General features: G+C 35.0%; 1 protein-coding gene across 1 annotated transcript; it reads right to left on the bottom strand.

Annotated features, from left to right (window-relative positions):
* Positions 1-46290: 46290 nt before the first annotated feature.
* Positions 46291-50426, bottom strand: LOC138339474 (adenylate isopentenyltransferase 3, chloroplastic-like). The gene is made up of 4 exons (XM_069291075.1): positions 50327-50426; positions 48255-48509; positions 46472-46588; positions 46291-46337 (listed from the first exon to the last, which is right to left on the bottom strand). The coding sequence occupies exons 1-4, from the start codon at positions 50424-50426 to the stop codon at positions 46291-46293; spliced, it is 519 nt and encodes a 172-aa protein (XP_069147176.1).
* Between the last annotated feature and the right edge of the window lie 21663 nt (positions 50427-72089).

Genomic DNA, 72089 nt, shown 5'->3' with positions numbered 1-72089 from the left:
TTTGTATTTGATCTGAGCTAAACTATTCAATGAAACAATTAATCTTGAAAATATTATAGATGCATATGAGTTGCATATCATGGTGCTTCATAAATTAGCATAGGAATTGGATGCTAAAAATATGGAAACATTTGCATGTAGAATCAACAAGAATGGTGGCTACTACATATTAAACATTGATTTTGATGTTTTAAATTTCTTTATAATTTGAATGATGCAGATTTTGTTGATGATCAAATTAATTTACCTTTAGTTGTTGAGGAGCTACCGTATTGCGTAACACTAATGATGATGTGTCCTCCCCCATAAAATATATAGTATTGATGTGTCCTCACGACAAAAATATACAATTGGTGTGTCTTCATGTCAACCATTTAACCAAAATGAAAATAAAGGTTTAAATGAGAGAGTTGGTAGCTTTAGGGGTTAAAAGGTAGTTATAGGTCTTAGAATTAGGTCAAACAACATACCATAGACATTAAATACATAGAAAAAGATCCAAATACCTTTATGAATTAACTGGCGAAAGTGATCTAATATTGGGACCTAAGGTATGTAGACCTTTCTACGGCTCGTACTGGTCAACCATAGAACCAGCTTCAGAAATCCAAAAATTATCCACTTCATGCGGAACCATACTACAATTTGTCCAATTTCCTACTCCTCGTAGAGCCAACTTATAGAACTCAATTTTAAGCACGAAATTTACTAAGCCCAAAACCCTTCTAAGGAACCCATATATGACCCGTATGACTGACTACATCCCGCCCTATTCATTTGTAGCTCCATAAACAGAGTATAAACTTTTCTAAAACTCAACTTAAATATTTCCTTCCTATGACGCGTAGGACTTCTTATAGTCTGTAGCTAAGACTCACAATTCCTGCAACAAGGGAAAACATCTAAACTCTTCCTTTTCAATCTAAGTTATCAATTTCTGAAATGTAACACTAATGATAATGCTTCATCTCATATCACTAGTTATTCTTATAATTGTCGATCAGTTCGTCCCTATTTTGATCAATTGTCAAAAGGTCTTGGTTGAGAGTGAGAGTCAAGTCTCACCATCACCTAGGGTAAAATACTCATAAATAGCTAATAAAGAAGCTAATTGTGTTGCTAATTCCTCTTCTTCTACTATTGATTTCTTTAATTTGTGCTAATCTTTACCATTATATGACACTTATGATACTAAAATTTTGTGACATGTTAAATTAGGACATCTTACTTTTGTAAAATGAAGAGTATCTCTACCATATATATATATATCTATAAACTTTTTTACTAGACAACCTTCCACTTGTATCATATGTCTTATGGAAAGACATACCAGTATACCTTCATAGGGAAGTACTAATATTACCAACAAACTTTTGAACTACTACAAATTGACCTCATACCACATACCCACATATGATGATTACAATTATTTCTTTATAATGGTAGATTATCATAGTAGATCGACTTAGACACAATACATCATATGCAAAAGTAATGCACTTATGTGTACATAGGTCGATTTGGTTTGGTTTTTTATTAAAAAATCAAAATCAATTATGTTGGTTTAATCCATCTAAAAATCAAGTCAAACCACATAAAGTGGTATTTTTTATTTATTTATATATTTATTTATTTTTACAATTATACGATATTTGAAAAATATATTAAATATATTTTCACTTACCTCTGTGATAAGCTATATTAAATGAATAGAAATTTTTGAAAAGACGGTAAATTCACATGAGTACAAAATATCTTTTTTTAAATATCAATGTTCATTGTGTTAAATTAGTAAGATTAAAGGCTAGATATAACTGAATACAAAATAAAATATTTACAAAGTAAATTGTTAACTTCGAATTTAAAAAACTATAACAATAGATAACTTCGGATCTTAATATGAAATAAAATATTTACAAGTTTTACAAGCCCAAATCTGAAATAAAATATATAAACATTAAAACTACCACAACGTTCTCTCACTTCATTCATATTCAATCATGGCCATGTTAGTTTACCACTGTGTTTTGATAACTAGCAAATAGGGAAGACCATTTTATATGAATGAGAACTTGATTTTTGTGAAGAAGTAATAGAATCCTTCTTGTCAAATGGCACTAATACAAGAATTTGAAGCTTTGTACACAAATAACCTATAGGAACGGGTACATCTACCTAAAGAAAAAGATATTATTGGATATAAATGGATGTACAAAATTAAGCAAATCAAATGGGGGTACAGAAAGTATCATAGTTAAGTTGGTCGTAAAAGGATATACTCAATAGGGTCATATAAATTATATTGAGGCATTCTCGTTTGTAGCCAAAAATACTGTTTATGATTTTAATTTTTTCCTAATTGTGAAGAATGGACGAGGCTTTTATCAACTAAAATTTAAAAAATCTTTTCTTCTATGGTGATTTGTGTCAGGAGGTGTACATGAAATTTCCACAAAGGCTAGTGAGGGATAATGACAACATGATTTATAAACTAAACAAGTCATTGTATAGTCTAAAATAACCCAGTAGACAATGGTATGATAAGCTAGGCTGTAGCCTTTGTTCAAAAGGATATACGCACTTTAACAATGATTGTTCATCATATATTCATATAAAAGAGAAACATAGGCCCCCCTACATGGCGTCACCAGTTAGAATTTCCTTTTAAATTTATTTATTTTTAAAAATAGTATTCTTCCATAAAAATATGTGACTTTTATGAAAAGTAATGACTTTTATAATGACTTGGGACTTTTATGAAAAGTTACCCAAAAATAGTTATCCCCTTCCATGAAATGTGACTTTTATGAAGAACTGTAGTTTTTATGACGAGTTACGACTGGAAATTGAATTGTGACAACTTTAAACTAATTAATAAGACAAGTATGCAAACAATGATAAATGAGCAAATATAAGATTTAGTAAATAAACAAAATGGGTCCCAAGTTTTGTTTATAGTCTGCATGTGCTAGCACATGGGTCTAATTTCTTTTTTGGTCTAATTCTTCCACCAAAACTAAATATATGTCGAAATATATGGGAGGCTTTCAACCCATTTAACCTGTCTTAAACTAACAATAAGGCTGCCAAAAAAATTGATGGGCTTTTGGCCCAATTTTTCTGTCTTAAAACTATCAAAACTATACACAAACATACGGGTTTTTAGCCCAATTAGATAAAAAAAAAACAAACTGCACGAATTTGGGGCTTCTTGGCCCATTCCTGATGTGTATACATAGTGTATACAGTCACTGTATACCATGTATATCATTGTATCTGCTGTATATTCGAATGTATCACTGTGTATATTGACCAGTGCATATCAGCATGTATCTCAACTCCTTCCACCTGATTTCGGTTTTCCTTTCACTTGAACAACGATGAGGCTTACTCGAACTTAAAATCGAGGATAGGCAAAGAGGGAGTCCAAAATGGTCTTAAATGGAGTTCAAAGTAAACTCGGATGAGGAGGTTCATGCACAAAAGAAGATAAAAGTTGATAACTGTTCATGACAAGACTTTACAAAAATAGTAAACAATTTATTTGGATGCAACACAATCTTCTCATTTCGATGATAAATCAACACACCCTAATTATTTATAATAATGGACCAAACCTCACAATGATATACACATGAGTTCTTAGTAACAGAAGCAACCATTAATTCTGGGTTCGCCTTTGAAGCAATGAATCGAAATAAAGACAAGATTCTCATCTCTTCTTTGGCAGTTGCGAATTGACACAACGAATCTTGGATTCTCAACACAATGAGCAAAATCAGGAAATTTGAAAGAAGATATTGAACAAACATCCCCCAGAACTCGTACTTACCGGAAAAAGGCTCGAATGAAAAGCTTTCAATGTAGTCACACCAAAAAGGATTCTAGAATATCTAAATCGATTTCTTTATAACTCTCTTGTTCTATTCTATCTCTTTTCCTCAACTGTTTTTCCCCCAACTTTCATCCAACCTCTAACACCTAGGGGCGACTCTTGCATACAAAATTTGAGGCATATGTCTTAGGCCCCAATTTTGAGGGGCCTCAAATTCTTGCCACAGATAATTTCTATTTGTTATTTTTTTTACATAAAATTATACTATTATGTTCTCTTAATCCCATTCTGTCACGACCCCAAATCCGGGCCGTGACTGGCACCCACACTTACCCTCCTATGTGAGCGAACCAACCAATCTGAACCTTAACATTTCAATGTAATATCAACATAAAGTAATGCGGAAGACTTAAACTCATTAATAAAAACCAATTCAATAACTATTATTTCCCCAAAATCTTGAAGTCATCATCACAAGAACATCTATGATCAAATTACTAAACTAAGAGTATTCTAAGAAGCTAAAACAAATAAAAGCTAGTCCATGCCGGAACTTCAAGGCATCAAGACATGAGGAAGAAGATCCATTCCAAGCTAGAAGCATTAGCTCACCCTGAAGATCCAGTGTGACGAAGACTGGCTAGAATTACTGTCGAGTTGAAGACAACGGCACGTTTGCTGCACTCCACAAATAAACAAGAAGAAAACATAAAAGTAGGGGTCAGTACAAAACATGGGTACTGAGTAGATATCATCGGCCAACTCAAAATAGAAATCAATATATACCAAGTAATATCATAAAATCAACTATGATACTCAACATGTAGCAACAACAAGTACTATATCATTAACAATTACCGTCAAGTTCACACATGAGGACTCAAGCCTCAATACCATACTCATTTGGGAATTATGTTCATTCGATTGAGTATATTAACATCTTTCAAGATTCATTATCTTTATTTCTCTTGTGTCGGTACGTGACACTCCGTTCCCTCATATTCATTAATCCTCTTGTGTCGGTACGTGACACTCCGCTCCCTCATAGTCATTAATCCTCTTGTGTCAGTACGTGACACTCCGATCCCCTACTACTATGTGTCGGAACGTGACACTCCGATCCCCTAAATATACGTGTCGGTTCGTGACACCCGATCCCCAAAATTTACGTGTCGGTTCGTGACACCCGATCCCCTAATTCTACGTGTCGGTTCGTGACACCCGATCCCCTAATTCTATGTGTCGGTTTGTGACACCTGATCCTCTAAATCTACGTGTCGGTTCGTGACACCCGATCCCCTAAATCTACGTGTCGGTTTGTGACACTGTAATGACCTGTTTAGTCGTTTTGAGCAGCAGATTTTATTTCTGGAAAAATAGGCTGAGATGACGGAACCCACGACGGAACGTCATGGACACGACAGACCGTCGAGGGGTCTCGTTTTAAAACACTTAGAAATTCTGAGAATTTGGTACTGAGAATCGACTCTCTGAACTCTGTGACGGACCTGCAGGACGGACCGTCACAGGCACGACAAACCATCGTGATCCGTCGTTTCAAAAAACTTCAAATCTTGAGAATTTGGTACAGGGAACGATTCTCTGAACGTCGTGACGGAAGTGCAGGATGGACCGTCGTAGGTACGACGGGCCGTCACAGACTCCTTAAGGAAATCGAGTCTCTGACGAACCTACATGACAGACCGTCGCAGGCGCGACGGGCCGTCACAGGTTGCGTAATCCCAGTCGGAGTCGGATTTCTGGTTAAGTTTTGAAGGGGCGGTTTGGACTATTCTTGCTATAATTATATATTTCGTGGGTCTATATTAATAACTCAATTTCTTGGGGGATAAAAGAGGTAACCTTGAGTTAAATTGTGGGTTATTATTGTCATCTGTTACACTTAATTGCATGTTAATTAGGGTAAAAGAAGGAGGGTTTGAATAAGAAAAGAATAGAAAGAACAAGAGAAAGAGAGAGAAAGTCGAAAGAGAGAGGATCGAACAGGAAGAGAAGAAGAACAAAGCTTTGGGAATTTGCTTGCTTGATTTCTAATCTTCGGTGGAGGTAGGTTATGGTTTTCATGCTATTCGTAGTAAACTCTTAATAGCGAATGATATGTGTTAGTAGTATTGTGAACCTTCTATATGCTTAATTGTATGCTTGCATGAATGATGTGATTATGTAATTATGAATAAATAAGCATGATGACGCTATTGAATCCCAAATCTTGAAAAGAAACCCTAATCTACTTTGTTAATGATGATGCCTTGGTATAAAAGAAGGCTTGATGAATGAAAGTAGTGAGATTAGGGGATCGGGTGCCACGTTCCGGTACCAGGATAGTATATGAGGATCGGAGTGTCACGTTCCGACACCAGGATGGTATATGGATCGGGTGCCACGTTCCGGTACCAGGATAGAATATGGATCGGGTGTCACGTTCCGACACCAGGATAGAATATGGATCGGGTGCCACGTTCCGGTACCAGGATAGAATATGGATAGGGTGTTACGTTCCGACACCAGGATAGAATATGGATCAGGTGCCACGTTTCGGTACCAGGATAGTATATGAGGATCGGAGTGTCACGTTCCGACACCAGGATAGTATATTGAGGAGCGGAGTGTCACGTACCGACACGAGGGGAATAAAGATAATGAATTTTGAAAGATGTTAATATATTCAATCTAATGAACCTAATTCCCAAATGAGTATGATGAGGAGGCGTGAGTCCTCATTGATGTGCTTGGTGTTGTAACCAAGGGTTATGGTAACTGTAAATGCTGCATGCTAAGGATATTAGTTGATTTTATGATATTGCTTAATATATACTGTTTTCTATTTTGAGTTGGCCGATTATATCTACTCAGTACCTGTGTTTTGTACTGACCCCTATTTTTATGTTTTCTTCTTTGTTATTTGTGGAGTGCAACAAACGTGCCGTCGTCTTCAACTCAACAATAATTCAAGCCTGTCTTTACTACACCGGAAATTCAGGGTGAGCTAATGCTTCTAGCTTGGACTGGATCTTCTTCTTCAAGTCTTGATGCCTTGAACTTCCGGCATGGACTAGCTTTTACTTGTTTTAGCTTTTAGAATACTCTTAGTTTAGTAATTGATCATAGATGTTCTTGTGATGATGACTTCTAGATTTTGGGGATAATAGTAGTTATTGATTTTATTAATGAGTTTAAGTCTTCCGCATTACTTTATGTTGATATTACATTGAAATGTTAAGGTTTATATTGGTTGGTTCGCTCACATAGGAGGGTAAGTGTGGGTGCCAGTCGCGGCCCAGATTTGGGTCGTGACAAACTTGGTATCAGAGCATTAGGTTCGTTGGACTCATCACACAAGAACGAGTCTAGTAGAGTCTTGAGGAACGGTAGGGGGACGCCTTTACTTTTGTTTGAGAGGCTATAGGACTTTAGGAAAATTCCATTCTTTCATTCTTTATTTCGTGCTACTACTTGAATCCAATTGGTATCTAGGTGATACAAATTGGTATCTGACTATCTTCACTCTCTTTCGCAGATGGTTAGAACTAGAGCAACGACTACGCCAACACCAACACCAGCACCGGCAGGACAGGGTGCGTCTGAGCCAGCCACTGGGGCTGTAGCTCGAGGAAGAGCAGCGGCAAGAGGCCGTGGTAGAGGTCGTGGGAGGACGTCCACTAGGGGAAGAGGACGAGCACCTAGTCCATCTGATACTAGGGCAGTGACTCCTCCACCGACTGAGGAGGTAATAAGAGAAGGGGAGGATGGGGAAAATGAACAAGTGCAGAATGAGGGATTGCCACCCCAGCCTACCCCAGAGATGATAAATCAGGTGCTCGCTTATCTTAGTGGGTTGTCCGATCAGGGTCAGGCACCTCTAGTGTTTTCTGCACCAACACCTCCGGCTTCAGAAGTACAACAAGCAGCCACTATGGCTCCTCGTATGGATGCCTCATTGGACATAGGCACGTTTCCACGTCTGACTACTGGGCCTATAATGACAAATAATCAGCATGAACTTTTCAGTAAGTTCTTGAAATTGAAACCTCCAGTCTTCAAGGGTGCGGAATCTGAGGATGCTTACGATTTTCTAGTTGACTGTCATGAGCTACTACACAAGATGGGTATAGTAGAACGGTATGGTGTTGAGTTCATGAGTTATCAGTTTCAAGGGAACGCCAAAATGTGGTGGCGGTCGCATGTTGAGTGTCAACCAACAGAGGCACCACCTATGACTTGGGCCTCATTCTCTAGCTTGTTTGTGGAGAAGTATATCCCCCGAACTTTGAGGGATAGGAAAAGGGATGAGTTCTTGAGCCTAGAACAAGGTAGGATGTCGGTCAATGCATGTGAGGCTAAGTTTCGTGCACTATCCCAGTATGCCACCTAACTATGTTTCAGTCCACAAGAGCGGATTTGCCGTTTTCTGAAGGGGTTGAGATCAGAGTTGCGGATTTCAGCTTTACAGGTAGCAGCTACAGCGAAATCTTTTCAAGAAGTGGTAGACTTCGTAATAGAGGTAGAGGGAGTGAAGCCAGATGACTTCACCATGGCAACTACATCAAAAAGGTTTCGAAAGGGAGGTGAGTTTAATGGTTCTTACTCTAGAGGACCAGGTTCCGGAGGTTACGCAATTCGACCCATTCAGTCTTCACACAGACTGTAGTTGGGGGGTCAACCTCCGACCGGTCAACACTTCTCTAAGAGACCTATGCATGAACCCAGAGAGTGCTATGGATGTAGGGAGATTGGACATATTAAGAGATATTGTCCAAAACAGAGTTACAGACCTCCAAATGTTAGAGGTAGAGGTGGTCATGGTAGAGGCCGTCATTCTGGAGGACGTGGTGGTCGAGGTAATGGTGGTCACCAAAATGGTCGAGGTGATGGGCAAACTGGAGCCACTACATCACAACATGGTAGGGGCAATGGACAGACAAACGATAGGGACCATTGTTACGCTTTCCCTGGGCGGTCTGAAGTGGAGGCATCTGATGCTGTCATCACAGGTAATCTTCTGGTTTGTGATTGCATGGCTTCTGTATTGTTTAATCCTGGATGCACATTTTCTTATGTATCTTCCTCATTTGCTAATGGTCTAAATTTACATTGTGAATTACTTGATATGCCTATTCGTGTTTCTACTCCGGTGGGTGAGTCTGTGGTAGTTGAAAAGGTATATAGGTCTTGTTTGGTGAACTTTGTGGGGAGCAACAATTATTTAGATTTGGTTATCTTAGAAATGGATGATTTTGATGTAATTCTAGGAATGACTTGGCTTTCTCTGCAATTTGCGATCTTGGATTGTAATGCTAAAACGGTGACGTTAGCCAAGCCAGGGACAGTTCCGTTAGTGTGGGAGGGTGACTACACTTCCAATTCGGTGCGTATCATCTCCTTTCTTCGTGCTAAGAAAATGGTTAGTAAAGGGTGTTTATCTTTCTTGGCACATCTCAAGGATGACGCTACCCAAGTACCTTCGATTGAGTCGGTTTTGGTGGTCCGTGAGTTTCGGGATGTGTTCCCTGCAGATCTTCCTGGTATGCCACCAGATAGGGATATTGATTTCTGTATTGACCTTGAACCGGGTACTCGCCCCATTTCTATACCCCCTTGTAGAATGGCTCCCGCGGAGTTAAGAGAGTTAAAAGCCCAACTTCAAGAGTTGTTAAACAAAGGCTTTATTAGACCAAGTGCATCTCCTTGGGGTGCTCCGGTTTTGTTTGTGAAGAAGAAGGATGGGAGTTTTCGGATGTGCATAGACTACCGGCAGTTGAACAAGGTAACCATAAAGAACAAGTATCCTCTTCCTCGCATTGATGACTTGATCGATCAGTTACAAGGTGCTTGTGTCTTCTCTAAGATTGACTTGAGATCCGGTTATCATCAGTTGAAAATACGGGCAACGGATGTGCCAAAGACTACTTTTCGAACGAGGTATGGGCATTACGAATTTGTAGTGATGTCTTTTGGTATTACGAATGCCCCTGCTGCGGTCATGAGCTTGATGAACGGGATTTTTAAGCCATATTTGGACCTCTTCGTGATCATATTTATTGATGATATATTGGTATACTCAAAGAGCAAGAAGGAACATGAAGAGCATTTGAGAATGGTACTGGAAATGTTGAGGGAGAAAAAGCTTTATGCCAAGTTCTCTAAGTGTGAGTTTTGGCTAGATTCAGTGTCCTTCTTGGGACACGTGGTTTCTAAGGATGGAGTGATGGTGGATCCTTCTAAGATTGAGACAGTGAAGAATTGGGTAAGACCTACTAATGTGTCAGAAATAAGGAGCTTTGTTGGGTTAGCTAGCTACTACCGCCGATTCGTCAAGGGATTCTCTTCTATTGCTTCCTAACTGACGAACTTGACTAAGCAAAATGTTCCATTTGTATGGTCGGATGAGTGTGAAGAAAGCTTTCAGAAGCTCAAGACTTTGTTGACTACCGCACCTATCCTTACCTTGCCAGTAGAGAGTAAGAACTTCATTGTTTATTGTGATGCATCCTATTCTGGTTTGGGTGCAGTACTAATGCAAGAGAAGAGTGTGATTGCTTATGCTTCAAGGCAATTAAAGGTGCATGAACGTAACTATCCGACCTACGATTTGGAATTGGCTGCGGTGGTGTTTGCATTAAAGCAATGGAGACACTATTTATATGGGGTTAAGTGTGAGGTCTACACGGATCATCGTAGCCTTCAGTATGTCTTTACTCAGAAAGATTTGAACTTGAGGCAGAGGAGATGGATGGAACTACTGAAGGACTACGACATCACTATTTTGTATCATCCGGGGAAGGCGAATGTTGTAGCAGATGCTTTAAGTAGAAAGGCGGAAAGCATGGGAAGTCTAGCTCACTTGCAAGCTTCTAGACGCCCACTGGCTAGAGAGGTTCAGACTCTAGCTAATGACTTGATGAGATTAGAAGTAAATGAGAAGGGAGGGTTGTTGGCTTCTGTGGAGTCAAGATCTTCTTTTCTTGACAAGATTAAGGGAAGACAGTCTGATGATGAGAAACTGCGCAGAATCCAAGATAAGGTATTGCGAGGAGAGGCTAAGGAAGCACAAATTGATGAGGAAGGTGTTTTGAGGATCAAGGGAAGGGTATGCGTACCCCGCGTCGATGATTTGATCAACACTATTCTGACAGAGGATCATAGTTCAAGGTATTCTATACATCCGGGTGCAACTAAGATGTATCGTGACCTAAAGCAACACTTTTGGTAGAGTAGAATGAAGCGTGATATTGTTGACTTTATTGCCAAGTGTCCAAACTGTCAACAAGTAAAGTATGAACACCAAAGACCCGGAGGAACACTTCAGAGAATGCCCATTCCGGAATGGAAATGGGAGAGAATCGCGATGGATTTCGTGGTTGGCCTTCCAAAGACATTGGGAAGGTTTGATTCTATTTGGGTAATTGTTGATAGGTTAACTAAGTCTGCTCACTTCATTCAAGTCAAGGTGACTTACAATGCAGAGAAGTTAGCCAAACTTTACATCTTGGAAGTGGTGCGATTGCATGGGGTTCCACTATCCATCATATCAGATAGAGGTACGCAGTTTACTTCTATGTTTTGGAAAACATTGCATGCAGAATTGGGTACTAGGTTGGACCTTAGTACCGTGTTCCATCCTCAGACCGATGGTCAGTCTGAAAGGACGATTCAAGTGTTGGAGGATATGCTTCGCGCATGTGTGATAGAGTTTGGTGGCCATTGGGATAGCTTCCTACCCTTAGCGGAGTTTTCATACAATAATAGCTATCACTTAAGTATTGATATGGCCCCATTTGAAGCATTGTATGGGAGGAGATGTAGGTATCCCATTGGTTGGTTTGATGCGTTTGAGGTTAAAACTTGTGGTACTGATCTCTTGAGGGATTCGATGGAGAAGGTGAAATCTATTCAAGAAAAGCTTCTAGCGGCGCAAAGTAGACAAAAAGAATATGCAGATCGAAAGGTTAGAGACTTAGAGTTCATGGAGGGAGAACAAGTCTTGCTGAAGGTTTCACCCATGAAAGGGGTGATGCGGTTTGGTAAAAGGGGTAAGCTAAGTCCAAGGTACATTGGTCCCTTTGAAGTACTTAAGCGAGTAGGGGAGGTGCCTTATGAATTAGCCTTGCCTCCAGGGCTGTCCGAAGTACATCCGGTATTCCATGTGTCGATGTTGAAAAGATACCATGGGGATGGAAATTACATCATCCGTTGGGATTCAGTTTTGCTTGATGAGAACTTGTCTTATGAGGAGGAACCTGTTGCCATTCTAGATAGAGAAATTCGCAAGTTGAGATCAAGGGAGATTGCATCCATCAAAGTTCAATGGAAGAATCGAACCGTTGAAGAAGCCACTTGGGAGAAGGAGGCAGATATGCGAGAAAAATACCCACATCTGTTTACAGACTCTGGTACTCCTTTTCTCCCTTGTTTTCATTCTTGTGATCGTTCGGGGACGAACGATGGGTAAATTGGTATCTAATGTAACGACCTGTTTAGTCGTTTTGAGCAGCAGATTTTATTTCGGGAAAAACAGGCTGAGACGACGGAATCCACGACAGAACGTCATGGACACGACGGACCGTCGAGGGGTCTCGTTTTAAAACACTTAGAAATTCTGAGAATTTTGTACAGGGAACGATTCTCTGAACGTCGTGACGGAAGTGCAGGACGGACCGTCGTAGGTACGACGGGCCGTCACAGACTTCTTAAGAAAATCGAGTCTCTGACGAACCTGCATGACGGACCGTCGCAGGCGCGACGGGCCGTCACTGGTTGCGTAATCCCAGTCGGAGTCGGATTTCTGGTTAAGTTTTGAAGGGGCGTTTTGGACTATTCCTGCTATAATTATATATTTCGTGGGTCTATATTAATAACTCAATTTCTTGGGGGATAAAAGAGGTAACCTTGAGTTAAATTGTGGGTTATTATTGTCATCTTTTACAATTAATTACATGTTAATTAGGGTAAAAGAAGGAGGGTTTGAATAATAAAAGAATAGAAAAAACAAGAGAAAGAGAGAGAAAGTCGAAAGAGAGAGGATCGAACAGGGAGAGAAGAAGAACAAAGCTTTGGGAATTTGCTTGCTTGATTTCTAATCTTCGGTGGAGGTAGGTTATGGTTATCATGCTATTCGTAGTAAACTCTTAATAGCGAATGATATGTGTTAGTAGTATTGTGAACCTTCTACATGCTTAATTGTATGCTTGCATGAATGATGTGATTATGTAATTATGAATAAATAAGCATGATGAAGCTATTGAATCCCAAATCTTGAAAAGAAACCCTAATCTACTTTGTTAATGATGATGCCTTGGTATAAAAGAAGGCTTGATGAATGAAAGTTGTGAGATTAGGGGATCGGGTGCCACGTTCCGGTACCAGGATATTATATGAGGATCGGAGTGTCACGTTCCGACACCAGGATAGTATATGGATCGGGTGCCACGTTCCGGTACCAGGATAGAATATGGATTGGGTGTCACGTTCTGAAACCAGGATAGAATATGGATTGGGTGCCATGTTCCGGTACCTGGATAGAATATGGATCGGGTGTCACGTTCCGACACCAGGGTAGAATATGGATTGGGTGCCACGTTCCAGTACCAGGATAGTATATGAGGATCGGAGTGTCACGTTCCGACACCAGGATAGTATATTGAGGAGCAGAGTGTCACGTACCGACACGAGGGGAATAAAGATAATGAATTTTGAAAGATGTTAATATATTCAATCTAATGAACCTAATTCCCAAATGAGTATGATGAGGAGGCGTGAGTCCTCATTGATGTGCTTGGTGTTGTAACCAAGGGTTATGATAACTGTAAATGCTGCATGCTAAGGATATTAGTTGATTTTATGATATTGCTTAATGTATACTGTTTTCTATTTTGAGTTGGCTGATGATATCTACTCAGTACCCGTGTTTTGTACTGACCCCTACTTTTATGTTTTCTTCTTTGTTATTTGTGGAGTGCAGCAAACGTGCCGTCGTCTTCAACTCAACAGTAATTCAAGCCAGTCTTCACTACACCAGAAATTCAGGGTGAGCTAATGCTTCTAGCTTGGACTGGATCTTCTTCTTCAAGTCTTGATGCCTTGAACTTCCGGCATGGACTAGCTTTTACTTGTTTTAGCTTTTAGAATACTCTTAGTTTAGTAATTGATCATAGATGTTCTTGTGATGAAGACTTCCAGATTTTGGGGATAATAATAGTTATTGATTTTATTAATGAGTTTAAGTCTTCCGCATTACTTTATGTTGATATTACATTGAAATGTTAAGGTTTAGATTGGTTGGTTCGCTCACATAGGAGGGTAAGTGTGGGTGCCAGTCGCGGCCCAGATTCGGGTCGTAACAGACACCCGATCCCCTAAATCTACATGTCGGTTCGTGACACCCGATCCCTTAAATCTACGTGTCAGTTCGTAACACCCGATCCCCTAAATCTACGTGTCGGTTCGTGACACCCGATCCCCTAATCTCCTTCTTTCAATTCATCAAGCCTTCTTTCTTACCAAGGCATCATCAATCTTATTATTTTAGTTCATCACGCCTTCTTTTATACCAAGGCCTCATCATTAACAAAGAGATTAGGGTTTTACAAGATTTGGGATTCAATAACTTCATCATGCTTATATAATCACAATTATATAATTACATTCATGCAAGCATACAATTAAGCACATAGCAGGGTTTACAATATTATCAATACATATCATTCGCTATTAAGAGTTTACTATGAATATCGTAAGAGAAACCATAACCTACCTCCACCGAGGATTAGTGATCAAGCAAGCAATTTCCCAAGCTTTGTGCCTTCTTCGTTTCTCCTCTTTCTCGTTCAACTTTCTCTCTCTTTCTCTTGTTCTTTCTATTTTCTTTATTCAAACCCTCTTTCTTTTACCCTAATTAGTATATAATTAAGATTAAAAGATGGCAACAATAACCCACTAATTAACTTAAGATTACTTCTTTTAACCCCTAAGTAATTAGACTTGTTAACATTAACCCACTAACTTTATAATTAAAGCAGGAATAGTCAAAAACGTCTCTTAAAACGTATAAAGAAATCCGACCCAGACTGGGATTACGCAGTCTGTGACAGCCCGTCGCGCCTGCGATGGTCCGTCCTGCTGCCCCATCACAGAGTTCAGAGACTCAATTTCTCTGAAGAGTCTATGACGGTCCGTCACACCTGTGACGGTCCGTCCTGCCATTCCGTTACGAAGTTCAGAGAGTCGATTTTCAGTACACAATTTCAGATTTTCTAAGTGTTTTGAAATGAGACCCTGCGACGGTCCTTCGTGCCCATGACAGTCCGTCGTGGGGTCCGTCGCCTCAGCCTGTTTTTTCAGAAATAAAATCTGCTGCTCAAAACGACTAAACAGGTCGTTACAATAGACACCAATTTACCCATCGTTCATCCCCGAATGTTCAAAAGAAGGAAAACAAGGGCGAAAAGGAGTACCTGAATCTGTAAACAGATGTGGGTATCTTTCTCGCATATCTGCCTCCTTCTCCCAAGTGGCTTCTTCAACAGGTCGATTCTTCCATTGAACTTTGATGGATGCAATCTCCCTTGATCTCAACTTGCGAATTTCTCTATCTAGAATGACAAGAGGTTCCTCCTCATAAGACAAATTCTCATCAAGCAAAACTGAATCCCAACGGATAATATAGTTTCCATCCCCATGGTATCTTTTCAACATAGACACATGAAATACCGGATTCACTCCGGACAGTCCTGGAGGCAAGGCTAACTCATAAGCCACCTCCCCTACTCGCTTAAGTACTTCAAATGGACCAATATACCTTGGGCTAAGTTTACCTCTTTACCAAACCGCATCACCCCTTTCATGGGTGAAACCTTCAGCAAAACTTGTTCACCCTCCATGAACTCCAAGTCTCTAACCTTTCGATCTGCATACTCTTTCTGTCTACTTTGCGCCGCTAGAAGCTTTTCTTGAATAGATTTTACTTTATCTAACGATTCCCTCAACATTTCCAATACCATTCTCAAATGCTCCTCATGTTCCTCCTTACTTTTAGAGTATATCAGTATGTCATCAATAAATGCGATCACAAAGAGATCCAAATATGGCTTAAGAATCCCGTTCATCAAACTCATGAACGCAGCGGGGGCATTCGTAAGACAAAAAGACATCACTACAAATTCGTAATGCCCATACCTGGTTCTAAAAGCAGTCTTTGGCACATCCGTTGCCCGTATTTTCAATTGATGATAACCGGATCTCAAGTCAATGTTAGAGAAGACACAAGCACCTTGTAACTGATCGAACAAGTCATCAATGCGAGGAAGAGGATACTTGTTCTTTATGGTTACCTTGTTCAACTGCCGGTAGTCTATGCACATCCGAAAACTCCCATCCTTCTTATTTACAAACAAAACCGGAGCACCCCAAGGAGATGCACTTGGTCTAATGAAGCCTTTCCTCAATAACTCTTGAAGTTGGGCTTTTAACTCTCTTAACTCCGCGGGAGCCATTCTATAAGGGGGTATAGAAATGGGGCGAGTACCCGGTTCAAGATAAATACAGAAGTCAATATCCCTATCTGGTGGCATACCAGGAAGATCTGCAGGGAACACATCCAGAAACTCATGGACCACCGAAACCTACTCAATCGAAGGTACTTGGGTAGTGACATCCTTGAGATGTGCCAAGAAAGCTAAACACCCTTTACTAACCATTTTCTTAGCACGAAGAAAAGAGATGATACGCACCGGATTGGAAGTGTAGTAACCCTCCCTTTAGAAACCTCTTTGATGTCGATGCCATGGTGAATTCATCTGGCTTCACTCCTTCCACCTCTACCACGAAATCTACCACTTCTTGGAAGTATTTTGCCGTAGCCGCTACCTGTAAGGCTGAAATCCGCAACTCTTACCTCAACCCCTTCACAAAACGACGAATCCACTCTTGTGGACTGAAATAAAGTTGAGAGGCATATCTGGATAGTGCACGAAACTTAGCCTCATATGCATTGACCGACATCCTACCTTGCTCTAGGCTCAAGAACTCATCCCTTTTCCTATCCTTCAAAGTCCGGGGGATATACTTCTCCATAAACAAGCTAGAGAATGAGGACCAAGTCATAGGTGGTGCCTCCGTTGGTTGACACTCAACATGTGACCGCCACCACATTTTGGCGTTCCCTTGAAACTGATAACTCACGAACTCAACACCAAACCGTTCTACTATACCCATCTTATGTAGTAGCTCATGACAGTCAACCAGAAAATCGTAAGCATCCTCAGATTCAGCACCCTTGAAGACTGGAGGTTTCAATTTCAAGAACTTACTGAAAAGTTCATGCTGATCATTTGTCAATATAGGCCCAGTAGTCAGACGTGGAAACATGCCTATGTCCAATGAGGCATCCATACGAGGAGCCATAGTGGCTGCATGTTGAACCTCTGAAACCGGAGGTGTTGGTGCAGAAAACACTGGAGGTGTTTGACCTTGATCAGATAACCCACTAAGATAAGCAAGAACCTGATTTATCATCTTTGGGGTAGGTTGGGGTGGTAGTTCCTCATTCTGCACTTGCTCAATATCCCTTTCCTCACCCTCTCTTACTACTTCTTCAGTCGGTGGAGGAGTCACCACCCTAGTATCAGAAGGGCTAGGTGCTCGTCCTCTTCCTATAGAGGACGTCCTCCCTGACCTCTACCACGGCCTCTTGCCGCTACTCTTACTCGAGCTACAGCCCCAGTGGCTGGCTCAGACACTTCTTGTCTTGCCGATGTTGGTGTTGGCGCAGTTGTTGCTGTAGTTCTAACCATCCACGAAATAGAGTGAAGATGGTCAAATACCAATTTGTATCACCTAGATACCAATTGGATCCAAGTAATAGCACGAAAGAAAGAATGAAAGAATGGAATTTCCCTAAAGTCTTATAGCCTCTCAAAGAAAAGTAAAGGCGTCCCCCTACCGTTCCTTAAGACTCTAATAGACTCGTTCTTGTGTGATGAGACCAACGAACCTAATGCTCTGATACCAAGTTTGTCACGACCCCAAATCCGGGCCGCGACTGGCACCCACACTTACCCTCCTGTGTGAGCGAACCAACCAATCTGAACCTTAACATTTCAATGTAATATCAACATAAAGTAATGCGGAAGACTTAAACTCATAAATAAAAACCATTTCAATAACTATTATTTCCCCAAAATCTGGAAGTCATCATCACAAGAACATCTATGATCAAATTACTAAACTAAGAGTATTCTAAGAAGCTAAAACAAATAAAAGCTAGTCCATGCAGGAACTTCAAGGCATCAAGACATGAGGAAGATGATCCAGTCCAAGCTAGAAGCATTAGCTCACCCTGAAGATCCGGTGTGACGAAGACTGGCTAGAATTACTGTCGAGTTGAAGACGACGGCACGTTTACTGCACTCCACAAATAAACAAGAAGAAAACATAAAAGTAGGGGACAGTACAAAACACGGGTACTGAGTAGATATCATCGGCCAACTCAAAATAGAAATCAATATATACCAAGTAATATCATAAAATCAACTATGATACTCAACATGTAGCAACAGCAAGTACTATATCATTAACAATTACCGTCAAGTTCACACATGAGGACGCAAGCCTCAATACCATACTCATTTGGGAATTATGTTCATTCGATTGAGTATATTAACATCTTTCAAGATTCATTATCTTTATTTTTCTTGTGTCAGTACGTGACACTCCGCTCTCTCATATTCATTAATCCTCTTGTGTCGGTACGTGACACTCCGCTCCCTCATAGTCATTAATCCTCTCGTGTCGGTACGTGACACTCCGATCCCCTACTACAATGTGTCGGAACGTGACACTCCGATCCCCTAAATCTACGTGTCGGTTCGTGACACCCGATCCCCTAAATCTACGTGTCGGTTCGTGACACCCGATCCCCTAAATCTACATGTCGGTTCGTGACATCCGATCCCCTAATTCTATGTGTCGGTTCGTGACACCCGATCCCCTAAATCTATGTGTCGGTTCGTGGCACCCGATCCCCTAAATCTACGTGTCGGTTCGTGACACCCAATCCCCTAAATCTACGTGTCGATTCGTGACACCCGATCCCCTAAATCTACGTGTCGGTTTGTGACACCCGATCCCTTAAATCTACGTGTCGGTTCGTCACACCCGATCCCCTAAATCTACGTGTCAGTTCGTGACACCCGATCCCCTAATCTCCTTCTTTCAATTCATCAAGCCTTCTTTCTTACCAAGGCATCATCAATCTCATAATTTTAGTTCATCACGCCTTCTTTTATACCAAGGCCTCATCATTAACAAAGTGATTAGGGTTTTGCAAGATTTGGGATTCAATAACTTCATCATGCTTATATAATCACAATTATATAATTACATTCATGCAAGCATACAATTAAGAACATAGCAGGGTTTACAATATTATCAATACATATCATTCGCTATTAAGAGTTTACTACGAATATCGTAAGAGAAACCATAACCTACCTCCACCGAGGATTAGTGATCAAGCAAGCAATTTCCCAAGCTTTGTGCCTTCTTCGTTTCTCCTCTTTTCCGTTCAACTTTCTCTCTCTTTCTCTTGTTCATTCTATTTTCTTTATTCAAACCCTCTTTCTTTTACCCTAATTAGTATATAATTAAGATTAAAAGATGGCAATAATAACCCACTAATTAACTTAAGGTTACCTCTTTTAACCCCCAAGTAATCAGACTTGTTAACATTAACCCACTAACTTTATAATTAAAGCAGGAATAGTCAAAAACGTCCCTTAAAACGTATAAGGAAATCCGACCAAGACTGGGATTACGCAATCTGTGACGGCCCGTCGTGCCTGCGACGGTCCGTCCTGCTGCCCCATCACAGAGTTAAGAGACTCAATTTCTCTGAAGAGTCTGTGACGGTCCGTCACACCTGTGACGGTCCGTCCTGCCATTCCGTTACGAAGTTCAGAGAGTCGATTTTCAGTACCCAATTTCAGATTTTCTAAGTGTTATGAAACGAGACACTGCGACGGTCCGTCGTGCCCATGAAGGTCCGTCGTGGGGTCCGTCGCCTCAGCCTGTTTTTCCAGAAATAAAATCTGCTGTTCAAAACGACTAAATAGGTCGTTACACATTCGTATAGAAGAAATTAATTATTTTTCACTAACACTCATATATATGTTTTAAATCTTTTTTCTAAAATCTTTGACAAGGTAGAGTAATAGTCTTTCAAAAATATAAATCAATAGTTCAAACATGTTAAAAAAAGTAAATTACAATTTTTTTTCATTTCTTCTTAAACTTTCAAGCAATACAACAAACAAATTAAAGTAGGATATACCAAATTAGCAAACTTCTTGAATCAAATTTTATGATTTTAGCTTCGTTTTTTTATTTTAAGTTTGTCAACCTATTACTAAGAATTCTGTTAACAACTTATATAGTAATGACCCCAGTAAAAGAGTTTTTCTAATTAATCCTCTTGATAAAAATCTTACCTAAAATTAATAATAATAATTTTTTTTGAAGAAATCATCTATAAAGAAAATTTAAGCAAATATTTATATCTAAATAATTTTAATTAGATACATATGAAGTTTATTTAGAACTTAGGACTCTAATTATAAATCTAAAAGTTAAAAAATAATTTTTAAATAAATATCATGAAGTTTATTTAGATTTAGGCCTCTAACTGAAATTTCGCTTTAGACCTCTAATTATTTCAAGTCGCCCATGCTAATACTGAAAAAAGGATGAGTTTATACAGGCTGATTTTTGGGTGGAAATCGAGATGGATTTTCTGAATTCAAATTCAAAAGTTGCCAATGGATTCTGGTACCATTCCAAGGGATAAATGATGTTTTGGAAGGAAGGACGAGCGAGCTACAAGTTTGTAACACCTGAATTATTCTTTGTACGGAGTGGAAGAATGGGTTGTTGCTTGCGATTTGCTACTTGAGTGATCTGGGTTTCGCGTGAAAAAGAAGAAGAAACGATGTGGGTTTGGGTCGGGTTGGGTCCGTGACGCTGCTATATATTTGGATCATTGAATATATGGGTGTTTGTGTGTATTGTATGGTATTCTAATGGGCTTCTTTTGATATTGTTTTTGTATAGTTGTTGTAATGGGCCTGGGAAATATTGAATTGGAATAATGAAAATATGTTTAAAAGAGGACTAATAATTGGTTGGTTAGGCTTTTAAGATGGCCTCGTGAATTGTTATCGTAGCCATTATGAGTTTAGAATGTAATCATATTGAGATAATTTCAGAGAAATCGATTAGATATTAAATAAGAAAAATTAATTAATGAGCTTCTTAATCTTAACGAAATAAAATAGTTAACTTAATTATAAATTATTAACTCAAAAATATAAGCATTTACTAAATAAACCAATTAACCAAAATTAAAATCTTTTTTTATTAGACAATTTTTGAATATTTATAAAATGTTCTAATTATATACATAATTATCTAAAAAAATAAATTATTTTAAAATTACATAAAAAAGTGACAAAACTATTTAAAATAACTTGCAAACTATTTTTTTGAAATTTATAAAACTAATTATTTTAAATCGTTTGAAATGAAGAAGCTCGACGATTAATCTATATGTGGAGGTCCAAAATTGGGTGTCAACAAATGTCCCTCTTTTGACTTGGATCGATGAATGAAATTCAGGGCAAATGAAATTTATGTATCTAATTTTGATCGACCACAACTTCATCCTTTAGAAAAATGACTTTTGGTACGAACTTTAAGAATTATGGTCGAACCCTGGAAATAGGTTTCCTACATATCTCAGGCTATATGAGAATTCAGACCACTTGTAGTCCGATAAACTTGATTTGACATACAATTTTAAATGAATTCAAAAGTCATTCTGATATCGAATTATGAAGAGACCGGAAAGCTTGGAAATATTATTTAATAGAGAATTTCGGACTATATCCAAGTTTTAAACACTGATCCTGCCTACATATCCCCCAATTTCAGAAATCAGGTTGCTCGTAGTTTAACTCGATCAATTGAAAAAGAAATCTCTTCGTTTTAAAGTAAACTTCGTTTTAAGATCAACTCGTAGTAAAGATAACCTTCAGTTGGGAAGACTGACGAAATAAGTCGAGTATGAAAAAGAGGGTTGCAACATCTTAGCCATGAATGTGGTGTACTTCATACCCATAACTAAGAAATTTCAATGCTCTTGGTGCATTGCCACTCATATTAGGAAGTTGCATCCGGTGGAAACCAAAATTTTCCGTATGCAAAACGGAAACCAATAAACCTAGAGAAAAACTGACATGCCTTCTGTCACGACCCAAAATCGAGCCGCGACTGGCACCCACACTTACCCTCCTATGTGAGCGAACCAACCCATCAAACCTTAACATTTCAATGTAATATCAACATAAAGTAATGCGGAAGACTTAAACTCATTAATAAAAACCAATTCCATAACTATTATTTCCCAAAATCTGGAAGTCATCATCACAAGAACATCTACTTCAAATTACTAAATCTAAGAGTTTCTAAGAAGCTAAAAATACATAAAATCTAGTCCATGCCGGAACTTCAGGGCATCAAGACATGAAGAGGAAGATCCAGTCCAAACTAGAAGCATTAGCTCACCCTGATATCCGGAGTAATGAAGACTAGCTAGAGTTACTGTTGAGTCGAAAATGATGGCACGTTTGCTGCACTCCACAAATAAACAAGAAGAAAACATAAAAGTAGGGGTCAGTACAAAACACGGGTACTGAGTAGATATCATCGGCCAACTCGAAATAGAAATCAATATATACCAAGTAATATCATAAAATCAACTATGATACTCAACATGTAGCAACAACAAGTACTATATCATTAACAATTACCGTCAAGTTCACACATGAGGACTCAAGCCTCAATACCATACTCATTTGGGAATTATGTTCGTTAGATTGAGTATATTAACATCTTTCAAGATTCATTATCTTTATTTCTCTTGTGTCGGTACCTGACACTCCGGTCCTTCATATTCATTAATCCTCTTGTATCTGTACGTGACACTCTGATCCCCTACTACTATGTGTCGGAACGTGACACTTGGATCCCCTAAATCTATGTGTCGGTTCGTGACACCCGATCCCCTAAATCTATGTGTCGGTTCGTGACACCCGATCACCTAAATCTACGTGTCGGTTTGTGACACCCGATCCCCTAAATCTACGTGTCGGTTCATGACACCCGATCCCCTAAATCTACGTGTCGGTTTGTGACACCCGATCCCCTAAATTTACGTGTCGGATCGTGACACCTGATCCCCTAAATCTACATGTCGGTTCGTGACACCCGATCCCCTAAATCTACGTGTCGTTTCGTGACACCCGATCCCCTTAATATATGTGTTGGTTCGTGACACCCGATCCCCTAAATCTACGTGTCGGTTCGTGACACCCGATCCCCTAAATCTACGTGTCGGTTCGTAACATCCGATCCCCTAAATCTACGTGTCGGTTCATGACACCCGATCCCCTAATCTCCTTCTATCAATTCATCAAGCCTTCTTTCTTACCAAGGCATCATCAATCTCATTATTTTAGTTCATCACACCTTCTTTTATACCAAGGCCTCATCATTAACAAAGTGATTAGGGTTTTGCAAGATTTGGGATTCAATAACTTCATCATGTTTATATAATCACAATTATATAATTACATTCATGCAAGCATACAATTAAGCACATAGCAGGGTTTACAATATTATCAATACATATCATTCGCTATTAAGAGTTTACTACGAATATCGTAAGAGAAACCATAACCTACCTCCACCGAAGACTAGTGATCAAGCAAGAATTTCCCAAAGCCTTGTGTTTTCCTCTTCTCGTTCGATTCTCCCTCTTTCTCTTTGTTCTTTCTATTTTCTTATTCAAACCCTCTTTCTTTTACCCTAAGTAGTATATAATTAAGAATGAAAGATGGCAATAATAACCCACTAATTAACTTAAGGTTACCTCTTTTAACCCCCAAGTAATTAGACTTATTAACCTTAACCCTTTAACTTTATAATTAAAGTAGGAATAGTCCAAAACATCCCTTACAATGTGTAAAGAAATCCGACCCAGACTGGGATTACTCAACCTGTGACGGCCCGTCGTGCCTGCGATGGTCCGTCCTGCAGGTCGTCGCAAGGTTCAGAGACTCAATTTCCACCAAAGAGTTTGTGAGGGTCCGTCGCGCCTGTGACGGTCCGTCCTGCCATTCTGTCACGAAGTTCAGAGAGTCGATTTTCAGTACCCAATTCAGAATTTCTAAGTGTTTTGAAATGAGACCCCTTGACGGTCCGTCGTGCTCATGACGGTCCGTCGTGAGTTCCATCGTCTCAGCCTATTTTTCCAGAAATAAAATCTGCTGCTTAAAACGACTAAACAGGTCGTTACACCTTCTAATAAGGTTGTGGTTTGATTGTGCTGAAAGTCGATCCTCAGTTCGCATCCTAAAAATTTGATACTTCTCTTCAGACTATGTCTTATATCGATGCTAAGAAAAGTTCCATTTTGTGTTGCATCCTTGTTGATGTCGTCCGTACCTGTGGTTTGATTTGAGAATTCAACATTTTGGATGCTCTCGACACAATCTAAAATTAACTTGTTAGTATAAACTTTATTGGAAACAATAGTAGCATCTCTTACATTACTTCTTAGTTATCTTCTCCCAAGTTTTTGTGGGTACGCCATTGTCTTGGTGCTTTAAAATCGTTCTTGCTTAGAAAGATTTCATATAGGTATGTTCAAAATATGTTTGCACACTCAAAGTAAATAATTAGTAGACATAGCGTCGCTTAAGCTAGCAGCTTGAGTTAGAAAGTAAAGAAAGATCAGTCATATAATAATAAATATATTTTTATGGATTATATGGATAATCATAAACATATTTTTTAATTAAATGAGAAAACAAAGAAATATTGAGAAAAGAAAATGGACACCGCTTTCGAACACCGATATCTATTGATATTACATATAGGTATGTTCAAAATATGTATTAGCATACTTATCTTATTGTGATTTTCCTAGGAGAGTAGTTAATAATTTGTTGGTGCAAGGTAACAGTGTAAAATATTTTAAATTGTTTAATAATTATTGTAACCTAATGAAAAACCTTGTTGTATTGTAGGTTTACTATCATATGAAAAAAAAAGTTTCATATATCGATCTGTTATGAATTTGTGTAGATATATCTTAAATGGTTATGAAAAAATAGAAGTAGATGTTGATTCAGAAATCAATATGGTAAAAGATATTAATCTTAAAAGGACGAAATTGTGGGCCCAACGATGATTGACTTTTTTTCCAAGCTAGTGCTACGTAGGCTAAAAAGGGGTAGAAAATTACTTATAAAATAAGTTTAGGGGGGTAATAGGACCTTAGTATAGTATAAGTGTGTCTCTGGGATTTCGAGCATAGGTTGAGGGGGTACTTGTGCATTATCCCTTTTATAAATTATTACATATCTTAATTTTAAGATTACATAACTCTAAGATCGTGATTTGCTTGAACAAATGCAGTGCTTTTGTTTAAACTTTTTTTTTCTTTTTGCACAGTTCCTTCCATCTGATTTATAAGTGCCATTTTCTTCTCTAATTGTTATTATCACATGAGCTGTTATTGAAATAACCAAAGCATCCAACATTAAGATGATAAACATAAACCCAAATTTAATGATCTGTGAAAATAGCTTAATAGAACATCTTCAACATTGACTTATGCATATTGCATACACCTGATGCATATTGTTAGCACCAATGTATAATTTAATTTTCAGGTACATGTAGTATGCATTAGGCAAAGTAGAAAAATGTATCTGTGTGAAGCACTTATAAAGTAAATGCAAGCAACTCAACAAGAAGAGACGAAAAATATAATTACTATTTTTTTTCAAAAGATAACTTTACTTTAAAGATTTAAAATCGATCGATTTAACTTCTATTTAATCAAATATAATAACTAACTAAAACTGAAAAGTTTTATTCAAGCATAAGTATTTTAAATTCATTCCCCGGGTAACTCCATTTAAATTATTCTGATGGATTCTTTCCAATCTACTTCCTTTATGATTTCGTTTGAAATCATATAAAGACAATTCCCATTTCATATAGCTATTTGTGCAAGTATTTTACGGTTGAGAAACAACTGTACTAATCGTGTATTAATCTATTATAACTATAGGATACTCCCCTTTCGCAAATTACTGCGTTTATCCTAGTGATCCACAAACGATGAAAATCTCTCTTTTTCCTATCCCTATCTCGATGAGCCGAAACTAAAGCTCTTATTTTCTACTGAGTAATAGTTTTAGTAAGCCTTGAATGAGCTCCTCGAAATCTTGATGCAAATAAAAGAATTTTTGTTCTACGTCTCCGAGCTATATATCCCCGTTTAACTCTGGTCATGAATAAATGAAACTTTGACAAATAACTAATTGATTACCTTCTTTCAGTTATACTTTTCCTCCTTCCTACTCTATTAATACTGAAATGAGGAAATGTCACGACCCAAATCTGGACCGCGACTGGCACCCACACTTACCCTCCTATGTGAGCGAACCAACCCATCTAAACCTTTACATTTCAATGTAATATCATCAGTAAAATAATGCGGAAGACTTAAACTCATTAATAAAAAACAATTCAATAACTATTATTATCCCCAAAATCTGGAAGTCATCATCACAGAAACATCTACGATCAAACGACTAAACTAAGAGTATTCTAAAAGCTAAAAATACATAAGAAGCTAGTCCATGCCGGAAGTTCAAGGCATCAAGACTTGAAGAAGAAGATCCAGTCCAAGCTAGAAGCATTAGCTCACCCTGAATTTCTGATGTAGTAAGACTGGCTTGAATTACTGTTGAGTTGAAGACGATGGCGCGTTTGCTGCACTCCACAAATAAACAAGAAGAAAACAATAAAAGTAGAGGTCAGTACAAAACACGGGTACTGAGTAGATATCATCGGCCAACTCAAAATAGAAAACAGTATGTATTAAGCAATATCATAAAATCAACTAATATCCTTAGCATGCAGCATTTTCACTTACCATAACCCTTGGTTACAACACCAAGCACATCAATGAGGACTCACGCCTCCTCATCATACTCATTTGGGAATTTAGTTCATTAGATTGGATATATTAACATATTTCAAGATTCATTATCTTTATTCCCCTCGTGTCGGTACGTGACACTCCGCTCCTCAATATACTAGCCTGGTGTCGGAACGTGACACTCCGATCCTCATTCTATCCTGGTACCGGAACGTGGCACCCGATCCATATTCTATCCTGGTGTCGGAATGTGACACTCCGATCCTCATATACTATCCTGGTACCGGAACGTGGCACCCGATCCATATATTCTATCTTGGTATCGGAACGTGACACCCGATCCATATTCTATCCTGGTACCGGAACGTGGCACCCGATCCATATATTCTATCCAGGTGTCGGAACGTGACACCCGATCCATATTCTATCCTGGTACCAGAACGTGGCACCCGATCCCCTAATCTCACCACTTTCGTTCATCAAGCCTTCTTTTATACCAAGGCATCATCATTAACAAGGTAGATTAGGGTTTCTTTTCAAGATTTGGGATTCAATAGCTTCATCATGCTTATTTATTCACAATTTCATAATCACATCATTCATGCAAGCATACAATTAAGCATATAGAAGGTTTACAATACTACTAACACATGTCATTCGCTATTAAGAGTTTACTACGAATAGCATGAAAATAACCATAACCTACCTCCACCGAAGAATTGAAATCAAGCAAGTTAATCCTCAAAGCTTGGTGTTTTCCTCTTCTTCTCGATCGTTTCTCTCTCTCTCCCTTCTTGTTCTTTCTATTTTCTTATTCAAACTCTCTTTCTTTTACCCTAATTAGTATATAATTAAGAATAAAAGATGGCAATAATACCCCACTAATTATCTTAGGGTTACCTCTTTTAACCCCCAAGAATTTGAGTTATTAATATAAACCCACGAACTTTATAATTAAGGCAAGAGTAGTCAAAAACGTCCCTTAAAACTTAACCAGAAATCCGACTCCAACTGGGATTATGCAAACTGTGACGGGCCGTCACGCCTGCGACGGTCCGTCCTGCTGTCCGTCGCATAGATCAGAAACTTGATTTTGGGTGAATGGCCTGTGAAGGTTTTTCACACCTATTACGGTCCGTCCTGCCACTCCGTTACGAAGTTCAGAGAGTCGATTTTCAGTACCCAATTTCAGATTTTCTAAGTGTTTTGAAACAAGACCCTGCGACGGTCCGTCGTGCCCATGACGGTCCGTCGTTGAGTCCGTCGCCTCAGCCTGTTTTTCCAGCATAAAATCTGCTGCTCAAAACGACTAAACAGGTCGTTACAATAGATACCAATTTACCCATCGTTCGTCCCCGAACGATCACAAGAAGGAAAACAAGGGCGAAAAGGAGTACCTGAATCTGTAAACAGATATGGGTATTTTTCTCGCATATCCGCCCCCTTCTCCCAAGTGGCTTCTTCAACGGGTCGATTCTTCCATTGAACTTTGATGGATGCAATCTCCCTTGATCTCAACTTGAGAATTTCTCTATCTAAAATAGCAACAGGCTCCTCCTCATAAGACAAGTTCTCATCAAGCAAACATGAATCCCAACGGATAATGTAGTTTCCATCCCCATGGTATCTTTTCAACATCGACACATGGAATACCGGATGTACTCCGGACAGCCCTGGAGGCAAGGCTAACTCATAAGCCACCTCTCCTACTCGCTTAAGTACTTCAAATGGACCAATATACCTTGGGCTAAGTTTACCTCGCTTACCAAATCGCATCACCCCTTTCATTGGAGAAACCTTCAACAAGACTTGTTCACCTTCCATGAACTCTAAGTCTCTAACCTTTCGATCTGCATATTCTTTTTGTCTACTTTGCGCCGCTAGAAGCTTTTCTTGAATAGACTTCACTTTCTCTATCGAATCCCTCAAAAGGTCAGTACCCCAAGGTCTAACCTCGAATGCATCAAACCAACCAATGGGAGACCTACATCTCCTCCCATACAATGCTTCAAATGGGGCCATATCAATACTTGAGTGATAGCTATTATTGTATGAAAACTCCGCTAAGGGTAGGAAGCTATCCCAATGGCCACCAAACTCTATCACACATGCACGAAGCATATCCTTCAACACTTGAATCGTCCTTTCAGACTGACCATCGGTCTGAGGATGGAACGCAGTACTAAGGTCCAACCTAGTACCCAATTCCGCATGCAATGTTTTCCAAAACTTAGAAGTAAACTGCGTACCTCTATACTATATGATGGATAGTGGAACCCCATGCAATCGCACCACTTTCGAGATGTAAAGTTTGGCTAACTTCTCTACATTGTAAGTCACCTTGACCGGAATGAAGTGAGCAGACTTAGTTAACCTATCAACAATTACCCAAATAGAATCAAACCTTCCCAATGTCTTTGGAAGGCCAACCACGAAATCCATCGCGATTCTCTCCCATTTCCATTCCGGAATGGGCATTCTCTGAAGTGTTCCTCCTGGCCTTTGGTGTTCATACTTTACTTGTTGACAGTTTGGACACTTGGCAATAAAGTCAACAATATCACGCTTCATTCTACTCCACCAAAAGTGTTGCTTTAGGTCACGATACATCTTAGTTGCACCCGGATGTATAGAATACCTTGAACTATGAGCCTCTGTCAGAATAGTGTTGATCAAATCATCGACGCGGGGTACGCATACCCTTCCCTTGATCCTCAAAACACCTTCCTCATCAATTTGTGCTTCCTTAGCCTCTCCTCGCAATACCTTATCTTGGATTCTGCGCAGTTTCTCATCATCAGACTGTCTTCCCTTAATCTTGTCAAGAAAAGAAGATCTTGACTCCACAAAAGCCAACAACCCTCCCTTCTCATACTTATAATCTCATCAAGTCATTAGCTAGAGTCTGAACCTCTCTAGCCAGTGGGTGTCTAGAAGCTTGCAAGTGAGCTAGACTTCCCATGCTTTCCGCCTTTCTACTTAAAGCATCCGCTACAACATTCGCCTTCCCCGGATGATACAAAATAGTGATGTCGTAGTCCTTCAGTAGTTCCATCCATCTCCTCTGCCTCAAGTTCAAATCTTTCTGAGTAAAGACATACTGAAGGCTACGATGATCCGTGTAGACCTCACACTTAACCCCATATAAATAGTGTCTCCATTGCTTTAATGCAAACACCACCGCAGCCAATTCCAAATCGTGGGTCGGATAGTTACGTTCATGCACCTTTAATTGCCTTGAAGCATAAGCAATCACACTCTTCTCTTTCATTAGTACTGAACCCAAACCAGAATAGGATGCATCACAATAAACAATGAAGGTCTTAGACTCTACTGGCAAGGGAAGGATAGGTGCGGTAGTCAACAAAGTCTTGAGCTTCTGAAAGCTTTCCTCACACTCATCTGACCATACAAATGGAACATTTTGCTTAGTCAAGTTCGTCAGTTGGGAAGCAATAGAAGAGAATCCCTTGACGAATCGGCGGTAGTAGCTAGCTAACCCAACAAAGCTCCTTATTTCTGACACATTAGTAGGTCTTACCCAATTCTTCACTTTCTCAATCTTAGAAGGATCCACCATCACTCCATCCTTAGAAACAACGTGTCCCAAGAAGGATACTAAATCTAGCAAAAACTCACACTTAGAGAACTTGGCATAAAGCTTTTTCTCCCTCAACATTTCCAGTACCATTCTCAAATGCTCTTCATGTTCCTTCTTGCTCTTTGAGTATACCAATATATCATCAATAAATATGATCACGAAGAGGTCCAAATATGGCTTAAAAATCCCGTTCATCAAGCTCATGAACGCAGCAGGGGCATTCGTAAGACCAAAAGACATCACTACAAATTCGTAATGCCCATACCTCATTCGAAAAGCAGTCTTTGGCACATCCGTTGCCCGTATTTTCAACTGGTGATAACCGGATCTCAAGTCAATCTTAGAGAAGACACAAGCACCTTGTAACTGATCGAACAAGTCATCAATGCGAGGAAGAGGATACTTGTTCTTTATGGTTACCTTATTCAGATGTATGTAGTCTATGCACATTCGAAAACTCCCATCCTTCTTCTTTACAAACAAAACCGGAGCACCCCAAGGGGATGCACTTGGTCTAATGAAGCCTTTGTTCAATAACTCTTGAAGTTGTGCCTTTAACTCTCTTAACTCTACGGGAGCCATTCTATAAGGGGGTATAGAAATGGGGCGTGTGCCCGGTTCGAGATCGATACAGAAGTCAATATCCCTATCTGGTGGCATACCAGGAAGATCTGCAGGGAACACATCCAAAAACTCGCGGACTACCGAAACCGACTCAATCGAAGGTACTTGGGTAGTGTCATCCTTGATATGTGCCAAGAAAGCTAAACACCCTTTACTAACCATTTTCTTAGCACGAAGAAAGGAGATGATACGCACCGGATTGGAAGTGTGGTCACCCTCCCACACTAACGGATCTGCCCCAGGCTTGGCTAACGTCACCGTTTTAGCATTACAGTCCAAGATCGCAAATTGCGGAGAAAGCCAAGTCATACCCAGAATTACATCAAAATCAACCATTTCTAAGATAACCAAGTCTACATAAGTATTGCTCCCCACAAAAGTTACAAGACAAGACCTATACACCTTTTCAACTATCACAGACTCACCCACCGGAGTAGAAACACGAATAGGTATGTCGAGCAATTCACAATGTAAATTAAGACCATTAGCAAATGCGGAAGATACATAAGAAAATGTGGATTCGGGATCAAATAATACAGAAGCCATGCAATCACAAACCAAAAGATTACCTGTGATGACAGCATCAGATGCCTCCGCTTCAGACCACCCAAGGAAAGCGTAACAATGGGCCCTATCGTTCGTCTGTCTGTTGCCCCTACCATGTTGTGATGTAGTGGCTCCAGTTTGCCCATCACCTCGGCCACTTTGGTGACCACCATTTCCTCGACCACCACGCCCTCCAGAAAAACGGCCTCTGCCATGACCACCTCTACCTCTAACATTTGGAGGTCTGTAACTCTGTTTTGGACAATATCTCTTAATATGTCCAATCTCCCCACATCCATAGCACTCTCTGGGTTTATGCATAGGTCTCTCAGAGAAGTGTTGACCGGTCAGAGGTGGACCCCCAATGAAGACTGAATTGGTCGGACTGAGTAACTTCCCAAACCCTGTCCTCTAGTGTAAGCACCATTTAACTCACCTCCCTTTCGAGACCTTTTTGATGTCGATGTCGTAGTGAAGTAGTCTGGCTTCACTTCTTCCACTTCTATCACAAAGTCTACCACCTCTTGGAAGGATTTTGCCGTTGCCGCTATCTGTAAGGCCGAAATCCGCAATTCTGACCTCAACCCCTTCACAAACCGGCGAATTCGCTCTTGGGGACTGAAACATAATTGGGTGGCATATCTGGATAGTGCGCGAAACCTAGCCTCGTAAGCATATACCGACATCCTACCTTGCTCTAGGCTCAAGAACTCATCCCTTTTCCTATCCCTCAAAGTTCGGGGGATATATTTCTCCATAAACAAGCTAGAGAATGAGGCCCAAGTCATAGGTGGTGCCTCTGTTGGTTGACACTCAATATGTGACCGCCACCACATTTTGGCGTTCCCTTGAAACTGATAACTCACGAACTCAACACCAAACCGTTCTACTATACCCATCTTGTGTAGTAGCTCATGACAGTCAACCAGAAAATCGTAAGCATCCTCAGATTCCGCACCCTTGAAGACTGGAGGTTTCAATTTTAAGAACTTACTGAAAAGTTCATGCTGATTATTTGTCATTATAGGCCCAGCAGTCAGACGTGGAAACGTACCTATTTCCAATGGAACATCCATGCGGGGAGCCATAGTAGCCGCATGTTGTACCTCCGGAGCCTGAGGTACTGGTGCAGAAAACACTATGGGTGTCTGGCCCTGATCAGATAACCCGCTTAGATAAGCCAGAACCTGATTGATCATCTCTGGGGTAGGTTGGGGTGGCAATCCCTCATTCTGCACTTGTTCAGTTTCCCCATCCTCCCCTTCTGTTATTACCTCCTCAGTCGGTGGAGGAGTCACTGCCCTAGTATCAGATGGACTAGGTGTTTGTCCTCTTCCCCTAGAGGACGTCCTCCCACGACCTCTACCACGGCCCCTTGCCGCTGTTCTTCCTCGAGCCACAGCCCCAGTGGCTGACTCAGTTGTTTCTTGTCTGGCCGGTGTTGGTGTTGGTGTAGTCGTTGCTCTAGTTCTAACCATCTGCGAGAGAGAGTGGAGATGGTCAGATACCAATTCGTATCGCCTAGATACCAATTGGACTCAGGTAGTAGCACGAAAGAAAGAATGAAAGAGTGAAATTTTCCTAAAGTCTTATAGCCTCTCAAGAAAAAGTAAAGGCGTCCCCCTATCGTTCCTTAAGACTCTACTAGACCTGTTCTTGTGTGATGAGACCAACGAACCTAATGCTCTGATACCAAGTTTGTCACGACCCAAATCCGGGCCGCGACTGGCACCCACACTTACCCTCCTATGTGAGCGAACCAACCCATCTAAACCTTAACATTTCAATGTAATATCATCAGTAAAATAATGCGGAAGACTTAAACTCATTAATAAAAACCAATTCAATAACTATTATTATCCCTAAAATCTGGAAGTCATCATCACAAGAACATCTACGATCAAACGACTAAACTAAGAGTATTCTAAAAGCTAAAAATACATAAGAAGCTAGTTCATGCCGGAAGTTCAAGGCATAAAGACTTGAAGAAGAAGATCCAGTCCAAGCTAGAAGCATTAGCTCACCCTGAATTTCCGATGTAGTAAGACTGGCTTGAATTACCGTTGAGTTGAAGACGATGGCGCGTTTGCTGCACTCCACAAATAAACAAGAAGAAAACAATAAAAGTAGGGGTCAGTACAAAACACGGGTACTGAGTAGATATCATCGGCCAACTCAAAATAGAAAACAGTATGTATTCAGCAATATCATAAAATCAACTAATATCCTTAGCATGCAGCATTTACAGTTACCATAACCCTTGGTTACAACACCAAGCACATCAATGAGGACTTAGGCCTCCTCATCATACTCATTTGGGAATTTAGTTCATTAGATTGGATATATTAACATATTTCAAGATTCATTATCTTTATTCCCCTCGTGTCGGTACGTGACACTCCGCTCCTCAATATACTAGCCTGGTGTCGGAACGTGACACTCCGATCCTCATTCTATCCTGGTACCGGAACGTGGCACCCGATCCATATTCTATCCTGGTGTCGGAACGTGACACTCCGATCCTCATATACTATCCTGGTACCGGAACGTGGCACCCGATCCATATATTCTATCCTGGTGTCGGAACGTGACACCCAATCCATATTCTATCCTGGTACCGGAATGTGGCACCCGATCCATATATTCTATCCTGGTGTCGGAACGTGACACCCGATCCATATTCTATCCTGGTACCGGAACGTGGCACCCGATCCCCTAATCTCACCACTTTCGTTCATCAAGCCTTCTTTTATACCAAGGCATCATCATTAACAAGGTAGATTAGGGTTTCTTTTCAAGATTTGGGATTCAATAGCTTCATCATGCTTATTTATTCACAATTTTATAATCACATCATTCATTCAAGCATACAATTAAGCATATAGAAGGTTTACAATACTACTAACACATGTCATTCGCTATTAAGAGTTTACTACGAATAGCATGAAAATAACCATAACCTACCTCCACCGAAGAATTGAAATCAAGCAAGTTAATCCTCAAAGCTTGGTGTTTTCCTCTTCTTCTCGATCGTTTCTCTCTCTCCCTTCTTGTTCTTTCTATTTTCTTATTCAAACCCTCTTTCTTTTACCCTAATTAGTATATAATTAAGAATAAAAGATGGCAATGATACCCCACTAATTAACTTAGGGTTACCTCTTTTAACCCCCAAGAATTTGAGTTATTAATATAAACCCACGAACTTTATAATTAAGGCAAGAATAGTCAAAAACGTCCCTTAAAACTTAACCAGAAATCCGACTCCAACTGGGATTATGCAAACTGTGACGGGCCGTCGCGCCTGCGACGGTCCATCCTGCTGTCCGTCGCATAGATCAGAAACTTGATTTTGGGTGAATGGCCTGTGACGGTCCGTCACACCTGTGACGGTCCGTCCTGCCACTCCGTTACGAAGTATAGAGAGTCGATTTTCAGTACCCAATTTCAGATTTTCTAAGTGTTTTGAAACGAGACCCTGCGACGGTCCGTCGTGCCCATGACGGTCCGTCGTTGAGTCCGTCGCCTCAGCCTGTTTTTCCAGCATAAAATCTGCTGCTCAAAACGACTAAACAGGTCGTTACAGGAAATAAGATTATTTGCAAAAGATATTTCATTCAAGTATCCAAACATAAATTCATGTATCATCGAACAAATAAATAAAAAAGGAAAGGAAGAGAAATTAAATATATTTTAGGATAAAGTTATCGGTGTACGTTTTTGAGAGACCATATAGAGCTGGGCTTTTATAGAAAAAATGTTATTTTTATAGACTTATTAATTAGTAAACCAAATTAAATATATATAAATTCATATCTTTTAGAATAAGAATAGTTCATTAAAAAATTTAGAGATATGTGACCTTAAATTTTGGAGATTAAGCTTAAACTATTTTAGGATGACGTTTTTAGATGTATATTGTTATGAGGTCACAAGTAGTTACAAAAGGATTGTACAAAGAACTCAATAATATTTCTGATTGAATATAGTCAAGTGATAATGCATCAAATCTGACAGTATTCAACAACACATCTTAAGTGTTAGGTCTAATTCCATAAGAGGGAAGTGAACAATTATCGATAACTATTTCTATTACGAGTATTTATATTAACTTGTGCACTATATAATAATAGATAAGGACTTTATTCAATCAAGCTTCAACCACCGTGATAGAATTAGGTAGAATATATTCATTACCGATAGATTACAAATTTACTATTTTATCTTCTTTGTCTATGTAATATTTTTATGTATTGAGTTAAGAATTCTATTCTTCAAAATCCTTTTAGGGTAGAATCTTCCCGAACATTTATGGTGATTTATTATTTTATCACTCTATTAGCTTGACATTATGAGTGATCTCATGTAATTGTGTACGTATGTATTTGTATTAATATATATATATATTTTTTAATTGAACGACCCTTGTAGTGGGTCAGGGGCTTAGCAACACCCCCAGGCCTTAACATTCATAAAATCAAAAAGTACATGAAGGGGGACATAAACCTTACCTTCTAAATTTTGTAGGTGAAATTGATTTATCATCTAAGATAATTCAATTTACCTAATACAATGAGATGCACTCTAAAAAGGAATCTAATACTAGCATGCATAAACTAGGGAGACTCTCCCTTTACATGATAATAAAAGAGGAGTCTTATATAACTTGAATGTTAACAAATTATTAATGTCAAATAATGTTTGATAAAACAAAAGGATTTAAAGATATTGCAAAAACTAAGGAGGATGTTTGATTCTCTTAGTCTTTCTTCTTCTAAAGTTATATATTCCCATCTTGTCCAATATATAGCTTCCTCGAATTGCCCCAATTAATTGTTGAACTGTATAGAAATGTTGTATAATGTCTAACTTGTGACTCCACTTGGATAATAGGTCTGCAGTACCATTGACTTCTCTATATACATGTATACATTCAAAATGCTCCAATTTTCTGCCAATGTCTTGAATTTGTTGTATAATCTGTTGACATCTCCATGGAATTGAGATTGTATTACATATATATTTGCACAAAATTTCAGAGTCTACTTCCAATATAATGTTTCTATATCCATGTTGATCACACCAATTCAATCCATATCTAGCAGCCTCCATCTCTGCAATGTTGTTAGTACCTAAGCCAAATGGTATTGAAAATGCATAAATTAAGTTACCTTTGTGATCTCTTAATATGCCTCCTCCTCCAATCTTTCCAGAGTTTGGAAGTGCACTTCCATCTGTATTTAGTTTATAGATACCTTCTTGTGGTTTTCTCCAACTGACCATGATCACACTTAGCTGTTGTTGGCATTGTTCAATTAGCTTGATCAAGCTGTACCAGCTATGTTGCCATGGGATAGTTGGAAATGCTACTTTAATGATTTGCATGACATCCTTAAAAATGCCATATTGAACTCTATGTATACTTGATTTCTTGTCTCCATATTTCACAGCACACCTATTTTTCCACAAATGCCAGCAAATAACATTAGGTAAAACAGAAATAAATAATTTGTATACCTGATTTAGAGAAGGAAGGTTCATCCAATATAATAACAAGCTTCTCAAATCTGTATTTGTTTGTGTTGCTCCAATATTATCTGCATAATACTTCCAAATATAGTTAGCAAAATTGTCAGTAATTAGAATATGATTGATGTCATCTGTGCCCTTTCTATAACAGCAATAGCAATCCACAGTATCTCTTCCAAACTTCTGCAATGTTTCATTTGTTGGAAGTTTATTTCTCAAAGCTCTCCAAATAAAGAATGATATCTTAAAAGGAATATGTTTATGCCACACACTGGTATTAATGATATCTTTAGACTTCTTCTTTCTAATGATCTCCCAGGCTGAAGAAATATTAAATTGACCATTGTCTGCAGGTATCCAAATAGCCTGATCCTCTATGTCTATATTATACTTGAAATGAGTTTGCATAATCTGAGGAACCAATATTGGAGGAACATGTTGTCTAACCTGTCTCTCATTCCATATGCCATTATTAAGGAAATCAGATATTGGTTTATTATTAAGGCTGGAAACATTAATACAAAGATTAGCTAGGGCATCATCTCCTAACCAATTATCCCACCAAAAGCTGCAGGAACCAGAATTAATATGTCATCTAATATGAGATTCCACAGCCTGTCTATTTCTAGTGAAATATCTCCAAACCAAAGAATCTCCAGTATCATATTTCTTAGCCACAGAATTTGCTCTTTTACAGTATTTAGCTTTCAAAAATTTGCTCCACAAAGAAGTTTTAGTCCTAAATTCCCACCAATGTTTGTATTGAAAATCTATACATATATCTTCAAGATTTCTTACTCCAATACCACCTTCATTGGTTGGATAAGCTAATGTTTCCCAGGATGCCCAATGATATTTTTTTCCATCCTTATTAATACCCCAAAAGAAATCAGCAATCACCCTTTGGATTTGTTTAAGAATAGTTTTAGGAGGGGATATAGCAGCTAATATATGTATTGGAATAGACTGCAAAACATGTTTCACTAAGGTAACTTTGCCTCCAAAATTTAAGATTTTAGCTTGCCATCCAGTAATTTTCTTGATAATCTTTTCCACAGTACTAGAAAAATAAGCAATCCTTTGACCCCCAATATATAATGGACAACCAAGATAATTAATAGGACTGTGTTGTATACTAAAACCAGTTTCAGTCTTTATAGTTTCAATAATATCTTGATTAGTATTAGGAGTAACCATAAAGAAACTTTTATCTTTATTAACTTGTTGATCAGAAACCAACTCATAATTTCTAATAGTTTTCATAATAAGTTGAAGAGAAATTCTATTAGTAGAAGTAAAAATAATAATATCATCAGCAAAGGACAAATGATTAATTTGAGGTCCTTTACTATCCATTTGAAAACCAATGTAATCAGAATTATTTACCGACAAGAGTAACACGTATAGAAATAAGGGCTAGATCATACATATATATATATATATATATATATGTAATGCGATAAAAACTATAAAAAATAGGTCCAAAATAAAAGATATCAAACAGAAGATGTAGATAATGAAAGTTTATGTACAATCAATAATAATATTGTGATGATCGTTTTTGAGAAATATCTTCACAATATCTAGGCATGGTTGCAAAACAGTATTCGTCCATGCTTCGTCAAGATCTTCTTCTCTATCTTCTTTGAAAACGTCCGAAGCAATAATATGATGCACTGACCACATTTTCTCGCTTATTAATCGTTGAATCTTGGCAAGTTGGTTACAAATTAACATACGAGTATTACGCTTGATACTTGAAATTGAATCTTGAAGAATCATCTGCTTTGATTCATCATCTCCGTCTATATTTGTTTCTTCCCTTAAATATCTTTCCATTTCAGGGACACCGATGGACCGTCGGATTCCTTTGGTGTAATCTGCATCTAGAATGAAAATTTGGCGCACCTCATCCACTAGCCCTACATGCAACACAAATTTAAACAAGAGTTTTATTTAGTAGAACATATATTTGATAACCAAAAGTATGATTAAGAAAATTATATAAGAAAAGTTTTTAGCTAGTTGCATGATAGTATATCTTGATTGATACACAAAATAATTACAAAAATTACCTGCTTTGACCATTTGATCAACCCTCATGTCAACTCTATGGTTCAAGACTGATTGCTCAACATCAATCCAAATAAAGCAACTATCATACTTATATTTGAACATGAAAACAGGATCTTCCACAAGTTTGTCAATATACGAATTTGACCCTCCAACAATAATTGGAACACGTTGAGTCTTCAGTATTTTTTCTATATAGATGACAGCTTGCAAACAAAAATCTTCAGCTGTGAAGTCTGAATCTGGTTCAATTTCACCTAAGAAAATGTGATCAAATTAACTTTTTCAGAATTGAAAGAAATAAATTTTAAATAGTATAGTATATTTTTCACTAGAATCTATAATTACTACTATAAAATTATTTAGGTAGCCATTTGATATAAGTAGTCTTGAGAATAAACATATATACCTAACAAATAGTGTCGTACACCTTGTGTTTCAGTGTGTGTGATCTTGTTTGTAACAATTTCAAGTCCCTTGTAAACTTGCATTTTATCCGAGTTGATTATTTCTCCTCGAAAATGGGTGGCAAGGTCAACAGAGAGACGGGATTTTCCAGTTCCTGTGGCCCCCATTATGAAGATAACTTTCTTCTTGAACTCTTCATTGTTGATGAACGTATTCATTTTATCTACACACAAAAAAAATAGTTTATAATAGTGAATTAATAAAATCAGACATTAACAAATCTTGTAGATATAAAGCTAGTAAGTAGAAACCTTGCTTGAATTTTAATATAGTATCTAAAATTATAAAATTTTCTTGATGGTGGATGTGAAAAAAAAATACATTCAGCTTTTATAGTAAAATCTTCTTGTGGAGTTATTAATTGACATACCAATTTCATAATTACTGATATATTTTAGGATAAGAATGACTTTTAAAAGTTTATAGATATGTCAACTTGAATTTTGGTAATTATTATTAAATATATTTAAGGATAATGTTATTAGTGTACGTTGCTAGGAGACCACATAGAGCTGGACTTTTATAGTAAAAATGTGACTTGTGATAGACTTATTAATTAGTAAACCAAATTAAATATATATAAATTCACATATTTTAGAATAAGCATAGTTCATTTAAAAATTTAGAGACATGTCACTTTAAATTTTGGCGATTAAACTTAAATTATTTTAGGATGACGTTTCTAGATGTATATTGTTGTGATATCACAAGTAGTTACATAAGGATTGTATAAAGAACTCAATAATATTTCTAACGGAATATATTCAAGTGATGATGCGTCAAATCTTACACTATTCAATAACACATTCATAAGTGTTAAGTCTAATTTCATAAGAGGGAAGTGAACAATTGTCGATAACTATTTCAATTACGGGTATTTATATTAACTTGTGCACCATATAATAATAGATAAGGACTTTATTGATTCAATCTTCAATCACTGTGATAGAATTAGGTAGAATATATTCATTGTCGATAGATTACAAATTTATTATTTTATATTCTGTACCTATGTAACATTTTTAAGTATTGAGTTAAGAATTCTATTCTTCAAAATCCTTTTAGGGTGGAATCTTCCCGAACATTTATGGTGTTTTTTTATTTTATCACTCTATTAGCTTGACATTATGAGTGATCTCATGTAATTGTGTATGTATGTATTTGTATTAATATATATTAAATATAGAAAACTTGGACTTGGACTTGGGGCTTGGGCTTGGATCGAAACTTAAAATAAATATTTCATCTATAGATAAGAATTTTTTTTACAGAAAAGAGTAACATTTATAGAAAAAGGGTCATATCATACATATATAGTTGTAATGCGATACAAAGTGTACAAAATAGGTAAAATATAAAAGAGACCGAAACAAAAGATGGCGATAATGAAACTTTATGTACACTCAATAATAATATTGTGATGATCGTTTTTGAGAAATCTCTTCACAATATCTAGGCATGGTTGCAAAATAGTATTCGTCCATGCTTCGTCAAGATCAACTTCTCTATCTTCTTTGAAAACGTCCATATCAATAATATGATTCAGTGACCACATTTTCTCTCTTATTAATCATTGAATCTTATCAAGTTGGTTACAAATTAACATACGATTATTACGCTTGATACTTGGAATTGAAGCTTGAAGAATCATCTACTTTGATTCATCATCTCGGTCTATATTTGTTTCTTCCCTTAAATATGTTATTCAACCTATATTATAAGGTTAGCCTAAAACGACAGAAACAGAATAAGATGAAACAGAAAGTAAATAGAATACAAGAAGTAATTTGAGTCCACAAAATCTACTGTGTGTCCTTAAGAAATTTAATCCCTCAATGTAGCCAAGGTTATGGATTAATTTCTCCCAAGATAAAATGGATTACATAAAGAAATAGCAGTACCTCAAATTTCTTTAACTTCAGCGATCTTCAGATCAGCAACAAGTCACAAAGACTCAGTCGATCAACACTTTGATTTGCTTGAGAGAAAAATTAATGCAGACCAAGAAAAAATTCAGTGTTTGAAAAAACAAAAATTGAATTCCTTTTATTTCCATTTTCAGCAAGAAACATGTCTGTTCAGACCTGTTTTATCTAGAAAGTTGTGTCTTTTGGAAATATAACAACTTTTTAGAAAAATAGGTATGCTAGGAAAATAACGGCTTTTTGGAAAGTAACGACTTTTCAAAAAGAGTAACAACTTTTCGAAATGTTACCGTTACCTGCAAATTTATAAGAGATAATACTAACAGGATTTATTTGATTTAACAAAAACTGATTAAATAAATTTTGTCCAAAAAATTTATCAATCAATCACATCATTTGCCAAATCCAAATCCAAATCCGAAGCCGAGCGATGACGACGGCGGCGCGAGGGGGCATCTTCTTCTTAGCTCTTTAAGAAGTAATGGAAGTGTTTCATTATATAAGGTTAACAATTTCCCTTTCTTTTGCAGATATAGGAGACATGACTTTTCATTTGCACTTTGCAAATGACTTTTCATTTTTCCTCCAAAATAGTTCCCTCACTTTTCATATTCTCTTTTCTTTTTCCATCCGCACTTGCTAAACCCAACAATCCCCCACATGAATGGGGAAGGCTATTGTTAAAACATATGCATGAAAAAACTTGTGTGTCTTGTATGTAAAGGTTAATCGCATCTGGATAAGTAGGTTTCCCTTTAAACTTTTCGTAGTGAACATATATCGGATATAATCGGTGAATCGGTAGATTTGATATCTTTGAACTGTCGAGATTTGGTGTATACCTAGACAATATATGTCACACAATCAACTTTTGAACCATTCTTAATTCTCATTGTTTTGTTCGTTTTAGCCATGAACGCATCTTGGATAGTAAGTGCTTAAAGAACTGGCCTTACCGGATTCTCCTTGAAGCGGCTTACAATTCACACTTACATAGGTTATTTCTAAATATGTTATCCCATAGATACACCATTTGATATTCCCTGTATCAAACTTAGAAACCATTAAAAAGTCCTTATTTCTTTATCCTGGTTACTAAACATTGTCTCATCATTAAAATGGACCATAAAATAATAATTTTTTTGACAACGTTGAACCGTCATCAATGACTTTGTTTTATCTCCTTGAACTTAGATCTTGGGATCTCCAGTCTTCTAGGTAGATTTACCGCCACGATGACTTGTTCTCGACCATAGTCCCATTCTCGTCGATGATTTCTCAACTCCCTCTCTAGTCAGGCCTTTTGTAAGTGGATCCGACACATTATATTTTGACTTCACATAGTCAATTGTGATAATTCCACTAGAGAGTAGTTGGCTCACAGAGTTATGTCTTTGTCTTATATGACGAGATTTGCCGTTATACATAATACTTCCAGCCCTTCCTATTGCAGTTTGACTATCACAGTGTATGCATATAAGGGCCCTTGGTTTGGGCCAAAATGGAATATCTTCTAAGAAATTCCGGAGCCATTCAGCTTCTTCACCTCCCTTGTCTAAAGCAATGAATTCAGACTCCATTGTAGAGCGAGATATACATGTTTGTTTGGATGATTTCCGAGATATTGCTCCTCCACCAATAGTAAAAACATATCCACTTGTGGATTTTGTTTCATTTGACCTAGTAATCAAATTTGCATCACTATATCCTTCAAGAACGACTGGATATTTGTTATAATGTAAAACATAGTTTTGAGTGTCATCTAAGTATCTCAAAACTCTCTTCATTGCCAACCAATGACTTTGATTAGGATTACTAGTGTATCAACTCTGTTTACTGATAGCGCAAGCTATGTCTGGTCGTGTACAACTCACGACGTACATTAAGCTTCCCAATATGCTAGCATAGTCCAATTGAGACTGACTTTCACCTTTATTCTTTGCAAGATGAAGGTTTACCTCAATTGGAGTCTTTGCCCTTATAAAATTCAAAAATTTGAATTTTTCAAGTATCTTTTGAATATAATGAGTTTGAGACAATGCTAGACCATTAGGTTTTTTAAGAATTTTAATTCCTAAATCACATCAGCAACTCCTAAATCTTTCATATCAAATTTACTAGCGAGCATACGCTTTGTAGCTTTTATATTAGCAATGTCTTTTCTCATTATAAGCATGTCATCTACATATAGGCATACAATGACTTCCTGATTTGGAGTATATTTAATGTAAACATATTTATCACATTCATTGATCTTAAATCCATTTGACAACATGGTTTGATCAAACTTTGCATGCCATTGTTTTGGTGCTTGTTTTAGTCCATAAAGTGACTTAATAAGTTTGCACACTTTCTTTCTTTACCTGGAACTACAAAACCATCAGGCTGTTTTATGTAAATTTCTTTTTCCAGCTCTCCATTTAAGAAGACTGTTTTCACATCCATTTGATGAATTTCAAGACCGTATACTGCAGCTAGTGCAATTAACATCCGAATTGATGTAGTCCTAGTCATTGCGAGTATGTGTCAAAATAATCAAGACCTTCTTTTTCTCTAAAACCTTTGATAATAAGTCTTGCTTTATATTTGTCAATAGTTCCACCATCTTTCATATTCCTTTTAAAGATCCATTTTGAACCCAAGGGTTTGTTCCCTGGAAGAAGATCAACCAACTCCCAAGTGTGATTGCTTAAGATTGATTCAATTTCATTATTAATAGCCTCCTCCCAAGAGGTTGATTTGCTAGACAACATTGCTTCCTTGAATGTTTGAGGCTCACTTTCAAGAAGAAATATTACAAAATCAGATCCAAATGAAGTTGATGTCCTTTGATGTTTACTGCGTCTTGGACTTTCTTCATTGGGTTCATTCTCTTTTGGTTCTTCTCTAGGTTGTTTATACCCCCTACTAGATGACTCAAGTCTAGTTTTATACGGATAGATATGTTCAAAAAATTCAGCACTATCTGATTCCATTACTTTATTATCATGAATATCCGAATGTTCGGAGTTATGAACCAAAAATCAACATGCCTTACTATTTGTGACATATCCAATGAATACACAATCCACAGTCTTAGGCCCTATTTTTACCCTCTTAGGTATAGGAACTTGGATTTTGGATAGACACCCCCACACTTTGAAATATTTCATGTTGAGTTTTCTACCTTTCCATTTCTCATATGGAATTACATTTGTCTTTGAGTGAGGCACTCGGTTAAGTATTTGATTTGCTGTAAGGATAGCTTCCCCCCATAAGTTCTGTGGTAAACCTGAACTTATAAGTAATGCATTCATCATTTCTTTTAAAGTTCTGTTTTTACTTTCTGGAATTTCATTAGACTGAGGAGTGTAGGGAGCAGTAGTTTGATGGATTATTCCATTTTCTAAACATATTTCTGCAAATGGACATTCATATTCTCCACCTCTATCACTTCTGATCATTTTGATCTTTTTATCTAACTGATTTTCAACTTCAGTTTTATATTGCCTAAATGCATCTTTTGCTTCATCCTTACCATTTAGCAAAGAGACATAACAATATCTAATGCAATCATCAATAAAAGTTATGAAATACTTTTTCCCACCACGTGATGGTGTTGACTTCATGTCACAAATATAGTGTGAATCAATTCTAAAGGATTTGAATTCCTTTCAACAGATTTATGAGGATGCTTAGCATACTTAGATTTAACGCAAATTTGACATTTTGATTTATTGCACTCAAATTTTGGCAAAATATTTAAGTTTATCAGTTTTCGCAAGGTTTTGTTATTAACGTTTCCCAAACGTTCATACCATAAACATTTAGACTCAAGCAAGTAAGAAGAACCAAAATCTTTATTCATATCAACTGCAATTACATTGAGTTTGAAAAGGTCATCACTAACATAGCCTTTTCCTACAAACATATCATTCTAGCTTACTACTACTTTATTAGAAACAAATACACATTTGAATCCATTCTTGGTCAGAACTGAAATTGAAACTAAATTCTTTCTCAATTCTGGAACATATGAGACCCTATTCAAAGTCACCACCTTGCCTGATGTAATCTTTAATAGGACTTTGCCAATTCCTTCCACCTTTGCAACAACGGAGTTTGCCATAAATAACTTCTCATCTGTAGGTGCTGGAGTATATGATGAAAATAATTCTTTGTTGGCACAAACATGACATGAGACACCAGAATCTATCCATCATTCTCTTGGATTCCCAACCAAGTTACATTCTGAAAGCATTGCACAGAGATCATCCATTTCTCCTTTAGATTTAGTCAAGTTTGCTTGATCCTTCTTTTTCTTGTCCTTCTTAGGACCCCGACATTCAGTAGTCCAATGACCATGTTTACCACAGTTGAAGCAGTTTCCATTGAATTTCTTCTTAGGAGGATTGCTTTTTGGATCAGATGCTTTCTTTCTTTTCTTTAATTATGTGGGATCTTCTTCAACAAAATTTACTCCAGATATTGTTGAATTACCACGTGACCTCTTTTCTGCAGCCTTATTATCCTCTTCGATTCTTAACCCTACTATGAGATCTTCAACAGTCATCTCCTTGCGTTTATGTTTCAAGTAGTTTTTGATGTCCTTTCACAATGAAGGTAACTATTCAATAATTGCAGCCACTTGAAAGACATCATTCACAATCAATCCTACATTAAAGATTATGTGAGTATAAGAAAAAACTTAATATTTCTAACATAGGCATTAAATAAATTTATACCTTCAGCAAGCAGATCATGGATTATGACCTACAGTTCTTGAACTTGGGTAACGACGGTCTTACTGTCTATCATCTTATAGTCCAGAAATTTTGCCACAATGAATTTCTTCATTGCGGCATCTTCTGTTTTGTACTTATTTTCTAAAGAATCCCAAAGTTCTTTTAAGGTTTTGACATTTGCTATACACATTGTACAAATCATCTTGCAAGTCACTCAGAATATAATTTTTACACAAAACATCTGAGTGTGTCCATGCTTCAGTTACCAAGAATCGTTCATTAGGCGGAGTTTCATATGACATAACAGGAACATTCTCATTAATGAACTTCTGCACACTCAACGTAGTGAGATAGAAGAACATCTTCTGCTGTCATCTCTTAAAGTCGACTCAAGAAAACTTTGCAGCTTTCTCAACCGGCGCTAAGGAAACATTTGAACTATTATGTGCAACCGATGTTGTTGTAGTACTTACTGTTGCAGCACTTACTTAACTTGAATTAGTCATTTTTTTGTCACAAATAACAGATAATTTAAGTATTTGAAATACTAACAATAAAGAACAAATCTTTACACAAATTGTTTAAGATTTAACGATAAAGTTTTTATGTTCTTTTAATCGTTAATCGAATAAATTTTAAAAATTCAAGCAGAGTAAAAAACCATAAAGGTTTTAATCTCCAGAAACCTCAAATACAGAAACTTATTAAAATCTCTTAAGATTGTTATTCAACCTGTATTATAAGGTTAGCCTAAAATGACAGAAACAGAATAAGAGGAAACAGAAAGTAAATAGAATACAAGAAAAAATCCGAGTCATTGAAACTACTGTGTGTCCTTAAGAAATTTAATCCTCTCACTGTACCCGAGGTTATGGATTAATTTCTCCCAAAATAAAACAGATTAATCTTGTTAAAGAAATAGCGGTACCTCAAATTTATTTAACTTCAGCGAACTTCACAACAGCAACAAGTCAAACAGACTCAGTCGATCAACACTTTGATTTGTTTGAGAGAAAAAATAAATGCAGAGCAAGAAAAATTTAGTGTTTGAAAAAACAAAAATTGACTTCCTTTTATAGCCATTTTCATTAAGAAATGTGTCTGTTCAGAGAAAACTGTTTAGACCCATTTTATCCAGAAAGTTGTATCTTTTAAAAAAATAACAACTTTTCAGAAAAATGTGTCTGTTAGGAAAATAACGGCTTTTCGGAAAGTAAAGAATTTTCGGAAAGAGTAGCAACTTTTCAGAATGGTATCGTTACCCGCAAATTTATAAGAGATAATATTAAAAGGATTTATTTGATTTAACAAAAACTGATTAAATAAATTTTGTCCAAAAAATTTATCAATCAATAACATCATTTGCCAAATCCAAATACGAAGCCGAGCGAGCGACGACGACGACGGCGCGAGGGGGCATCTTCTTCTTATCTCCTTAAGAAGTAATGGAAGTGTTGCCTTATATAATGACAACAATTTCCCTTTATTTTGCCGATATGAGAGAAATGAATTTTCATTTGCACTTTGCAAATGAATTTTCATTTTCCCTCCAAAATAGTCCCCTCACTTTTCATATTCTCTCTTTTCTTTTCCCATTCACACTTTCTAAACCCAACAAAATATCTGTCCATTTAGGGGACAATGATGGACCGTCGGATTCCTTTGGTGTAATCTGCATCTGGAATGAAAATCTGTCGCACCTTATCCATTTTAAAGAAGAGTTTTATTTAGTAGAACATATATTTGATAACCAAAAGTATTATTAACAAAATTATATAAGAAAAGTTTTTAGCTAGCTGCATGATAGTATATCTTGATAGATACACAAAATAATTACAAAAATTACCTGCTTTGACAATTTGATCAACCCTCATGTCAACTCTACGATTCAAGACTAATTGCTCCACATCAATCCAAATAAAGCAACTATCATACTTATATTTGAACATGAACACAGGATCTTCCACAAGTTTTTCGATATTCGAATTTGACCCTTCAACAATAATTGGAACACGTTGAGTCTTCAATATTTTTTCTATATAGATGACAGATTGCAAACAAATATCTTCAGCTGTGAAGTCTGAATCTGGTTCAATTTCACCTAAGAAAATTTGATCAAGTATACTTTCTCAGAATTGAAAGAAATAATTTTTTAATAGTAAAGTATATTTTTCACTAGAATCTATAGTTACTACTATAAAGTTATCTAGTTAGTCATTTGATATAAGTAATCTTGAGAATAAATATGTATACCTAAGAAATAGTGTCGTACACCTTTTTTTCTTTGTGTGTGATCTTGTTTGTAACAATTTCAAGTCCCTTGTAAACTAGCATTTTATTCGAGTTGATTATTTTTCCTCGAAAATGGGTGGCAAGGTCAACAGAGAGACGGGATTTTCCTGTTCCTACGGCCCCGATTATGAAGATCACTTTCTTCTTGAACTCTTCATTGTTGATGAAAGTATTCATTTTATCTACACAAAAAAATTAGTTATTATAGTGAATTTATAAAGTCATACATTAAAAAATATTGTAAATATAAAGCTAGTAAGTAGAAACCTTGCTTGACTTGGAATATAGTATCTAAAATTATAAAATTTTCTTGATGATGGATGTGAAAAAAAATTACATTCAGCTTTTATAGTAAAATCTTTTTGTGGAGTTATTAATTTACATACCAATTTCATAATTACTGATATATTTTAGGATAAGAATGACTTTTAAAAGCTTATAGATATGTCAACTTGAATTTTGGTAATTATTATTAAATATATTTTAGGATAAAGTTATTAGTGTACGTTGCTAGGAGACCACATAGAGCTGAGCTTTTATAGTAAAAGTTTGATTTTTTATAGACTTATTTATTAGTAAACCAAATTAAATATATATAAATTCATATCTTTTAGAATAAGAATAGTTCATTAAAAAATATAGAGATGTGTCACCTTGAATTTTGGCGATTAAGCTTAAATTATTTTAGGATGACGTGTCTAGATGTATATTGTTATGAGATCACAAGCAGTTACATAAGGATTGTACAATGAACTCAATAATATTATTAACGGAATATATTCAAGTGATAATGCGTCAAATCTTACACTATTCAACAACGCAATTATAAGTGTTAAGTCTAATTCCATAAGAGGGAAATTAACAATTATCGATAACTATTTCAATTACGAGTATTTATATTAACTTTTGCACCATATAATAATAGATAAGGACTTTATTGAATCAAGCTTCAATCACCGTGATAGAATTAGGTAGAATATATTCATTACGGATATATTACAAATTTACTATTTTATCTTCTTTGTCTATGTAACATTTTTAAGTATTGAGTTAAGAATTCTATTCTTCGAAATCCTTTTAGGGTGGAATATTCCCGAACATTTATGGTGATTAATTATTTTATCACTCTATTAGCTTGACATTATGAGTGATCTCATGAAATTGTGTACGTATGCATTTGTATTAATATATATTAAATATAGAAGACTTGGACTTGGACTTTGGGCTTGGGCTTGGGCTTGGGCTTGGATCGAAACTTAAAATAAATTTTTCATCTATAGATAAGAATTTTTTTTATAGACAAGAGTAACATATATAAAAATAAGGGGCATATCATACATATATATATTTGTAATGCGATACAAACTGTACAAAATAGGTCAAAAATAAAGAGACCAAAACAGAAGAAGGAGATAATGACACTTTATGTACACTCAATAATAATATTGTGATGATTGTTTTTGGGAAATCTCTTCACAATATCTAGGCATGATTGCAAAACTGTATTCGTCCATGCTTCGTCAAGATCTTCTTTGAAAACGGCCGTAGCACTAATATGATACACTGACCACATTTTCTCGCTTATTAATCGTTGAATCTTGTCAAGTTGGTTACAAATTAACATACGAGTATTACGCTTGATACTTGAAATTGAAGCTTGAAGAATCATCTGCTTTGATTCATCATCTCCGTCTATATTTATTTCTTCCCTTAAATATCTGTCCATTTCAGGGACACCAATGGACCGTCGGATTCCTTTGGTGTAATCTGCATCTGGAATGAAATTTGTCGCACCTCATCCACTAGCACTGCATGCAATACAAATTTAAAGAAGAGTTTTATTTAGTAGAACATATATTTGATAACCAAAAGTATTATTAACAAAATTATATAAGAAAAGTTTTTAGCTAGTTGCATGATAGTATATCTTGATTGATACACAAAATTATTACAAAAATTACCTACTTTGACCATTTGATCAACCCTCATGTCAATTCTACGGTTCAAGACTGATTGCTCAACATCAATCCAAATAAAGCAACTATTATACTTATATTTGAACATGAACACAGGATCTTCCACAAGTTTTTCAATATACGAATTTGACCCTCCAACAATAATTGGAACACGTTGAGTCTTCAATATTTTTTCTATATAGATGCCAGCTTGCAAACAAAAATCTTCAGCTGTGAAGTCTTAATATGGTTCAATTTCACATAAGAAAATTTGACCAAATTAACTTTCTCTGAATTGAAAGAAATAATTTTTTAATAGTAAAGTATATTTTTCACTAGAATCTTTAATTACTGCTATAAAATTATCTAGGTACTCATTTGATATAAGTAATCTTAAGAATAAACATATATACCTAACAAATAGTATCGTACACCTTGTTTTCAGAGTGTGTGATCTTGTTTGTAACAATTTCAAGTCCCTTGTAAACTTGCATTTTATCCGAGTTGATTATTTCTCCTCGAAAATGGGTGGCAAGGTCAACAGAGAGATGAGATTTTCCTGTTCCTGTATCCCCCATTAGGAAGATCACTTTCTTCTTGAACTATTCATTGTTGATGAAAGTATTCATTTTATCTCCAAAAAAAAGTTAGTTTATAATAGGGAATTCATAAAGTCAGACATTAAAAAATCTTGTAAAATATAATGTTAGTAAGTAGAAACCTTGCTTGACTTGAGATATACTATCTAAAAATATAAAATTTTCTTGATGGTGGATGTGAATTTTTTTTTTCAAATTCAGCTTTTATAGTAAAATCTTTTTGTGAAGTTATTAATTGACATACCAATTTTATAATTACTGATATGTATTTTAGGATAAGAATGACTTTTAAAAGTTTATAGATATGTTAACTTGAATTTTGGTAAGTATTATTAAATATATTTTAGGATAAAGTTAGTAGTGTACGTTGATAGGAGACCACGTAGAGCTGGGCTTTTATAGTAAAAATGTAATTTTTATAGACTTATTAATTAGTAAAAAAAAATTAAATATATATAAATTAATATATTTTTGAAGAAAAATAGTTCATTAAAAATTTTAGAGATATGTCACCTAAAATTTTGGCGATTAAGCTTAAATTATTTTAGGATGACGTTTCTAGATGTATATTGTTATGAGATTACAAGTAGTTACATAAGGCTTGTACAAAGAACTCAATAATATTTCTAACGGAATATATTCAAGTGATAATGCGTCAAATCTTACACTATTCAACAACGCATTAAAAAGTGTTATGTCTAATTCCATAAGAGGGAAGTTAACAATTATCGATAACTATTTCAATTACGAGTATTTATATTAACTTGTGCATCATATAATAATAGATAAGGACTTTATTGAATCAAGCTTCAATCACCGTGATCGAATTAGGTAGAATATATTCATTACCTATAGATTACAAATTTACTATTTTATCTTCGTTGTCTATATATCATTTTTAAGTATTGAGCTAAGAACTCTATTCTTCAAAATCCTTTTCAGGGTGGAATCTTCCCGAACATTTATGGCGATTTATTATTTTATCAATCTATTCGCTTGACATTATGAGTGATTCATGTAATTGTGTATGTATGTATTTGTATTAATATATATTAAATATAGAAGACTTGGACTTTGATTTGGGGCTTGGGCTTGGATCGAAACTTAAAATAAATATTTCATCTATTGATAAGAATTATTTTACAGACAAGAGTAACATATATAGAAATAAGGGTCATATCATACATATATATTTGTAATGTGATACAAATTGTACAAAATAGGTAAAAAATAAAGAGACCAAAACAGAAGAAGGCGATAATGACAGTTTATGTACACTCAATAATAATTTTGTGATGATCGTTTTTGAGAAATCTCTTCACAATATCTAGGCATAGTTGCAAAATAGTATTCGTCCATGCTTCGTCAAGATCTTCTTTGAAAACATCCGTAGCAATAATATGATGCAGTGACCACATTTTCTCGCTTATTAATCGTTGAATCTTGTCAAGTTTGTTACAAATTAACATACGAGTATTACGGTTGATACTTGAAATTGAAGCTTGAAGAATCATTTGCTTTGATTCATCATCTCCATATATATTTGTTTCTTCCCTTAAATTTCTTTCCATTCCAGGGACACTAATGCACCGTCGGATTCCTTTGGTGTAATCTGCATCTGGAATGAAAATCTATCGCACCTCATCCACTAGCCTTGCATGCAACACAAATTTAAAGAAGAGTTTTATTTAGTAGAACATATCTTTGATAACCAAAAGTATTATTAAGAAAATTGTATAATAAATGTTTTTAGCTAGCTGCATGATAGTATATCTTGATTGATACACAAAATAATTACAAAAATTACCTGCTTTGACAATTTGATCAACCCTCATGTCAACTCTACGGTTCAAGACTGATTGCTCAACATCAATCCAAATAAAGCAACTATCATACTTATATTGTAACATGAACATAGGATCTTCCACAAGTTTTTCGATATACGAATTTGACCCTCCAACAATAATTGGAACACGTTGAGTCTTCAATATTTTTTCTTTGAATATTGAATATACTGATAAATTGTCAATGCAATAGATTCTAACTAAATTGTGGGAGCTACTAATAACCAATAATCAAACCATATAAGCTAAATGTTATGTGATCTATTGTGATGCATCCAGAGTTGTCCTTGGTTGTGTGTTGATGCAACGATATAAGGTTATAGATTATGCTTCTAGACAACTTAAGGTGCATGAGAAAAACTATCCAACTCATGACCTCGAGCTTGCAGCAGTGGTGTTTGCTCTTAAGATCTAGAGACACTACTTGTTTGGTGTTCATATAGATGTATTCATTGACCATAAGAGTCTTCAGCATGTGTTCACCCAGAAGGAGTTGAATCTTCTCTAGATAAGATGGCTTGAGTTCCTTAAGGATTATGATATGAGTGTGCATGACCATTTTGGTAAGGCGAATGTATTAGCAAATGCTCTTAGTAGATTATCTATGGGTAGTGTAGCCCATGTTGAGGAAGAAAGGAAGGAGCTAGTGAAGGATGCTCATAGTATTGCTCGCTTGGAAGTTCGCCTTATGAGCATATCAGACAGTGGCTTACCAGTTCAGAATGGGGAAAAATCTTCTTTGCTAGTGGAGATTAAGGAAAAGAAAGACAGTGATCCAATCTTGCTTGAAATTAAGGGTGAAATCCATAATCAAAGAGAGGAGGTTTTCTCCCAAGGGGTAGATGGTGTACTTCTCTACTACACATAGATTGTGTTTTCATAATGTGGGAAAGTTGAGACATCATATTATTGCAGAATTCCATAACTCAAGATATTCTATTCATCCATGTACCACGATCGGCGGAAAGTCTATTGGTGGAATGACATGAAGAGAGATATAGCAGATTTTGTGAGTAAGTGCTCCAATTGACAGCAGGGTTAGCTTGGAATAACTTGTGGTCGATATAGATCGGGGCATGAAACAAAGCACATGTAATCTTTTAAATTGCAAGAAAAAGAACAGTAGAAGATTAAAAAAAATTGTGGTTAAAAGAAATGAGAGAAAGTATTTTTAATGTGTTATAGAAATGGTCATAACCTTTAAGAAGTCAAAACCTTTTGAAAAAGTCACAACTTATTTAAAAAGAAAACTCACAACTTATTGAATAAGTTACAACCCCTTGGATAGGCACAACTCTTTGGAAAAGTCACAACTTATTAAAAAATGACATTTCCTAGAAGTCACAACTCTTTCAAAAGTCGCTAGTCATTGAAAAAATCACAACTGTTTGGAAATGCACAACTCTTTGGCAAAAGTCACAACTCAGTGAAAAATCACAAATCTTTGAAAAAAGTCACAACTTATCAGAAAAGTCACAACTAACTGAAAAAGTCACAAACTAAGTTAGGGATATTTTAGTAATTTAAAATTCAAGTTAGGAGTTCATGCTTTTAAGGTGATACATACATACATACATATATATATATATATATATATATATATATATATATAGATATATATATATATAGATAGATAGATAGATAGATAGATAGATTGATAGATAGATAGATAGATATATCAATTGTGTATAAGAATCATGGCACCTTGTTACATTAAAAACATAGGGCTTTTTGCTATTCTTAATTTTTAAATTAGAATATTTTCCAAGTACGAAAAAATTCACTAATATTGTTATTTTCATATCACTTTACAGACATGGTAAGTAAATAATTGCAATAATAGTGACATTTTAAATTTATTATGGAGGGTGTTTTGTATATGATCTTCAGATAATCTATGTCAAATGAACCATTAATCTTGAAAAGATTAATATAGATGTATATGAGTTGCATATCATGTTGCTTCATGAATTAGTACTGGAAATGCATGATGAAAATGTGGAAACATTTGATGTAGAATCAACAAGAATGATGGTTGTTACATGTTAAATATTGATTTGATGTTTTGAAATTTCTTAATAATTTGAATGATTCAGATTTTTTTGATGTGTCAAATTAATTTACCTTTAGTTGTTGAGGAGATATCGGTATTGCGTAACACTAATGATGATATATCCTCCCCCCAACAAATAGTATTGATGTGTCCTCCTCCAACAAAAAGATAGAGCTTGTGTGTCGTCATCTCAACCATTTAATGAAAATGAAAATAAGGGATTAAATGAAAACTAGTCCCTTAGAGTTAAGAACTAGTCACCTAGAGTAAATGTAGAGTTTCATTTTATTCTTATTCACTCTATGATGTTGATGAAACATTTCTAATTTGAGTGATTTTGATGAATTGCTTCAAGCTATAGATAGTGTAACATTCAAGAACAAGCTAAATAGAATGTTGATAGGGTAAATCTATATGAGCAACCATCTGGCCTTGTAGGTATAGATACTGGTTTTGAAGACATTTATAAGTGCTAGAGGGAAGATGGAGACGTTGAGCTTGGAACCCTAGCTTTATTCCTAGAACTTGAGAGATATTAATTAATGTAAAAAAGTTTCCTTTTGTGTTCAATTATCTATGTGGAAAAAAAGACATGGTGTGTGATCTTCTTTTCTTGACATGTCTAAACCACTTTAACCTCACTTCTCTCATGTTATTCACCACGAAAGTGTTGTTGAATACAGTAAATTAACGACATTTTGGCACAATAACATATTTTAAGTGAAAGACCACAAAATTAAAATGTCTTCTTTACTTTTAAAAACCTTGAAACTATAGCTTTCTAACTATAACTAGGAACAAGCTCTTGTTATACCTTAGTAACTGAAGCCTAGCGAATGAAGAGACAATTTGGACATTTTGGAACTTGGAACCCTAGTTTTCTTCCTAGAGCTTGAGAGACAATTAGAGGGGATGAACTTGAATGTGGATTTGGGATTTGAGAGAATGAGAGAGTAGGGTAGATTTAGGATTTAGAGGTAGCTATAGGTCTTAGAATTAGGTCAAATGATGTGGCGTAGACATTAAATACATAGAAAAAGACCCAAATATACCTTTAAGAATTAACTGGCAGAAGTGATCTATGATTGGAACCTAAGGTATGTAGACCTTTCTATGGCTCGTATTGGTCAACCTTAAAACCAAATACACATTAATAACTTGTGTTCCCATACACCTACATCTAATACCCCCGATCCACAATGTTTCCTCACTTCATTCATATCCAAGCATGACCATGTGTCACGCTCGAGAGCACCCCCCCCCCCAAGACTTAACCGGCGTGTTGTTCTTCAAAGAGGACTTAGACTAGCCCTTAGCATACATCATGAAATATCATTGGTAGAAAAAAAATGCGGAAAATTAAAACATTTACATAGTGAAGTGTACTCAGACTTCTCATATATCATACATGGAGTTTACATAGACTCCTCCATTACGAATTTTACATAGATCTATCAATTTGCATAATCAATTCATTTAAGTAGTCTAATACTTTGTCTCACATAAATCCATTTAAACAAGAGTTACAAAGGTTTGGTCAGAGCCCTTACAAGTACAATATGTCACATATATGCTTAAAACAATAGTCTCAAGAATAAGGAAAGAATAAATGTCTTTAGACATAAACAATACTACTAGGATAGAACAAGTGGCACCATCCTCGAACTTTGAGGATTCACCAACAATTTGGGGGAAAGTCAAAGTCTTCTTGCAAATGGCCCCTAAGCACCTCAACATCCCGAACCTACATATTTGTAGAAACATAAGGAATATGGGTTAGTACAACCACTTGTACTATGTATGGAAACATATGCACATAAAACTTTTAAATACGTGCATAAAAGGGACGATTTCTTTGGAAGCATGCTAAGTCATTTGGAAAGCCTTCGTGTATACACATATGAGAGAATATACAGGCAAATGATCAAAACCACATATGACATATTCATATTCATATATAGTAACAACACCAAAATTAAGTCATATAAGAATATCATATTCAAGAGTTCATATCATCGAAGCATATAAGACCCTTACCAACAATCTCATCCCAAGCCTACAAGTGCAATGCTCATGTGAAGCCCCATAACTCCACATAATAAAGTAAACTAGAAAAGAGATCATAAGTAGTGCCTTACCCCATATGACATACCATCATGAGTAGTCACCAACAAACATATCAAGTTAGACCAATATCATGTTCATCAAATGAAACCAACATCATATAAGAGCAACATCGTATAAGACCAACATGATACATTTCATTATAACACAAGTCCATAAGAACATAAAAACAACCTCCTATGACTCCCCTCAAGGTTAATTTGTCTAATACGTAGGTAAAAGTCTCATACCCTTACCCTACTAAGTAGTACCCCCTTAAGTCATCATAGTTAGTGTCCATCTTTATTACTTCCATTCATTAATTTTACTTTCAGGAACAATCGCCTTAACCGACAATAGATCATGTGATCAAAACATGGAATCCGTTGTCATGAAACCGTAAATCGAAAGAAGGTGCTCTACTTGGCAAGGTAGAACCAAACATGAACATAACATTCTAGGTGGATCCACTAGTTTCCATTCCTATGGGGGGAAACATAGTTAAGGAACTAAGAGATATACTAGAAACTCATGTATGAGCATTGCATGGTAGTCTCCATCTCATGAGAACATTAGTGAACCTACCTTCCCTCTTGGGAAAGGAAAGCTATCACATCTAGTTCGCTCGGTGCTAAGTTAAATTTCCTTTGAAATGCCTTTACGTCATTCTTAATCATCAAATCTTAATATAGTTCATAGAAGACTAACCCCTTGTATAATCATTTCATTAGCTCATTAGGTATAGGATGAGAACTTCCTTTTATCACAATCCATCATTAGTGAGATCAACAAATCATAGTCATATCATATAAGTCACACAAGAGAATCACCTTCAAACTTGTATCATCTTACCCTTACGATGATCTCACAATTCAATATATTCATAACATGCCATCATAATCATCATATAATCATCTTCTTAATCTATTCACATAATCATACTTCAATTAAATATCATCATCAAGAATAAACCAACATTATTGAAGTAGAGAACTCATAATCATAAAGGTCTTACCAAATAGCTTCTAAAACCTTCTTCAAGATCTTACCATCAATTCATCAAAAAATTCAATGATACACTCATCATCATCATCATCATTAAAGTGAATCAAACAATTACATAATCAATTCCAACAACCCTAATCATATACAACTTCAATTCATGGCTAGGGTTAGGGAAAATGGTTCAATAATGAATCTTTTAGGATGAACCCATCGGTAATCCCTTAAACTTGACACTTTCACTTAGACACTTCAAGTAAGCCTTATTCATTTTAAACACCTAAAGTAGTTTTTGATTGTGTCATTTTGACACATTTTTTATATTTTTAGATTCAGCTTAGGCGCGTTGGACAAAAACTTTTTACGTGGAGAAATAAATAAATCTACATGTGACACATCCGCTCGGCCTAGAACCAACCAGCCCAAGCTCACGAGCCAAGGAATTTAAAGGGCTAAGGTGGAACAACTCCTCTTTAAGGGCCTGAAAATGCTAAACTCAACTCAGTTGTAGAAAAGCTAAGGCCTAGGATGATCTAGCCCTTTTTATTTTCTTTTTTTCTATTCAAGTTTATAATTTTATACCTTCAAGAAAATGAGAAGATTTTAAAATCAAATATGGCAAACAATCGTGTTATTTCAACAACACTAGCAAAAAAATATAGTATAATTAGCATGTCTCTTGCACACCGGATATGCAAGCGAGATAAAAGTTGGCAAGCAATATAAGATGGAAGCGAAGTCGCGAGATTTATCTATGTATCCTAGACACATGTGGATTTACTTTGATAGAGTGTATTTAGAATAATGTGCTTGTATTGTGAGCCCTTCTATTTACCAAATATAGCCTTATACTTGTAGATATTTTATTGTGAACCCTTATATTTACTCTTTTGTTATCTGAACTCATCTCAATATTTCAAGTATAACTTTTAACTTGATATTGTGTGTGTTGCACAAACACTCATATGTTTTCTAAACAAACAAATCTTTTGATTCATCTAGGAATATTTCAATCACGTATGACTAGCATGAAACATAGAAAACTCATTTTTAATACTTCGTCTAGATATGTATGCTTTGTTTGCAAAAGGCGTATTATTTTCCATTCTCTCAGGAGCTCATTTCCTCCCCGATTTTCCCCTTCTTCGACGAGCTCAATTCAAGGGCATTTTATCTTTGATATGCATTATAAGTTTCTTAGTTTTTCAAGTTATGTTAGTTCGTATTTCTTTATCTCTTTGTCTTTTTCTATTTATTTTATTTTAGGGTTGAGTATCATTGATTTTTCTAAATTTTTTTGGAGATTTTATTTTGATTTGTGCCTGATGTTAGTGTAATATGCTTTTGTAGTGGGTGTTATGACTTTGAATGATTTCAATAGAATATTTCATAAGTTTGAGCAGATTCCAGGATTTATTCATAAAATCTCAATTTCACCTAAACTTCTAAACTTAATATCTCAATTGTGTATAAGAATATTGACACCTTGTTACCTCAAACAAGATAGGTCTTTTTGATATTCTTAGTTTAAAATTAGAATATTTTTCAAGTCCGAACAAATTCACTAATAATGTTATTTTTCTTATCACTTAACACACATAATAAGTAAATGATTGAAATAACTGTAACACTTCAAACTCATTAATTTGTATTTGATCTGAGCTAAACTATTCAATGAAACAATTAATCTTGAAAATATTATAGATGCATATGAGTTGCATATCATGGTGCTTCATAAATTAGCATAGGAATTGGATGCTAAAAATGTGGAAACATTTGCATGTAGAATCAACAAGAATGGTGGCTACTACATATTAAACATTGATTTTGATGTTTTAAAATTTCTTTAAAATTTGAATGATGCAGATTTTGTTGATGATCAAATTAATTTAACTTTAGTTGTTGAGGAGCTACCGTATTGCGTAACACTAATGATGATGTGTCCTCCCCCATAAAATATATAGTATTGATGTGTCCTCACGACAAAAAGATACAATTGGTGTGTCTTAATTTCAACCATTTAACCAAAATGAAAATAAAGGTTTAAATGAGAGAGTTGGTAGATTTAGGGGTTAAAAGGTAGTTATAGGTCTTAGAATTAGGTCAAACAACATACCATAGACATTAAATACATAGAAAAAGATCCAAATACCTTTATGAATTAACTGGCGAAAGTGATCTAATATTGGGACCTAAGGTATGTAGACCTTTCTACGGCTCGTACTGGTCAACCATAGAACCAACTTCAGAAATTCAAAAATTATCCACTTCATGCGGAACCATCATACAATTTGTCCAATTTCCTACTCCTCGTAGAGCCAACTTATAGAACTCAATTTTAAGCACGAAATTTACTAAGCCCAAAACCCTTTTATGGAACCCATATATGACCCGTATGACTGACTACATCCCGCCCTATTCATTTGTAGCTCCATAAACAGAGTATCAACTTTTCTAAAACTTAACTTAAATATTTCCTTCCTATGACGCGTAGGACTTCTTATAGTTTGTAGCTAAGACTCACAATTCCTGCAACAAGGGAAAACATCTAAACTCTTCCTTTTCAATCTAAGTTATCAATTTCTGAAATGTAACACTAATGATAATGCTTCATCTCATATCACTAGTTATTCTTATAATTGTCGATCAGTTCGTCCCTACTTTGATCAATTGTCAAAAGGTCTTGGTTGAGTGTGAGAGTCAAGTCTCACCATCACCTAGGGTAAAATACTCATAAATAGCTAATAAAGAAGCTAATTGTGTTGCTAATTCCTCTTTTTCTACTATTGATTTCTTTAATTTGTGCTAATCTTTACCATTATCTCACACTTATGATACCAAAATTTTGTGACATGTTAAATTAGGACATCTTCCTTTTGTAAAATGAATAGTATCTCTACCATATATATCTATAAACTTTTTTACTAGACAACCTTTCACTTGTATCATATGTCTCATGGAAAGACATACCAGTATACCTTTATAGGGAAGTACTAATATTACCAACAAATTTTTGAACTAGTACAAATTGACCTCATACCACATACCCACATATGATGATTACAATTATTTCTTTATAATGGTAGATTATCATAGTAGATCGACTTAGACACAATACATCATATGCAAAAGTAATGCACTGATGTGTACATAGGTTGATTTGGTTTGGTTTTTTATTAAAAAATCAAAATCAATTATGTAGGTTTAATCCATCTAAAAATCAAATCAAACCACATAAAGTGGTATTTTTTATTTATTTATATATTTATTTATTTTTACAATTATATGATATTTGAAAAATATATTAAATATATTTTCACTTACCTCTGTGATAAGCTATATTAAATGAATAGAAATTTTTGAAATATCAATGTTCATTGTGTTAAATTAGTAAGATTAAAGGCTAGAGATAACTGAATACAAAATAAAATATTTACAAAGTAAATTGTTAACTTCGAATTTAAAAAACTATAACAATAGATAACTTCGGATCTTAATATGAAATAAAATATTTACAAGTTTTACAAGCCCAAATCTGAAATAAAATATATAAACATTAAAACTAAAAACTAATTAAAAAATGTTTTAAAAAAACTAGACTATAAATAAGAGTGGCCATTTTTTTTTCAACTGCAAAACTAATCAAACCAAATCACAAATCAATTTTTTTCAGTTCGGTTTGACTTGTACACCTCTATTTCTACAAGTTATGGAAGCCTTCATATCTACAAGACCAATTTCAAACCAAAGATCACGCCCTAATAAACTCTAACAAAATGGTGTGATAGGAAGGAAACACAAATATCTCTTGAAAACAACAAGGGTACTTCTTTTACAATCAAAATTGCCTATGAGGTATTAATGAATGTCATTGTTTTCCTACAATTTTGAATACCCACAAAGACAAACTTGAATCAAGGGCAACACCACACATTTTGTTGGTTACCCTTTCAATGCAAAAGGCTACAAGCTACCACAACGTTCCCTCACTTCATTCATATTCAATCATGGCCATGTTAGTTTACCACTTTGTGTTTTGATAACTAGCAAATAGGGAAGACCATTTTATATGAATGTGAACTTGATTTTTGTGAAGAAGTAATAGAATCCTTCTTGTCAAAAGGCACTAACACAAGAATTTAAAGCTTTGTACACAAATAACCTATAGGAACGGGTACATCTACCTAAAGAAAAAGATATTATTGGATATAAATGGATGTACAAAATTAAGCACAAAGCAAATGGGGGTACAGAAAGTATCATAGTTAAGTTGGTCGTAAAAGGATATACTCAATAGGCTCATATAAATTATATTGAGGCATTCTCGCCTGTAGCCAAAAATACTGTTTATGATTTTAATTTTTTCCTAATTGTGAAGAATGGACGAGGCTTTTATCAACTAAAATTTAAAAAATCTTTTCTTCTATGGTGATTTGTGTTAGGAGGTGTACATGAAATTTCCACAAAGGCTAGTGAGGGATAATGACAACATGATTTATAAACTAAACAAGTCATTGTATAGTCTAAAACAACCCAGTAGACAATGGTATGATAAGCTAGCCTGTAGCCTTTGTTCAAAAGGATATACACACTTTAACAATGATTGTTCATCATATATTCATATAAAAGAGAAACATAGGCCCCCCTACATGGCGTCACCAGTTAGAATTTCCTTTTAAATTTATTTATTTTTAAAAATAGTCTTCTTCTTCCATAAAAATATGTGACTTTTATGAAAAGTAATGACTTTTATGATGACTTGGGACTTTTATGAAAACTTACCCAAAAATAGTTATCCCCTTCCATGAAATGTGACTTTTATGAAGAACTGTAGTTTTTATGACGAGTTACTACTGGAAATTGAATTGTGACAACTTTAAACTAATTAATAAGACAAGTATGAAAACAATGATAAATGAGAAAATATAAGATTTAGTAAATAAACAAAATGGGCCCAAGTTTTGTTTATAGTCTGCATGTGCTAGCACATGGGTCTAATTTCTGTTTTGGTCTAATTCTTCCACCAAAACTAAATATATGTCAAAATATATGGGAGGCTTTCAACCCATTTAACCTGTCTTAAACTAACAATAAGGCTGCCAAAAAAATTGATGGGCTTTTGGCCCAATTTTTTTGCCTTAAAACTATCAAAACTATACACAAACATGCGGGTTTTTAGCCCAATTAGATAAAAGAAAAACAAGGAAAATTAGTAAAGTAGTCATAATTCCTAACTTAATTAGTAAAAACATCTACACTTTAAAATATTTAGTCAAAATGTCAATATTTTAAAAATAATTTGTATCTAAATACTATGATTTTTCCTTTTATTTCTCAAAACAGACCAACATTAAATATATTCACTACCAATTTAGACTGCTCCTAGACTTTAATACTGTGAACATCTAATTTTTTACCAAAATATAAAGAGTCAAACATCAATTTTTAAAAAAAAGGTTATATTTAAAATAAATAAAAAATAAATAAATTGTGTAAATTACTTTAATAATAAAAAAATATAAATTTATGGTATTTGTTTTAAATCTTCAACTTTTAATTAGTTTAAAAATAATGGTAGAAGAAAAGAAAAAGGGAGTCCTAAATATTCAAATTACCTCCCCTTATCCTAATTATTCCCAACTTCCTAACTTATTTTAAATCTCATCCCATTTATTTATTTATTTATTTATTTTCATTTTTTTCTCTCTCTCTTTGCACGTTTAGTTTACACTTGTTTTTTTGTTAATTTCTATTATTATTATTATTTATTTATTTTATATCCTTATCATCAACCCCAATTCCCTCAATAATATTTCAAATTAAATCCTAATCCAACTCTATTACGCTCCTTTTATTTAGCACCAAACTGTTAACCAAAATTATTATAAAAAAACATGTTCAGTTGAGAAAAAAATATAGAGAGATGTAAAAAGAGGAGGAAAAAATACACAGATACAGAGAGAAATACAGATATAGAGAGAAATACAGATACAGAGAAATACAGAGAAAGATAGAGAGCAAACAAAAAGAGTGAAAAGTGAGTTTTATCTGGTAACCTGAGGTTTTGTTCGCGGTTTCAGTCTTGAATTTATTGTAGACTTGTTAGATTAGGATATATAAATAATTTGTAATTTTTTTATCTAAGTAGATTTGCAAATTTTATCTAGAGATTCATGATAAAATAGTGATAATTACTATAAATAATTATAATAAAAAAATAAAATTTGAGAAATTGTATAAAGAGAACAAAAAAATAAAAAAAACAAAAAAAAAAACAAGAAAGCATAACACAATAAAAAAAACAACGAAAAAAGAATGAAGGAAAAATAACAGATTTTCTTTTTAAAAAACAGAAAAAAAAATAATAATAATAAAAAACGTGAAAATGAAAAATAAAAAAAGAAAAGAAATAAAAAGAGAGAGAAGCAGAAAGAAAGAAAAAAAATAAAACAAAAAGGGTAAAAAAAAAAAAGAAAAGAAAAGAACGTAAAAAAAGTAGAAATAAATAAACTTTCTAAAAGAAAGTAAAACAAATATTCCGAAAAAACATAAAAAAAAAAAACAAAAGAAAAACGTACAAAAAGAAAAATGAAAGGAAAAAAATTAAAATAAAACAAAAATAAAAACTTTTTTTTAAACAAGAAATTGTCTTAATCTTTTTAGATTTTTTTTTGGCTAGAATTAATTATAAATTTCATCAAATTTACCTCTTATTTTAGATCTAATTTTTAAAAAAAATACAATTCTAAATCAACTTGAACTCTAAAAATCTTTTTCCTACACAAGTTCTAATTCCTAATTATTAAACACTTAAATAAATTCATCCCCATAATAACTTGAAAAAATATTTAAAAATGTAAAAGCAAAATAAATAAATAAATAATAAATATATAAATAAATATGAATGTTTCAAATTTTGAATTAACGGACACACACCAAAAATAATAAAATAATTTTCAATAGATTTAAAATAAATAAGACGATTTTTAAAAGGTTTAAAATAAATGAGAGAATAAATTAAAAAAATATTTTTATTACTAAATTAAATAATATAATATTCATAATTAAGTTTAGTCATATCAAAGTCAATGAAGCGACCGTGCTAGAACCACTGGACTCGAGGGGTACCTAACACCTTCCCCTCGGTCAACAAATTCCTTACTCGGATTTTTAGTTTGCGGACTAATAAAAATAGAGTCAAATTTCCTTTTGATTAGGGATTTAAATAAGGTGACTTGGAACACCAAAACTCAATTCCAAGTGGCGACTCTGAATAATAATTATTCCTTTTCAAAATGTCATTTTAATTGGAAAAATTCTTTTTCTTTCGAAACAAATAAAAAATCAAAAATATTTGAGAGAGAAAAAAAAAGGGCGTGACAGATGGTGACTCTGCTGGGGATTAACTAGAATTTGAGCTTTAAATATTAATTTATGTATGAGTATGACTTATATATTTACACTTTTTGGATATTGTATTTATTTTAACTTAATATGTTAATCGTTTATTTATTTAATGTTTTAATAATATTTGAATTGCTTCTCTCCTGAACCATTCTGAGTCTTCAATAAAATATGATGGGAATTGCAACTATGCACCCCACTTCTGTCAATTCTGTCAAGATAACCAGTGGATCTTCGGTCCATGGTGAAGGATATGTAGTCACACCATTTTAGGATAGGGAGCACCCATGTACAAAGTCGGAAACCACTGCTACCGCTACGTTGTTACTCCCTGATCGAGTTGTCCGCTCGTTTTACAGTCAGTCTAGATATCTTACCTTAGTAGAATTGAAACTTTCAGACATGAATGTAAGTTACGGAATTTAGCATAGGGGTCCAATTTGACTAGGACCGATATCTATTCGTGATACCATCATGTGCATTTTTGTGCTACTTGTTGCATCATGTGAAGCTATAACAAAATGTTGACCGGCTTTAGGATAATCGACTAAAGAAATAAATATCTATTTTCTACTCATTTTCAACCAATGATTCAAAATAAACAAATTAATACATATATATATACATACACACCTAATCCTCAATTTTATTTTTCACTTACATAAATAATAAATATAATAATATTAATAATATATGTATATATGTCTTTTAAATTGTACATATAAGAAATTTTAAAAGTTTTCTTATATCACTTTAAACGAAGAAAAGAGTTGCATTTGTCAACAAATTTCTAACAAAAATTATTTTATACTTCAATCTGAACGAACTACGCACACCTGATTCTCACCTTGATGAGATACGTAGGCAACCTTCCTTGGGTTCGGTGATCCTTATTTAAAAATTATAAAATTAAAAAAAATCTTAATCATTATTTAAAATTTTTAAAAAGAAATAATATATGAAAAAAGGAATTTTTCCTTAAGAAAAAACATATTTTTACTTATATTTTGGAACTACGTTAGATCTGATTCTTGTTTTAACAAGATACGTAGATAACCTTATTGTGAGGTTCGGTCCAACCGAGAAAAAAATCCTAAAAATTCTAGTCACATAAACTGGGGGAAAAAATATAGATTTTTTCTTTGACTTGGTTGGTAACAACATGCTTAGGATTATGCATAAGAAAAAGAAAATAAAGTGTTAAACTATTTGGTAAGAAATATCAACTTTGTTGTGACCTATAGACTTCTATTGACATCTCTCAATACATTTATGTCATACTTGAGAAATTATCTTGTTTAAAGTTATGGATAAAATAAATTTGACCTCATTGTTTCAAATGCATTGTGTGGTGAGCTTTAGACGTAAAATTCAAAGTCATGATTTTGCTGATCTAGAATTTGGCCCAAATGTTGGTTGAGACGAAATTTTGAGCAACATTTAACTTGAGAAAGGATTGTAGGCTTTCTTTGAATCGATTGTGCCTTTCAAGCCTACCAAACAACATTTATCTACATAACTCCCATATCGACCCTGAAAGTTTTTTTTTTTTTTTTGAATAACCACATCTTAGCATATACCTTTTGAGTGTATAAATGCACTAATCCCTTTATCTCACCTCTTTGAGCGCACTATGAAATATCTATATAACATCAAAGACCTAAGTTGGGTAACAAAGTGAAAAAGACCAAATATGTCCAAAAAAAGAAGATAGAATGGAAAATGAAAAAAAAATCTCTAACAAAAAGGAGAGAAGATCAAAAAATGAAGAGAAAAAAAATGAAAAAGACCTTACAAGAAAACAAAGGTCAAATGCAAAAATTTTAAAAAAAAAATATTGAAAGCATTGTGCAAATTCTATGGAGGAAATAGTCACTATATCCCAAATGAATATCCTACCTTTCCCTAAAACTACATTACAAGCCAATGACAAGTCCTATTGATCTCATTTTTTATGTTCTCATATTAGTGGATGCTTACATGAGGGCCAAGCATATGGCATCTTAATCTCATGCATTGAATATCTTTCTGAGGGAGTGACTTTCAAAAATGTCCTACGATCTAAATTATTATATTTTGTGAAGTAGGACTTTCATATATTGAGAGTGCATTTGAAACATGAGGATACGAATAATTCTATCCTTTAATTTTTGACAAGATAAACTGATCTTGTAATTACTTAAATATATTTGAGATACAATTTAAAACTATATAAATTACTCAAAGTTGACCTCAAATTTATTTGAAAGTCGTTGAATGTAGTTCATATGCATAATACTAATTATTAGTACCAACTAAAGTCAAAGCATTATCAAACATGAACTAATTCTTTTTCCAATTTTTTCATTATATTTCTAAAAATAAATCAAAAAATATATTTTTATTGAACTACGTTCGACCTGATTCCTAAGAGGATACTTAGGCAGCCCTTCATTGAGGTTCGGTCTAATTACTCAATAAAATAATGATCATGCTATTTATATTCTACAAGAGTTGAAACATGAAATTGTAGCCTATGGTATGTTACAGAAAAAAATTAAAAATTAAAAATTAAAAAAATAAGAGGGTCTTATGAGTGAAAACTCTCGAGAGAAACATAAGACGACAGTAAAAAAAATAAGAATGTCTACTTGGTAAAAAATCACGAGTGATACCATTTATCAAATGATGACATTCCGTCTTGGCATGAGAACAATAAAGATAGAAATAAAGTTATAGGCTGAAAGAGCTATAAAGACAAATCATGCAAGTAATTCGCTAGAGACAAACGCCGCGATGGTAAGTTTTTGAATCCTTGTCTCTCATATAATATACAAAAAAAAAGAATTATTTTTTTCTTAATAAAATTTGGGGCATTTTATTTTATTTTTAAATTAGTCAATGTACTAATAAAAATAAAATAAAATAAACTAATATTATTTTTCATGTCTTCACAGGGCACAATAACCCCTGGATTGTATATAGGGCACAATAACCCCTATCATTTTTTTTGTCTTCACAGGGCACAATAACCCCTGGTTGCATATAGGGCACAATAACCCCTATTTATTTTTCATGTCTTCAGAGGTCACAATAACCACTGAATTGCATATAGGGCACAATAACCCCTATCATTTTTTTTATCTCTTTACAGGGCACAATAACCACTAGTTGCATATAGGGCACAATAACCCCTATCATTTTTTTTTAATCTCCTTTCAGAGCACAATAACCCAGGTTGCATATAGGGCACAATAACCCCTTTTCTATTTTGTCTTCACAGAGCACAATAACCCCTGGTTGCATATAGGGCACAATAACCTCTATTCTATTTTTCATGTCTTCACAGGGCACAATAACCCCTGGATTGCATATAGAGCACAATAACCCCTATCATTTTTTTGGTCTTCACAGGGCACAATAACCTCTGGTTGCATGTAGGCACAATAATTCCTATCATTTTTTTTTCATGTCTTCACAGGGCACAATAACCCTTGGATTGCATATAGGGATAACCCCTATCATTTTTTTCATGTCTTCACAAGGCACAATAACCCCTGGATTGCATATAGGGCACAATAACCCCTATTATATTTTTTTTGTCTTCACTGGCCACAATAATCCCTGGTTGCATATAGGGCACAATAACCCCTATCCTATTTTTCATGTCTTCATAGGGCACAATAACCCCTGGATTGCATATAGGGCACAATAACCCCTATCATTCCCTATCATTTTTCTTCACAGGGCACAATAACCCCTTGTTGCATATAGGGCACAATAAGCCTTATTTTATTTTTAATGACTTCAGAAGGCACAATAACCTCTGGGTTGCATATAGGGCACAATAACCCCTATTTTATTTTTCATGTCTTCACAGGGCACAATAACCCCTGATTGCAATTTGGATAGAAAACTCCCTTTTGTCTTATTTATTTTTACATTTTGTAATAGGCTGCAAAAATATTATTTTTGTTATTAGTATAGAATATTATAGCTTTCATAAATAACTCACAAAATTTTCTAGTGCAAACTAGGCAAAAAATTTTGTTTTGTGTGCAGGTTTCTACATAGTACACAAATTTGCAGTTCAAAAATAAAAGAATTCATCCTTTCAAGAAAATAAGTTTTCAAGAATATCATGCGGAAGAACGTCAGTAGGTGAAGTCAGGTCATGAAGTTTCAAGTCTTAAACTCAGAAGTCCAGAGCAAAGTTCGGAATAGATGAACCTACCCAAAGAGGGTGAAGCGATATCTGAGAATCCAAAATGAAGACTTAGCACTATCGGAATAGATAGGATTTCATATCTTTCCTTCTGAATTTTGTTTTTTTTATGTAATAACTTGAGCTACGAACCGGAATCTCGACAAAACCTCACTTGACTACCTAACTCATTGGAACTATGCCTGACTCCTTATCATCTCAACATAGGATAGGTAGTTTTTAAAAATTAGGACACAGTCAAACCTCTTCTCTACTATAAATTTTTCACACAAATATTTCAGTAAAAAATTAGTCACATTGTTCACGTCTTTGCATGAAAACTCTTCATGTTTTCAAGCAAAGAAGGGCATACTGTGAACACCTAATTTTTTACCAAAATATAAAGAGTCAAACATCAATTTTTTTAAAAAGGTTATATTTAAAATAAATAAAAAATAAATAAATTGTGTAAATTACTTTAATAATAAAAAATTATGAATTTATAGTATTTGTTTTAAATCTTCAACTTTTAATTAGTTTAAAAATAATGGTAGAAGAAAAGAAAAAGGGAGTCCTAAATATTCAATTTACCTCCCCCCTTATCCAAATTATTCCCAACTTCCTAACTTATTTTACTAAAACATCTCATCCCATTTATTTATTTATTTATTTATTTATTTTCATTTTTTTTTCTCTCTCTCTCTTTGCATGTTTAGTTTACACATTTTTTTTTGCTAATTTCTATTATTATTATTATTTATTTATTTTATATCCTTATCATCAACCCCAATTCCCTCAACAATATTTCAAATTAAATCCTAATCCAACTCTATTACGTTCCTTTTATTTAGCACCAAACTGTTAACCAAAATTATTATAAAAAAACACGTTCAGTTGAGAAAAAAATACAGAGAGATGTAAAAAGAGGAGGAAAAAATACACAGTTACAGAGAGAAATACAGATATAGAGAGAAATACAGATACAGAGAAATACAGAGAAAGTTAGAGAGCAAACAAAAAGAGTGAAAAGTGAGTTTTATCTGGTAATTTGAGGTTTTGTTCGCGGTTTCGGTCTTGCGGCTCTTTAAAGTTAATTAACAATTATTAACTTTGGAAATCAGTAGATCGTAGCAGTTGTTGTTGTGGTATCAATTTTCGCAGCGAGGTAATTATAAATTCTCGCGTGATTTAAATAATATTATTTCAATGAAAGGTTGATTCCAATAGCATGAAATACTTCAAATCACGTGTATCATATTGATTATTGTTACGTTATTATTATTATTATGTTTTTTAGATAGATTTTGCAACTTATGTCGCTTCATAATATTGAATTATTAAATTTAAATAGATTAATATATCTTTCCGTCTATTTTCACTTTAGAAGATATTTATTGAATTTATTGTAGACTTATTAGATTAGGATATATAAATAATTAGTAAATTTTTTTTATCTAAGTAGATTTGCAAATTTCATCAAGAGATTCATGATAAAATAGTGATAATTACTATAAATAATTACAACAAAAAAAATAAAATTTGAGAAATTCTATAAAGAGAACAAAAAAATAAAAATAAAAAATAAATAAAAAACAAGGAAGCATAAAACAATTAAAAAAAACAACGAAAAAAGAATATAGGAAAAATAACAGATTTTCTTTTTAAAAAACAGAAAAAAAAATAATAAAAAAAACGTGAAAAATGAAAAATAAAAAAAGAAAAGAAATAAAAAGAGAGAGAAGCAGAAAGAAAGAAAAACAAATAAAACAAAAAGGGTAAAAAAAAAAAGAAAGAAAAGAACGTAAAAAAAATAAAAATAAATAAACTTTCTAAAAGAAAGTAAAACAAATATTCCAAAAAAACAAAAAAAAACAAAAGAAAAACGTACAAAAAGAAAAATGAAAGGAAAAAAATTAAAATAAAAGAAAAAAAAACTTTTTTTAAACAAGAAATTGTCTTAATCTCTTTAGATTTTTTTTTGGCTAGAATTAATTATAAATTTCATAAAATTTACCTCTTATTTTAGTTCTAATTTTTTCTAAAAAATACAATTCTAAATCAACTTGAACTCTAAAAATCTTTTTCCTACACAAATTCTAATTCCTAATTATTAAACACCTAAATAAATTCATCCCCATAATAACATGAAAAAATATTTTAAAATGTAAAAGGAAAATAAATAAATAAATAATAAATATATAAGTAAATATGAATGTTTCAAATTTTTAATTAACGGACACACACCA

Source organism: Solanum lycopersicum, chromosome 11 (genome assembly GCF_036512215.1).
Source record: "Solanum lycopersicum chromosome 11, SLM_r2.1".
NCBI classification, from domain to species: Eukaryota; Viridiplantae; Streptophyta; class Magnoliopsida; order Solanales; family Solanaceae; genus Solanum; species Solanum lycopersicum.
Note: the sequence above shows the minus strand (reverse complement) of the source record. Positions and strands in the feature narration are given on the sequence as shown.

What these genes read in the sequence shown, in the direction of transcription:
- LOC138339474 (XM_069291075.1), bottom strand. Translation starts at nt 50,426, where the DNA reads ATGGACAGATATTTAAGGGAAGAAATAAATATAGACGGAGATGATGAA. An exon ending in TGATCAAATTGTCAAAGCAG is followed by an intron (nt 46,589 to 48,254) that starts GTAATTTTTGTA and finishes CAATGTGTATAG; the next exon opens with CAAATGTCAAAACCTTAAAA. An exon ending in GGACTATAAGATGATAGACA is followed by an intron (nt 46,338 to 46,471) that starts GTAAGACCGTCG and finishes TCTTTAATGTAG; the next exon opens with GATTGATTGTGAATGATGTC.